Genomic DNA, 63,777 nt, shown 5'->3' with positions numbered 1-63,777 from the left:
TTTAATATGCACATACTTAAAATAATTATCTTTGAGTACAAACGTAAACCTGTATTTCTTAAAGTTACTACATTAACAGCTTAGGTAAATATCTATGTATGCAAAAGAAAGAAATGCACTGCAATGAGGACATTAGAAAGTCTAGTCACTACATAAAGTGAATTAATACAAATTAACATGTACCTTAAAGTTAGGCCTACTACATTAACAGCATAGGTAAAAATATCATGTTCTATGTAATATGCAATATAAATAATTAACTGCAGTCTATGAGGGCATTAAAATGTCTAGTCACTACATAAAGTGATTTTATACAAATTAAAAATACATTGATTTAAATTGATCCCTTATTTTGTTTCCTTCACTAATTCAGACATATCTCGTCCACCCCTGGCATGGAATAATTTAAACATGTGGTCATTAAAGAGTTAAATGTTCTTATAATCTGCCCCTCAAGCCATATTATTTAGCTCCAATCAAATGATTAGAAAATTGACAAAAATTTGATTATAAAGTATTTATATATAAAAAATCTCCAATTTAAATATTGTGTAAATTTACTGTTCCATAAAGTGAATTAATACAAATTAGCAACACATTTATTTCAATTGATCATATTTTTTTCTCCTTCACTAATTCAGACATATCTCGTCCATCACTGGTATGGAATAATTTAAACATTTATAGGTGGCCATTAAAGAGTTAAATGTTCTTATAATCTGCAAATGATTTCAAAATTGCCTAAAAATGTATTATATATAAAGTATTTATATATAAAAAAAACTCTCCAATGAAAAATGAGTGTAAACTTACTGGTCCAACACGAGATCCAGGTTATCGAGCAACTCTTCTTTGGAATCCACGCTGGAAGCGTCACTTTCGTCAGAAGAATCTCCCAACTCAAACGTCTCGTCGTGTTCCCCGTTATTACCGGACGATTCCCCATTTTCAACTGTATCGTCATTTTCCTCCTTGTTACCGTCTACACACTCGACCTTAAGGGTTATGTCCATTCTCATAAGCACTCACCGCAAAACGCAATTCAGCAGCAGAAAAATAAATCTGCAGAAAGACACGGTCGCGCTGAGAGAGTAACCGCGGTCTCATTGGCTACTTTACTTGTCCGTCTTAATATGCTGGGTTATCATTGGTCAAACGCCAGACAGCGGGAATTTAGACGAAAAGTCCCTCCCTTATTCGCTACACCTATGTGAGGGTTAGATTAAACAAAAAAAAACTAGTCAGTTGGTGGTCCTCGCAAGCATAGGCGTCAAGAGATGGTGGCGGCGGGGTGCATCGAAATAACAATAATCTTGTTAAAGATGAATTTAATTTAAAATAAAATGAGCAGCAGGCGCACTACAGAGATAAGCAATAATATGTTTTTTATGTAAAGGAAAAAAAAAAAAGCTACCACAACTAAAAAAAGACTCAACATGCCTTTAACCCACTGTGGTACAGTATTTCCTCCAGGCAACATAGTTTATTTTTAGTTTATTCTTAATAAAATGAGACACCAAAACTTTGGTCTAACCTCAGGGGAGAAGAACTCAAATACTAATCAATGAAAGTCCAAAAACAGTGGTATCGTGACTTACAGGGGTCCATTTTGTGGCTGTTTGTTTCAGCATATGGCTCCATATTTTCTCAGATGAAAAGTGCATTTTTCTCTAATTTGCATCCAGTTAATCACCCACATAAAAATTTGAGTCACCTTCACTACTAAGAAGTATTTTCAAGAACTTTACATTATATATATCATAAAATGTTTGAGAGGGCATAAAAAAATAAATAAACTGTGTTGCCTCAAGGCAACATTCTGCAATATTAAGGGTATTCCAGGCATACTAGGTTGGATTACAAATGTATACTTGTGCAAGGAAAAGCTGAGCAAATATGGGCAGAACTCTTTACTGCCCTAGTACTTCATAAAGCCTTTTAAAGGTATACATGTGAATTAAACGTGGCACAATGGCCTTCATCAACCCAGCATGCTAATGCCGATCTAGTGCAGGGATTTCATCAATATGCTGATTGAGGACTGTTGGGACTGGCGGCTGGTGAAAAATATCTTAGGTGGGGCTGTGTCTTATTCAGTCGGTTTCAATAGTCTGGTAACCATGGGAGTCTTTTAGCGTAGTAGTGGCTCCGAGGTTGTGGAATGCTCTTCCTCAAGACATCCGTCAAACATCCACCCTTCTCTCCTTCAAAAACACATTTTTTATCTGAATAATACTCTTCAGCTCACAGTCTGTAAATTCTACATTGTTATTGATATGCTATTTGTTTGAATCTCTCTTTGTTTGTGTCTGTATAGTAGGCCTACTTTCTGCCCTTGGTATGTGTATTGTGCTTTGATGTTGATGTTTATTTTGTTCTATTCCTTAACCCAGTCCCAGTGGTTCTCAAACTTTTTAGAGTTGTACCCCAAGAGGCTTTAATATCCTTCTGCGTACCCCCACTCTTCAGTCACACCTTTTTAAGTAAGGGACAATATTTGCCCCCTTAAATCGATTTTTCCAGTGCATTTTTACCTTTACAAATACCTTTATAAAATAAATAATGCTTTAAATAATACATGTTCATAATGTTAAATAGAGAAATATGCAATGATGGTAAAAACAAAGTGATGCTTTTGAATATTAAATTAAAACCGCCAGTAGGTGGAGTCATCGAGTCATTCATTCAGAAATGAAGCAAGTGGCTGTATTTATGAATTAATCATTGAATCATTGACTCATGATTCGTTCAAAACCGCAGATTCGTTCACAAACTCTTTTGTTCCGATTATTGGTTCAAAATAGCACCGTAAGCTTCCAGCCTTACAAGAGTTAGAATTATCTAAATATATTTGTATTTTTGCATGATTTTGTAATGCACTTATAAGAATAGTAATTCACATATTATATTTGCACATATTATGATTGGCACATTTTCTTAAAAGGTAAAAAAGGTATAAAACACAACTGCCAGTTGATGAGGGTGAGAGTGAAGATGAAGATAAGATTATGGACAACAAAGCAGATAAAATGTCTTTCCAGTAGGTGGAGTGCTCAACCTATCTTAGTTTATCTAGACGACTGCTGGAGGGAAGGATAGCATGGTTTTGCTCGCATAGAAATACGCTTTTGCTATTTAAAAAGCACCAACAAGCTTGATTTTAGCTTTATATTAACATATTTTGTTTAAGCAAATCATAAAATCATGCTGTATTCTTAATAGTTGTCATCTTTCTGAAACTTATGCACACAAGTTCAAGATTTCTGGTTAATGTGGCCCTAAAATATAAAACAGTTTTAATAAAATGCATACACGAAATATATGATATTATGACTGCTTTTTTAAAAAAATGCGTTTATTGGGGCATGCAGTTAGTTTGGGAATGTTGTTGACATGGGCCACATTAAACATTTAGATGCTATATGAGAACAGTGAAACAGTAAGAAAGAGAAACTGAGAGAGTGTGTGTTCACTGCCGATCCGGGAACTCAGATAAAGCCGACAGTGTGTCCAATCTGAAACAGGTTTTCCCACAATAGGAACTCTCCACCCCATCCTGGTTGGAGTTTAAAAGCCCAGCCTCTCCACACAGAGAGAGACACCCGTCGTGCTCAGGTCTGCCCACCTGTTCTCATCTGAAACATCAGTTCAGTTTCTCTCGCCACTACCCAACGATGAGTCTGAGAAACAAACGCATCAGCTCCAGCAGCTCCGTGAGGATGGGAGGTTTCGGCTACAGCAGTTTAAGTGGGATCTCATTGGGAGCATCCGCTCCAAATTTCAGCACCAGCTCGGCATACTTGGGGCCTCCAATGGCCAGTGTCTCCGTCAACAAGAGCCTGTTGGCACCTCTCAACCTGGAGATCGACCCCAACATCCAGATGGTGCGCACTAAAGAGAAGGACCAGATCAAGTCCCTGAACAACCGCTTCGCCACCTTCATTGATAAGGTACAGTTGGGTTTCTTGTTCCCTGAGATTGGTATAGTTTCAGTTAAAAAGTAGGGGTTAAAATGAGTGTTGATGATATAGTTTTTATATGATCAACATCTCTTGCAGCAGAAACCTCCATATGAAAGGTGATTTGGTACGATAAATGATAGCTTATACCGTGACCCATTTCTCTGAAGCCTGAAACCTGATTAAACCTGATAAAAAGCAGGTCATATTTGACCAAGCCACTGAAGACAGCACTATCCCAGTGAGTATGAAGGAAGCTTTTGTGTGCCGGAGGACAATGCAACCGAATCCCAGGAGCCTGCCGGACTGAAATCGACACTTCAATCGCACTGAAGTACAACCAAGTCACTGTTGTGGGTCGGGGCAGGGCTGGGTCTTCCAACACGGGTCTCAGGTCGGCTTTTAAAGTGCTTGAATTTAAGGATTTACGCAGAAACCCATCTAGGTCAGCCACTACTCTCCGGAGTGTTACAGTTCGGCTAATGTGGAGTCATGTTACTCTGTTAATGAGTCCATCCTGGCAAGGTGGGCATCTATTAAAGCGGACAAGCTTTCAGGATGTGCAGTGAAGTGAAGAACTTTCAAGGAAGAACTCTTAAAATCAAGGTCAATGTACTGTTTATTGTCTCCCGTAGGAGGAATTTGTCTTGGATGAGAGAACTGCTGCAACATCAACCCACCCAAATACATCCATCATTCAACATTAATATCCATTCCACATAAAACACTCTTCCCTAAAAAATGGGGAAAAAAACCCCAAAATACTTAAATAAAAAAGAAAAACTATTTTACTTCACAAATTACCTAAAAAGTATGCAACTCCTATTTTTATATTATACCTCTAATCTGCCAACAATATGTGCAGTTGTATCACGACCTTACTGGAGTTGCTCATTAATCATTAAAATTAATCAACCAAATTAATGTTTGTAGCGATTATGCTTGCATACCAGTATGAAAAACACCTTGGAAAATTACTTTGGTAAAATACTGGAATTCCACAGAACACTGCAAAAAATGCTTCTCTTACTTTTGTCTCGTTTCCAGTCCAAATATCTAAAAAAAATTAAATCAAGATGCATTTACTAAAGAAGTAAAATGCCATAAAATATCATGTCTTGTTTTCTGGGGAGGGTAAATTGATTAAGTGAGTTTTTGCTTATAAAAAGTCAAATTATCTGCCAAAGGGGTAAGAAAAATAATCTTGTTTCTGTATGAATTAAGATTATTTTTCATACCCCATTGGCAGATAATTTATCTTTTTTTTTTTTAAGCAACAACTTGCTTTATTTTTATTTATTAACCCAGAAAACAAGACATAATATCTTATGCAATTTTACTCGTCTAGTAAATGCATTTTGATTTAAGAATTTTTAGATTTTTGGACTGGAAATAAGACAAAAATACCAAGAAAAGGGTTTTTTTTGCAGTGAAGTGGACTTTTTCCTTTCTGTTCTTGCAGAAGCATGACGGGAAAACTTGTAGAGAAGGACTTTAGTAACAGAGCTTCACTTTATTTGACCTACCTCATCATGTTCCTCAAGGAAGATTTACATTTAGAGTGAACAATGTCTACAAAGATCACATTTACTTTGATCACAGTGATATTATAAGTCCCGGTTTCTGCTGCATAAAATTCCATAAGGTTTCTTCTAACATTGAATACTGAGATTCAGCATCCATACTGGAGCCATTAATTCAATATTAAATGCAAATAAAAAAAATATTTTTTTGTTGTACCTCTACAGGTGCGCTTCCTGGAGCAGCAGAATAAGATGCTGGAGACCAAGTGGGAGCTGCTGCACAACCAGAGCCCGGGTCGGTCCAACGTCGAGCCCATGTTTGAGGCGTACATGGCCAACCTGCGCAGACAGATGGACGTGGTCAACAACGACAGAACCAAGCTGGACGGAGAGCTGAGGAACATGCAGGGTCTGGTGGAGGACTTCAAACACAAGTAAAGTCTTTAGATCTACGCTAGCGCCAATGTTAGCTGACCTCTGACGAGAGCCTCTCTTGTATTTCTTTTGAGAAACCGAATATGCAGCTTAACCTGATTCAACACAGCTCATTATTTATCATCAAAAACAACATATCACTATATTTACAATTAATCTTTCCAAAATCTCTTCAACACTTTTCTAAACTTGTCTTCTTTCTCAGATATCAGAAACTTTCACTTCCACTTTGTATTTTTTTCAGATATGAAGATGAGATCAACAAGAGGAACAACCTGGAGAACGACTTTGTGATTCTGAAAAAGGTTGGTTACCCATAGGGATGCACCGATATGAAAATCCGATAACCGATAATTCTTTATATTTGAAAGCCGATAACCGATATATTGGCCGATAAATCTAAATCCAAATTTTTAGATAATTTTTCAGGACATGATTACAAAAACAAAAATCTCACCATTAAAAGCCATGTCCCAAGCACACAATTATAACGTTCTCATTATAATTTGATGTAGCCTATATGACAGATTTGTGTCGCACACTGAACTTTATTTTCCTTTTTTGAAGTGATTTCAATCACATTTCAAGCAATTCAAAACCATCATGGTAAACAGTGTGCATCTGAAGTGTCTCAGATGAAGGAAACAATCCACTATTTATCAGCTTTAATATATCGCCCAACGTTTTTTCATAAAATTTTCATATATCGGCCGATATATCGTGCATCCCTAGTTAGCCATATGACTTTTGAGGTCAGAAGTCCAAAAAAGTCTCTTTATTTTACTTTATGAAACACAATACAAGAAAGAAGTATGACCTCATTTTGATGCGGGGTTAGGGCAGGTTACCAGGTAAAAAAGCTGAACTTTTAGGACCAGGGAAAGTTAAACTTTCACAACACGTTCAATAAAAGCAGCCCAGGCGAGGGAACAATGAGATGTCTGGGAGGGGTAAAGAGCTAAAGTTAAGACTGGAGGGATCAAATCACCACCGACAAAAGCCTGGGTGGGGATGTGGCATTATTTATACACTAGAGGATATCTGTTTTCAATGGCCTACAGAGAGTAGCAAGAAGTCAAAGTTGCATACTAAATATCTACAAGATGTAGCTCTATTGAATATCGATATGCCTAATTCAATGCCCAAGGAAGACATACAAGTTATTCAAGGTTGCAATTGAGAAGAGGAAAAACTGTACTGTGTCCCTCAGGATGTAGACTCTGCGTATCTGGTGAAAGCTGATTTGGAGGATAAAGTTGGTGCCCTGACTGATGAGATCAACTTCCTGAGGACCCTCTACGATGAGGTGATTCACTCACACACACACACACACACACTCACACACACACACACACACACACACACACACACACACACACACACACACACACACACACACACACACACACACACTTCTTGCACCTGACTCCAAGTTGCAACAGGTCAAAATTGCTTTGAGAGAAAAAAAAAACCATACAAATCTCATCAGTATATTAGTCACACTTTATTATTGCATGTAAAATACCAGTAAATAAAACAAAATGTTTTCAAAGATAACAAGCACAAATGAAGTATAAAACAGAAAAAATAATTAATAGTGGCATTCATTATAAACAACATTTATTATAAAAGCCAAGCCTGAATAAATTTGTAAAACCAGTGTTGGAAATGCATTATACAAATAAACTCGAGCTCACAAACCTTTCATCCAGCACTGATCCAAAAGTGTGCATGTTTGCAATGCTAGAGGTAAATAAGTCGCTTTAGAATATAAGTTGCAGCATGTTTCAGATTATAAAAAAACAGTATGCAAAAGAACATTATTTTAATGTTTTGTCTTTAAATCTTGAACTACACATAAGGATAACCAAATACCAAGACCAATTTGTCTATACAGTGCTTAAATACACTAGCCTGGGAAAACCAGACAACTTCCGGCAAATTTAGATTTCGCTCTGCAAGTAGTCTGGCAAAGAGCTCATTCAAGCCCATTTCTAATCCGTCGTTGGGGCGGGCTTTACACGATGATGATTGCTCTGATTGGTTTTAGGTCTATCCAATTGCTCCCAGAGGCATTTGAGCGACGTCCGTTGGTGAAGCGCAACTTTTAAATGCATTATTATATTCAAACTGCAAACACATGAGGACAGTCTCCATGAAAGACCCACTGGCAGATGAACGTGCTACTACATTTCTCTCCGATTAAATTAGATTTAATAGAGGATTTTAACTGTGACAAGATGATTGACAGGGCAGTTTACGTGACAGGATGCACGCAACAGATCCGTCCGATAAAGATGACGAAGTAGTATGTCCCAAAGCTTGCCTAATTTTTTGCTACACATTCAAAAGTAAATACCTTTTCTTCACAAAAAGAGTACATACTTTTATGGCATAGTGTAACTTAGGTGAATTGGGACGCAGCATATGGCTTTACACGAAGACGATCGCTCTGATTGGTTTTAGGTCTATCCAATTGCGCCCAGAGGCATTTGAGCGACGTCCGTTGGTGACGCCCCTTTGGAAATGAGTTATTAATGAAGCTTTGCCAGACCATAACTCAATTACTACTGAGAATGGTCTGGTTTTAACCAGGCTATAAATACACATCTAACAATGTAGTTTCCACAGAGCTAAAGCTCCCTCAAACACACATAAAATTGCCTTGTCTCTCCGGACCAGGAATTGCGTGAGCTGCAGGCCAGCATTAAAGACACATCCGTCGTCGTGCAGATGGACAACTCGCGAAACCTCAACATGGATCATATCGTGGCCGAAGTCAAGGCTCAATACGAGGATATCGCAGCCAGGAGCCGCGAAGAGGCCGAATCCTGGTACAAGTCCAAGGTAGACACAAAATACAAACTTCTTCCGAGAGATTTGTCTCTTAACATCTTGAAACTTGAACTAGAAAAAGCAAACTCATTGTCCTAAAATTGATTTTATACATTTGGGAATTGATTGGCTAGGGAAAGTCATTTTAGAGGCAATTCAATACATTTTGATGAGCGATTTTCCACTGGAATGAGTAATCCTTCACAATGTGACCAGGAAGATGGATAAAGAAAGTAAACTTTACATGTTGACCCTAGGTGTTTTTCTCCATAGAGCTCCATAAACGCCTAGTAGGAATGAAATTAGTCTAGTTAAAACACCTTTCATTACAGTAATGTGTGTACTGATCAGTTTTTCCATCTCGCTCTGGTCAGTTTGATCAGATGTCCTCTCAGGCCAGTCAGTACAACGACGAACTGCGAAACACTAAAGGAGAGATCGCAGATATCAACCGCATGATCAGCCGTCTGCAGAGCGAGATCGAGGTTATTAAATCACAGGTGAGGATATATACCTTGTGAACTGAATTTTTCTGGGACTATTACGGTGATTTATTGTGTAACAGGTGGTTACTTTTCCTTGCCATCCTGGGTTAATTTACATTTTGACAGGTTTAATCCTGTCTGGCGCCCGAAGATTTCCTTAAAATAATGTATTTATGTTAGGTCCACCACCGTTACGTTCAAATATTTAAAAAAATAATGATATTCGAACGAATATTAGGCAGCCTTTTATATTCGAACCTGTTATGGGCATTATTTTTTGTAAATGTGTTTGCTTGTAAACGTTGTTTTCAATTCAGTTTCCGAGGCTTTTTCACGCCTGGTGAAGTTGTGAATCGTGAGCTCATTAGCAAGGCTATTATTGGTCATCTGGGCTCCTGTAGGTGACGTTAGCGTCCTGGTTAGCACTTATTTTGTATACCAAAACAATGGCCGCGCCAACGCCTACAACAACCACGCCTGACGAGGAGCTCGAAATCTACACTCCTGACAATTTGAAAAAAAAAAAGTGTGGCGCTACTTGGGTTCCCAAAGAAACAGGGAAAAATCACGTGTAAGGACAAAGTGATGTGTAAAATATGTAGGACCAAACTCCCCACCTGTCAACACTACATCCCGGCATCCCGAAAATTTCAGAATGAGAATTTCAGACTCAGTGTGCAAGGACCTTTACTCACGAGGCCACTATCATTTTAGCGTGCAAACCTGGAGAACCAGATAGCGGAGGCCGAGGATCGTGGCGAGATGAGTGTGAAGGAGGCCAAAGGTCGTCTCAAGGATTTGGAGGAGGCGCTACAGAGAGCCAAGCAGGACATGGCCCGCCAGCTCCGCGAGTACCAGGAGCTCATGAATGTCAAGTTGGCGCTGGACATCGAGATCGCCACCTATAGGAAGCTTCTGGAAGGAGAGGAGGACAGGTAACATGTCAAGTCCTATTTTAGTGCATCGTTCTCTACCTAAGAGAAGTGGAACTGGAGTGTTTGCATTAATAAATATTGACCGTCTCATTGTTTTGACCATTCACAGAATTGGGCAGCAGTCCATTGTGAACATCCAGGCTGTTCCCAACTACAGTAAGTCTGAGTGGACAAGTGTGACATTACTCATTACAACAATGACGACAGTACACACATAAAACATTTGACTTCTACAAAAGGCTCCTCAATAGTGTTTGCCGACACATTACTGTATGAAACACCCACTTTACACTATATGATCAATTGTCCAGGAAGAAAATCAAGCCTGTCTAAGATTTTTAGAGAGGATATTCAACACCGTATTACAGTAAAATATTCAAATGAAAGAAATATGGGTCGCGACTCGCGAATGCCATTTCATGTCGACTTTAACTTGTTCTTTACCAGCACTTTAAACCTTCATACTTCATATACACAATCTGGAAGCTGAATATTATTATTATTATTTTTGATTCACAGGTTCCAAAGGGGCGAATGGTTTTCAGCAGAACAGCTCTCCATCACCTAAAATCCTGATCAAGACTACTGAAACCAGAAACAGCACCAGATTCAGCACTCACTGAAGTGTTCACCATGATCAAATACGCTATACTATACCGAAGACAGTTAACCTTATATATAGAAGTAGTTTTCTTTCATCTTTATGTGAATCAATGAGAGCAATCTGCAATGAATTTTTCTGAAATAACAAAGACCTTGTGTGTGATTCAAATATATTATAAACATATATATTCAATATACAAAAAAATATTAAATGACTATATAATGTGAAATTGTGGAATGATTTATTCTATAGAATTAAATGCTTGTATTATTCAATGAGATGAAGCCTGTAAATGTGGTCAATTTCTCTTGCAATACAATCTGATAAACTTTAAGGCTTAAACAATAGAAGTTATATTGTATTGTAATTTTATTGGTTAAACAGTAAAAAACAGAAATCTGATTTAAAAAAAAAATCTGTTTGAACTGTTAGATCTTATTGTTTACTTCTTTTTTTTTTGTATGCAAAATCAGTATTTCATGTAGATATACCTGCATAGTGATTTCAACAAATGGTGAAATCAGAGCAGACAGTCCTAAAAAATGTTATATAAAAAACAGTGTGTGCAGTGTGAACAAAGCCTAAAAGACCTAAAATAAAAATCAATCAACAAATCATACAGAAAAAAAAAGTCCTGATCAGGAAAGAAACAAGACGGTCTGAAAATAAACACCAAATATTCTCCACAGAGCAATTTTAGTAATTTCTTCCTGTAAAACCTGCTCAAATGTAACACATATAGCCTAATTTGCTTCATTTGGCTACAGGCAATGTGCACTCTGTGACAGTAAAACATGATATGATTTGCCTTTCATGTTCCCTAAATCCCAATGACTCGAGGCTTCAGATACTGACATGATAGGCCTATAGTATACACTAATAACAGCTGTGGGAATAAATTGTGTTGGAGCAATATAGCAGAACCCCCCCGGGAGGAGATGAGCTGTCTTCAGCACATTATGGTCAATGAGGGTTTAACATAATTTCTGATCAGACAAAATCCAAATTTCCTCAAAATTACATCCTGTTGATGAAAAGCATCAAAGAGGAATGTCACTGTGTGAAGGCCACGATACACCTGCTGTTCTTCCCTAAATTGCTCCACATAGTTGACATTTAAACATTAGATTACCACCACAGCTCTTAGTAGCTGGCCTCATTACACTATAGGCATAGTTCGAATTACGGGGGTCCGACCCCCTAGATGAGACTTGGACTCTCCCAAAAGGGATGAAAATAATAGTTTGGGGGGTATTGAAAGAAAATGTAATAAAATATAATGTTAGCCTATCCTAAATTGTATGTATTTAAATGCAGTATTACCATCACATTCCTACGGAAGCCCTAAGAGGCCATGGATTATATTTTTTTTCTCTGTTGTTTTCTCGTGATAATTATTTAATTTTCTCGTGATCTCGAGATAACAAAAGTTGTTTTCTCGTGATCACGACTTAATTTTCTCGTTATCTCGAGATAACAAAAGTTGTTTTCTCGTGATCACGACTTGGTTTTTTTTCTGCGTAGTCGGCACGTATAAGCACCAAAAGCAGAATAAAGCAGCATCATGGATGATCGCATTCGCTTTTACTTTGATAACGGGCTCACTCAAAATGAAATATATGTCTGTCAGTGATTGACGACTTCCACATTAGTGTCCGACACTTAGAAGGAGGCTGTCAAGTCTGCAACTTTATCGTATAAGACAATAGCTACCCTGAACGTGTAGTCAGTTTCATTGCCAGCCAACTTCAGGGACCTGGACGTCTGCATGTCTACCAGATTTATGTTTGAAAGATTTAGATTAATGTTTTTTTGCGGCTGACCCGACAAATGGTCAGAGAGGTTCAGTTAAGTCTGGCCAGGTTCTCCTCTGGGACACCTCTCTCTCAAAGCAGTTATAAAATCCATCTCTTCTGCGGGCTTTTTATGAAGTAGATTTCAAAATCAAAGAAGCCAGCTCGCACGTAGGCTACATCATGATATACACAACATTCAGAAGGAGCGAGATTTTCTCGCGAATCGCGATACACATGACGGCGTGAGAAAACGGTTTTATGTCGAGATCATATATTAGAAATTAAGTCGTGATCACGAGAAAACAACTTTTGTTATCTCGAGATAACGAGAAAATTAAGTCGTGATCACGAGAAAACAACTTTTGTTATCTCGAGATCATGAGAAAATTAAGTCGTGATCACGAGAAAACAAGATAGAAAAAAATAACAATCCATGGCCTCTTAGGGCTTCCGTACATTCCAGCAATTCAGGAAATAATCTAATGAAATACGATTTTCAAACCCTCACTTCCCATTGGGCTGTACCATTTCTCTGGTACGTTCAGACTGTGTTCTTTGCTATGGTTCTTTGATATCACTTCACTAGCTCTGTCAAAACAGTGTACCGGGTACGGGCGCAGGCGTTTGTCAGCGAAAAAGTAAGAGTAAGTGGCTGAGCGGTGGCCATACGTCTAATATTTCACTGCCTTTGTAACATAGTATTGTATGTTAATCTAATATTCTAATATTCATCTAATATTGTTTAACCGGAGGTCTCCCTTCCACTCAACGGCCACGACCATCGCTGCTTAATTTAAAAACATTAGGCCTACAATCACACGCCGTGGCAGGAGTTTCATACTGACACGGGGAGAGGATTAATGAGGCGATATCATTTTGTTCATTCTTAACAAGAGAGAATCTGCACTAATTTTCAGGGAATTTCGCATATAGATTAGTGGTTTTCATGTGTAATGTGTATGTAAGCCTATATTAAATGGAGAATGACGTCACCAGTCGGCTGTACCCACCCCACCACACACACACACCACACTGACTATAGAGGCCTACTTCACTAAATTAAATCAGCTGTATAATTTCTTACCGCGAAGATTCACAATTTTACAGAGGTAATCTCCTCTCCGTTAGTCGTCCAGAACTTCTCAGTTTCACGTACTTCTGTTGCTTTCACTTGGTTTGTTAAAATGTAAGTGTCCCGATTAATAAAGCAATATATTATAACATAATTACATAAGAATAATACGAACAGCCACCAGACCGTTTCGTCTGTTTTTGAATTCTGAGAGCGCGGGAGTCGGGACGATTTCTGTGACTTGGGAGGCGGGAAGCGCGCGCCGATTTCTTAATTATTGGATTAATATGATCATTGGATTAATTGTAAGAAAGTATAATGCGTTTTAGGGTTATACTTATAGCTCACGTCATTTGGCGACTTAATGTGATGCTTTTCTACACAATATTTTAACTGCTCATTTTACAGGATAAAGTTAAAGTGCTTAGACCACTTTAACTTTATCCTGTAAAATGAAATATTGTGTAGAAAAGCTGAAATACAATTTATGCAGAGAAAACCGTATACACTAGACAAAAGAATTGTGTAGTATAGCGTTTATTAAAATTATTTTTTTATGCTAAAATAACTATTTTTAAGCTAACTTATAATAATAATACCTGATAAAAAAATAAATAATAATAATAAAGTTGTCAAAAATAATCATTTATATATGCAATGATTTACAATTACAAAGACATTACTGGGGACAAACATCCATATCCATTATAATAATAATATAAAAAAGTCTTAATTGCAAGTGTACATCAGATATACAAAAAATACAGATGTAAAATCCTCAAACTCATGGCAAAAGCAAACACCTCTAGCGCCCCCTAGTGTTTGGTAACTAGAATTACAAAGAATTGTAGTGGCTCCGAGTACCAGAGTAGGGTTAACTGAGTCAGTCCATAGTCAGCATACACACAGACATCTATCTGAATGTGTTTCTCATAATTCTCGTCTTCTGAAGAGCAGAAGACTTCTGTCCCAGGTTGTATTACCGAAACTCTGCACCAGCTCCATGCCGCACTGCTTTTCCAAGTGCTCTTTCGCATGCGCAGCCATGTCCCCTCGAATCTCAAGGGCCTTGAAGTGTTCGAAGTCACTGCGGCCCAGTTTGCGTAAGCGTCGTGCAGCAGAGCGGTAACACTTCCACGGCTGAGCCTCCAGCAGCAGAAACTCACTGAGAGACGCCAGTCTGGAGAGGAGAGACAGAAACGCAGCGTCTCCGTGATTCAGGTGCACCCACATAGTCACCGCGAAACACGTGCACAGGTGGAAGCGGGGGCAGACAAACCTGCCCAAATACGCCTCTAGCGCTGCCCGGCTCTCTTGAGCATCCGTGATATCCAGGGGGATGAACTGGATATTCTGGGGGAAAGGGTTGGAGTTTTGTGCCCGAAGGATTAGATCTCGGTCCAGGTCGAATCCAAGCAGATGCAGTTCTCTTTTAGGAGAGGCGTCCTCGTGCAGTAAATGCTTGTACAGAGCAACGGACAAGTCCTGACAGAGGGAATCATATAAAACACATACTGGTGATTATGACAGATTGTCCTATACCAAAACCAATCCGGTGATAATGTACTGTGACACTAATATCTATGACAAAATTATAATTTAAGTCTCATAAAGAGCAATTTAACAACTTCTAGACAATAAAACAATTCACTGCAGAGCATAACTAAAAAAACAAAACAAAACTAGATTAACCATTTTATAGATTTTAATTTCCATGACTTTTCCATGCCTGAAAAAATCTGATACTGCTTGATTTATGACCTAATTTCCTTAGTATTTATAGTGGTTTTACACTTAAGACTCATTTCATACTTACAGATACATACATACAGAGGGTTAGGATTCAATGATATCTGTCTAATAAGTTATTAGTAACAGATCTTTAAAATATGAAGGGTAAATATACTTAAAGGGTTAGTTCACCCAAAAAAATTGATTCATTAATTACTCTCCCTCATGTCGTTCCAAACCCGTAAGACATTCGTTAATCTTCAGAACACAAATGAATTTATTTCTGATGAAATCTGAGAGCTTTCTGTCCCCTCCATTGACAGTCTACGCAACTACCACTTTCAAGCCCCAGAAAGGTAGTAAATACTTTTTTTTTTTCTTTTTGCAAGCAAAGCACTTGCGTTGCTTCATAAAAATTAGGTTAAACCACTTAAGTCACATAGATACTTTAAATGATGTATTTACTATCTTTGGGGCTTGGAAGTGGTAATTGTGTAGCTGTCAATGGAGGGACAAAAATCTCTCAGATTTCATTAAAAATATCTTAAGATGAAGATGAATCAAAGTCTTACAGGTTTGTAATGACATGAGGATTAGTATTTAAATGACACAATTTTCATTTTTGGGTATTTATCTTTTGTATTATTATTATTTTACAGATTCAAGATTATTAAAATAAGATACAAGGTTATTAAAATGAATGAATTTAACAAGTTTTACATAATTCAACAAATTCCTAATTTGTTAAAAATGTATTCAACAAGTTTAACATCTAATAATATCGAGCATAATATGATTTAAACACTATATAAATGCTTCGTACCCCTGAGTTACATCCCACATCCAGCATTAAAACACGTTCACTTCTGTCAGAACCGAACCCGATGTTTTCAAGCAGCGCTTCTGGTATCAAACCCAGCCGATTCTCTGGTGGGTTGAAGGAGTAATAGTTGATGAAGTTTCCATAAGGAGCGGCTCCTGGATCTTCATTTTCCTCTGAACTCACATGGGGAACGTGAGTCTCCATCGCTGTCCAACAACAAAACAATTCCTGACGGCTCGCGCTGCCGTAGAAGCTAGTTCCTCATATTGAATCGAATTAATACGGTGTACACATTTATTATGTTAGAAAAAAGAATGCAGCAATGAGATACATATATTTTGTTCTGTGTTGTAAAATATTAAAATATATCGTTTATAAACCCAGACGAAAACTACAAACTACCGCATTTACTAGATTTGACCCTTCTGCTTTGCCATAGAGTTACGAAATGAAACTGCGCATGCGCATTAACATTTGCCTCTGACATTGAGAACGAGCTGCATTTCCTCTTACTTTGAATTGGTTATTAAACAGGTAAGACTCTACATTTGGGTATTTTATGTAACTGCAGTAACTTTAAAGTAGGACCGACGTTAAACAAAGTGAAAATCTAGTTGTAGATTAGATGTCTAAGATGCTAACTCGCACTGGTGTGTTTTAAAACTAAAGAGAAATAAAATTCGTATTCACTAACATGAGGTTTAGTATTACCATCGGTATTAAACATTGTACATTGTATTGCCATGTTTTTGGCTATGTATGTAACATGGTAATATCTTTGACATATCTCAGAGGATCATGTGAAAATATTAATCATTTATCATAATACTTGCATGGTAAATGTAACTGTGTAGTATGTCACATGTAAACAACGGTGAAACTATGAATTACTCCTCTTTATTATATTTAGATGAATGTAACTCAGTGTAACGGATAAGTTAAAAAACTAAAATGATTTAGACCCTATTAAGCCTATTTTGAATCTACTGCCACAAATCTACACAATACCGGCTACTACAACTGGTGTATTTTAAAGGGATAGTTCACCAAAAAGTGAAAGTTCTGTCAACATTTTCTCAACCTCAAGTTGTTCCAAACTTGTTTATTTGTTTTGTTGAACACAAATAAAATTATATTTTGAAGAATGTTGATAATTAGTTCTGGTCCCCATTGAATTCGATAATATTACTTTATTTTTTCATACTTAAGTCAATGGGGGCCAGCAACTGTTTGGCTACCCACATTCTTTAAAATATCCTCATTTCTGATCAACAGAATAAAGAAACTCATACAAGTTTAGAACAACTTGAGGGTGAGTAAATAATGACAGTATTTTCATTTTTTTTAAGGCCTGATATTATTCACGTTGATCATCTTTGACATTGAATATCCCAGCTAATGATTTTTGGTTTCCAAAACATGCATTTTAAGGTTTGTTTTTGGGTTAACCAGTAAAGTTTCTTTACAGACACAGACCATTCTCCTAACGTTCTTAATTGGTTCTCCAAATAACCATATGGGAACGTTCTGTGTTTGCTGTAATGCTGCTAGTTCACCTCACCTGAGTTCATGTCATGTTCCCCCAGATCCGTCATGTTCGGTGGGAAGCGCATCGCAGACGCAGGCTATAAGCTGTTCTCGGGCTCCATGATGCTGTTGACGGTGTACGGTGGATACCTGTGTGTCGTGCGGGCTCAACGCTACATGCAGAAACAGAAGCAGCTCGAGCTGACGGCACAGAGCGAGAGCACGGATACAGGGAGCATTAAAGACTGAACACAATCCCTGAGCCGGACACTGATCATGTCACACGGGTGGGACGTTACGGGACTCAGCAGTGTGTGGAAGTGTGTTAACAGACACACACCTGCGTTCATGAGCCTCAAAGGGTTCGTTTGTCAAGTTCAGTGGCTCTGAATGAGGTCTCTACTATGGAAACAGTGATTTATGATGTAATATATTAAATGTTCCTTGTAAAATCTACTATCCTGAGTTTTGTCCTATCAATTTGCATGATTCCCACACCTGTTGACAAATTATTTTACCATGTTTTTTCTTTTTTTTTTCTGGACTGGTAAAAATGATTTTTAAGCACATGACATTGTCGAACTGAACCTAAATTGAAATGATGATATTTCAGCATTGTTTTGTTAACCAAGGGGATGTTTGCTAGCCTGACTACGTCAGACTTCGTACTTCCGCTTAATTTCATTTCGCTTCTGTACTCAGTCTGAGACAGCCAATCAACGAACAGAGGGCGGGCTGAGAGCCGTGACGACATAAACACTGATTGTACCGTGGATGCGTAGATTTACTTCACATAATCTGCAAAAGTCGTTCACAGCCATGTTTACTCCGGTATTTCGCTCGATGGTTTTGTTTTTGCATCATACATGTGTTTACAGTGGAAGTTAGATGCGGCTGAGCATGCGCATAACACACGCCATAACCAAATGTCATGTGATTGGCTTACGGGTAACCAATGATTTTAAACTTCAGATAAGCGCCCCCCGCGAGAAAGAAAACACTTTTCTATTATGCCCTTCCAGACTCTGTCTACGAAGCAAAGCGAAGTAGCAGAGTTTGGTATTACCAGGCTAGATGTTTGCACTAAACCATTTTCAACTAAAAACATAGAACTTTTTCTGCGTTTTGGCTTTTAATTTACACAATGGCATTTTGGGGGCCTGAAAACAAACTTTTGAAAATGTGTTTGAAATTGCATGTAAACTACAAAAACATGAATTTATGAAAATGATGACGTCATGCGCATGTGTATTACATGTTCAGTCTCTAGTTTCTTTACAAAGTGACGTCGCCATCTACTGGCCTGGCATGAATAATACAGTGTTTTTAGTCGTTTTGCGGGTCCGTGTGAACAGGGATATGTTTGACAACGTTGTCGTAAAACTTTTCTGTTTTTAGTACATCGTTGTCGTGTAAACATACCCTAAAACTATTAAAAAGTAGTTAACATTAATTGAAATAAAATATTAGATTTTAAATTATATTAGAAATTTTGATGTGCAAGTAACTTGAGTTAAAGTATTTAAGTACTAAAATGAAAGCTGAAATTAATAAAATAAGAACTTTTTTAAATATGATACAAGTACACAACAAATTACTAAAAGTTGAAGCTAAAATGGAAATAAATATAAATTAAAGCAAAATAGAAACATAAAAAACGAATAAAATGGTAAACGTACACAAATCGCAAAACCTAAAATGGAAATAAATATAAATTAATGCAAAATATAAATATAAAAAACTAATAAAAATTATTAAAGCACACAACAAAATTACTAAAATTAAAATGACAACTGGAAATATAGAAATACAAACAGTTATATTCACCATAACAGTCGTTCTCAACTGGTTCAGAACATGGATATTATTTCAGACAACCTACATATTTGAACAATTTAATTATTAATTTTAATTTGTATTCAGCGTTGTTGTTGTTTTCCATGCTGTTTGTGATCAAGACCTGTTTTTCCCCAGTTGAGAACTAGAAATGTACTTTCTAAAAATTAAATTCAAGCCTTAAATCACCCTTTCAATATAACATTTCTAGTTTGACTGATCATTTTATAAATTATATTTATTTGCAGATTTATTTCATTCAATCTACCCTGTTCATAAAACGGAAGGTGAACACTCACCTATTAATCAAGAAGCATCTGATTACAGGACCCATCTTTCATTTTAATAACCTTATTTGGTTTCCAAAAATAAAAAAGCCAAATGAAAAACAGCACAGGAAACAAATTACAAACACATCAGTAACCAAAACAAACAACGAAAAAAAAGAAAAGAAAAAAACAACAACTGTATATGGAAACTCAAGTACATCTGACCATTAAAATCTGAAGACAACGTTCTTCCCTGACTTCAGTAAAACGCGAAGCGCGGAGAAGAAACGTCTTCCCAGCTCCCGAAACATGGAAACGAAGGAATGCAGATATGACTAATTTAATCATTTTCTCTTTCACAAGCTTCTTATAGTGGCCATATTGTCATTAGTGTCCCCTCATCACTGGAATAGCGTCCCAAACTCCGTCATCGAGTCTCAAAAAGTCCCACAGCAGGATGTTTAGTTGGTGTTTGGTGTTGGAGTGAGGTACAGGGATGAGAAACAGTCCCGTTGGGATATTTCCGGGACACGAGTTCTGTGTGTGCAAAGGCCACATGGAGGGAGCGTCACCAGTCGCTGTGGTTCTGGCTCCAGGACTTGGGGCCGAAATGGCCGTTGGTGCCGTTCTCTCCTCTCGGCGAATGACTGCGAGCGCCCGTTTTGAGTCGCTCTTTGGAGGTTGTGTCAGTTTCTTCGTCCGAACTGGTCTCGATGTCGCTGCGCTCGTCTTTGGACACCTGGAACCACATTTGGGTTATTAGCTGTGGCTCTTTTAAGGGTTTAGATGTAGTGTGCATGTATAAACATTGTTTAATCATCTCATACACTTGTATAGACCAATCAAATGGTCGGTTTTCAGTTCCATGGGTTCAATACACTGTTGGCGGCCTTCCTCAAGAGGGCGCTTGGGTGCTTTAAAAGCCTTAAAAGTCCTCAAATCTGAATTTTTTTGATAAGTCCAAAACAATCCTTAAACCATTTGGTATTCTTCAGATTTAATAAAAGACTAATACATTTTGATTGGTTACTTGAGTAAAATTGCTGTGAATTTCATATTTTCCATTCGTTTCCTATGGCGATATTAAGTGTGGCCATTTTGTTCAAGACCATTTAGCCTTTTCTAAAGATGTCCATGATTTATTAAGCGTGTCATATAGTAAGTGCCATAAAAGGCACCAAGTTTCATATCATTAGGGTGAAGCCAAAATGTCTAAAATGCACTCAAAAAATATTTAGGCAGGCATACATTTTATTTATGTAATTGCATATAAAATTTACACCCATTTGGATTACACGGTTTTAACACTGACCAAACTGATAGACTTAATGTGACGCATATTTGCCAGTCATGCGTAAATGAACCAGGTAAGATTGCTGTGCTAGAAATTAAAATTATGGCATAGTTTACTTAAATAATCATATATTCAAAATTCTTAGAATCAGCGTAAATTCTTGCAAAAACAATTAAAGTTAATATACGGCTAGCTTTAAAAAAAATGATTGATTTTCATAATAATAAATGTACAAACCTGGTTATTGTGCATTCAAAACTCATTCAGTTTATTAGTAGCTCTATTATCTGCTTCCTTTATGTACCGTATAACTGGCAAATATTCACATTATGCTAAAACTGCACAATAATTTTATATGCGATTCAAATGCATAAATCTTAAATATTTGCTGAGTGTGACCAAAGGGCTAAACACACATTCTGGGACAACTACCGAAAACAAGTAAAGAAGCAAAACTTACAGCCGGAGAAGATACAGAGAGCGAAAGACTCTAAAGCGAGTGAGTTTAGCAGAAAGAACGAAAGATTTCTATCGGGACAGAAGCAGAAAGACAGGAACAGCCTTCCAGCCAGTGAGAGAAGGAAAAGACAAACCAGTTCTGCAGGAGAGAGAGATAAGAGGAGGAAACGCGTGTAACTACACAGAATCATGTCCTGAAAGAGTGTCTCAGAACGAGGTGATTTCTGCGCACCTTTCCTCTCATGATGGCTTTGAAGGCGATGCGTGCGATGAGGTATGACCAGATGATGTGCAGAACCTGCAGGACCAGCAGCAAGGAGTTGAAGAGCCACCAGGACGGGTACGGCCCGATGATGTCCCAGCTCTCGAACAGCGTCGTGTTCAGGATCCTGCAACAGCCACAGAGACACCACAAGAATGGCATGAGAGCAGCTCTAGCTCAATCAAAAATGAGATTCAACTCTCCACGGTAATCATTTTAACCATTCAACAAAATATCCATAATAAACTCTTACTATTTTGTAGAGCTGCACGATTCTGGATAAATTGAGAATCACATTTTTTTGTGTGTGTTTCAAATAGAATCACGACTCTCCCATGAACATCTAAACAAAATAACATGCAATTTACTACAACTTATGATAAAATGTTAATTGCTGCAGTCTTTTTAAAATGTTTAATTGATTTGAATGAATTATAAAAAAAAATAAAAAAATAAAAATCGGGTCGAGTGAATTATTCAATGACACTCAAATACTTCACTTTGTTTCATTACTGGATGAATCAGTGTTTTTGAAAGAATCATTTGAATGAATGATTCAGTGACTCACTCAAATACTTCACTTTGTTTCATTACTGGATGAATCAGCGTTTTTGAACGAATCACTTGAATGAATGATTCAATGATTCACTTAAATCATTACTTGATGAATCAGCATTTTTGCACAAATCACTTGAATGGATGATTCAATGACTCATTTAAATCATTACAGGATGAATCAGCATTTTTGAACGAATCACTTGAATGAATGATTCAATGACTCACTCAAATACTTCACTTGTTTCATTACTGGATGAATCAGCATTTTTGAAAGAATCACTTGAATGAATGACTCAATGACTCGCTCAAATACTTCACTTGTTTCAATACTGGATGAATCAGCATTTTTGAACAAATCACTTGAATGAATGATTCAATGATTCACTTAAATCATTACTTGATGAATCAGCATTTTTAAACAAATCACTTGAATGGATGATTCAACGACTCACTTAAATCATTACAGGATGAATCAGCATTTTTGAACGAATCACTTGAATGAATGATTCAATGAGCCACTCAAATACTTCACTTGTTTCATTACTGGATGAATCAGCGTTTTTGAACGAATCACTTGAATGAATGATTCAGTGACTCACTCAAATACTTCACTTGTTTCATTACTGGATGAATCAGCATTTTTGAAAGAATCACTCGAATGAATGATTCAGTGACTCACTCAAATACTTCACTTGTTTCAATACTGGATGAATCAGCATTTTTTAACAAATCACTTGAATGATTCAATGATTCACTTAAATCATTACTTGATGAATCAGCATTTTTGCACAAATCACTTGAATGGATGATTCAATGACTCACTTAAATCATTACAGGATGAATCAGCATTTTTGAACGAATCACTTGAATGAATGATTCAATGACTCACTCAAATACTTCACTTGTTTCATTACTGGATGAATCAGCGTTTTTGAACAAATCACTTGAATGAATGATTCAATGACTCACTCAAATCATTACTTGATGAATCACTTGAATGGATGATTCAATGACTCACTCAAATCATTACTGGATGAATCAGCGTTTTTTAACGAATCACTTGAATGAATGATTCAATGACACATTTAAAGTCATTTGTCGCCAACTTGTCGGTGTAACGATGTAATTAATACAATCGTTATTTGAAGCGCCAAGTTACTTTCAAAAGGATTTGCTCTATTTTGAGCGCAACCGTAGACAATCAGTGTTTATATACAAACTTTTATCCCAGTACTTTCTCTGGGTCAGCAGCAGCGCGAACACAGATCTGAATATTGTGCTGTGATTTTGTCAGATTTAATAGACAGCTGAATCATTTAGGAATGAGATGACGTCCCACACAGGAACATAGTGTCGGCCCAGATCCGGTACACGTGGAATCCACACGGCCCAGATGTGGGCCGGATCTGGGCCGACACTATGTTGCTGTCTGGGGTGGGTGCTTGAATTGAGATTGCCATCTTTCAACGATTAATCGTGCAGCTCCACTATTTTGTATACTAATAATATTTATACTAAATCATATCCATATGTTCGAGAGAACAAAATCATTCATCACTTCTTGGATAATTGGACCAAAGTATCAGTAATGAAAACGGAAGTTGATTCTTGTTTTTTCCCCTAATAGATGACGTGTGTTTACTATTAAGATTAATAATGAAGTATTAATATGCAAGTAGTATTATATAAAGTAATTTGTTTTAGAGATTATTAGTATGCAAGTAGGATTATATAAAGTAATTTACAACACTATGAAGAGTTATATTTAAGACAACAATAGCATATAACAGTAATTTCTGGATGTTTTCTCAGACGGCAGGATGCTATGTCCTGATTGAGTGTCATGTCTGCAGTGGAGGTCACATGATCTGGATGTGGAACACAGTGTCGGTTCAGTCATCGTGACATCAGAACCCAGACACTGAATCCAGCCGCTCGGGTTTCAACTCTCAGCAGGAGGCCGTCAGCGCAGCTCAAACACAGCTCATTGGCTTATTAAATGAGCGCGCACACACACACACACACACACACACACACACACACACACACACACACACACACACACACACACACACACACACACACACACTCTTGAATATGTGGTTTACTGGGACTATCCATAGGCGTAATGGTTTTTATACTGTACAAACTGTATTTTCTATCACCCAACACATCGCAGCATTTTTCATAAAAATAAAAATAAAAAAAAATAAAAAAAGTAAGTGTGCAAGACTTATGTCTAAAAAAATCCCATGTCTAAAATGTAAAAAAAAAACGTCTAAAAAAAATCCCAATTCCCATGTCTAAAAAAATGCACTAAACTGTATCTTGAATATCTTGAATACTGATTTAGAGTGGTATTCAAGGCTAAGCGTATCATATCATGCATTAGGTTCGGGAACTCGCAAAATATTGAGTTAAATTAATTAGATATTACATATAATTTGGCAGTAAAACAAAGTTTTGCACATTTTATTGTAGCAAAGATGTATGTGTATTTTGTAAAACATTTGCAAATGCTTTTTATCACTTCATTAAAAGTGCCACAATTTTAAAACTGTGTCTTCTGTTAGTTACATAGCGACTACTGAACAAGTTTACTTTAACATGCAAAGTATTCATAACAAAAAAAAAAAGCTCTTTAAACACTTGTATTTTTCACAAGACTATAAGTGTTATCAAAAGTTCTACACACACACACACACACACACACACACAGATGATGTGATACTGACCAGAAGGGGAAAATAATCAATCTTGTCCCAAAGAAGATTATCCCAAACACCACAAACAAGAAGTCACATAAACGCTGGTATTTGGCGTAGTTTGCCAACTTTGCAGCCTACAAGGGAAAAAACAACACACACAATTATTCATTAAAAGGAAAAAAACAACAACATTGAGATTACACATCAATTTTCATTCAAATATAATTTTATGCGGAACTAAATAAAACAATAAAATACTGGTAATTTTTTTTTTTTTTTCATCCAGATCATCAACTAAACATTGTTAGCAGAAACTAAACAAATATTTAAAATCTAGAAATTAAATAAACATGAACTGAAATAAAATGAAACATGAACAACTTATTTAATTTCAGTTTGTTGCGAAGGCAATATTTCTAATTTTCATTTATTTTAAGTTGAGGTACTAAAATTACTAAAACTAAAATAAAAATTTATGAAAATGAAAATGACAAAAACATACAACAAAATGACTAAAAAAAATAACAAATAAAAATGGAACACTAAAATAAAAACTTTCAATATATTAATAAATACTACATTGGTCATCAGCTTAAATTCTAATGCAAAAATAATAATATAATGCATTATCCCGTCGAATATATACATATATAATCATACATTTAAATAAAGCTACTCACACAGCAGCACTGAATAAAACTACTAGTCATTTTAGGTGCAATTTTACATTAAAATGTAGTTAAAAGTTAATTATTTATGTAGCACTAAAAAAAAAAAAAAAAAAAAAGGTGTTGCAGGTCATTTTGCCTGAAGTCCCTCAGTTAAATGCTGGTTTATGAATATAATAAAGAATATTTGTGGCATGTACTCTGGTGAAGCAGAACTGCAGGTGCTCTTACCTCCAACAGGAAGTCCGAGGTGTCGTGAACACACATGACCAGACTTCCCACACGCAACATGTTATTTACATACGAGAAGCTGATCAGGCTTATGGTGGCCAGATGATGAATGAACATAATGAGGAAATCCTGCAAGTACACAAGACATATGTTAAACGCGGCCACTGCCGGCACAATACGAAAATATTATGCAAAATAAATACAAAAAGTGAAACTTCTTTCAGCTTGACAGGTTCCCTGTGTAAACACAAACAGGACCTGAGTTATCCAGATTGGTTAAATAAAGAGGAACACTATATCTGTGTTATGATTGCTCTCTGTATCTCGCTACACAAATCTCTCGCCACAGAATGGTATTGCTGCGGGCTTTATCTTATACAAATAGACGAGCCACACCCTGAAGACGGTCACCCGAGTGAAACAGAAGGATTGTTTGTCTTTACGAGTGGCGAATGGTGAGACTGACAGATCAACCACAGACAAACAAAAGCCATGTGCGTCCGACAGCTGTCGAGTTTCCTCTCCAATACACAGTTCAAATCTAGATCACATGACCGAACTGCTGACGCCAGATTGTTGCGTTACGCGTGTATGCTGACCTTATCAAGCAACATCATATTTCAGATGTTGCAGGAAGTTGGAGGGAGAGAAGTAAATGAAATAATAGGATTAAAACACAATAGTTTGCTTTTTAAACGGCAAACACTGACCTTTCTTTTGATGTCTGTGAACTGGGAGAACATGAGCGACCAGTAGAAGGACAGTTCTGTTACATAATAATGATACAGGCCTGTGGTCAGCACCTATAGACACACACACACACACACACACACACATATTATAGAGCAGAAACTTCATCCGAAGACACTGTTTATATGTCAGATTTTTTTCTTTTTTCAATATAAAACTTCTTATCATGAATACAAAGTACATTTATTCCACAAATCCTCATTAAAACAAAACAAAATAAAATAAAGGCCATTTTAGGATCTTTTTTTTATTTTGCAGTGAAATTTCTTTCAAGACTCGCAAGATCATTTACTCCCTAAATCCTCATTATAAAATAAACTAACAAAAAAAATAAAAATAAAACAAAATAAAATAAGTCATGTTTTTGCCAATGTGAGATTTCTTTCATGACTACCGAGCACATTTACTCCCCAAATCCTCAAAATAAACAAATAAAATGTAAAAATAAAATAAAAAATAAAGGACATTTTAGGATATTAAAGTTTTTTTCTCTTTCATGACAACCAAGCACATTTATTCCCTAAATCCTCAAAATAAACAAATAAAATGTAAAAAAATAAAAATAAATAAAGGTCATTTTAGGATATTAAAGATTTTTTTCTCTTTCATGACAACCGAGCACATTTATTCCCTAAATCCTCAAAAATAATCATTTTTCGGCCATATGAATTTTTTTTCATGACTACCATTTCCTCATCATAACAAATACTTATTTTGCATTCTCCATTGTGATTCTCATTAATATTATGAAGGCATCTATTTAATCATTATTATACAGTAATGCAACCATTTATATTCTTAATTATGATATAATTTTGAGATGACTTCATTTAAATTTTCATGACACCAATACTTTTAAATATATTCATATAATAAACAATTACATTGGGGTAAACTTGTACTTGTCATGAAAATAATGTCACAATGCAAACAATTTAAACAACCCTAAAAGTACACTTTATTTATGTAAAACATAATAAATTTGTTGCGTTTGTTGTTGAACAAATCTTCTTGGGTTTCGTCAGGTTTCTTTTATATGCTCTAATATTGCGTACGGTTCACATGATTTAAACATTTCTGACAAATGATTCACCGTCAAGATTAATTTGAACCCAATCTGGCATCATTTGAAGCATTACCTGATAAGGGTAGTTGTACCAGCATTGTCTCGTATCCCACATCCAGGGAGACTATGAAACACACACACACACACACACAGTTAATAATAATAATAATGATAGAAAAAACATAAGTGAGCTGTACAGCTGAAACTCACCTGCCACAGGAAATGGATCCCGTAAGTAAATATATAAAGATAGAATGTAAACCTCCACCTGTAGAGAAATCACAGCGGCGTCAGATGGAGCGGGTACAGGACACAAATCACAGATGCTCAAATACATCCACACATATAGAAGGAAACAGAGTTTTGCACTCAAAAAGGAAGCATTAAAGGCACAGTTCACCCAAAAATATAATAAAAATTACCCCATGATTTAGAAGTCATCCTAGGTGTATATGACATTCTTCTTTCAGACGAATACAATCAGAGTTATATTAAAAAAATGTCCTGGCTCTTCCAAGCTTTATAATGGCAGTGAATGGGTACCATTTTTTTAAGTCAATAAAAGTGCATCCATCCATCATAAAAGTGCATCTGTCCATCATAAAAGTGCATCTATCTATCATAAAAGTGCATCTGTCCATGATAAAAGTGCATCTGTCCATCATAAAAGAGCATGCACTTAGATGCATGGATGGATAGATAGATGCACTTTTATGATGGACAGATGCACTTTTATCATGGACAGATGCACTTTTATGATAGATAGATGCACTTTTATCATGGATAGATGCACTTTTATGATGGATAGATGCACTTTTATGATGGACAGATGCACTTTTATCATGGACAGATGCACTTTTATGATAGATAGATGCACTTTTATCATGGATAGATGCACTTTTATGATGGATAGATGCACTTTTATGATGGATAGATGCACTTTTATGATGGATAGATGCACATTTATGATGGATAGATGCACTTTTATGATGGATAGATGCACTTTTATGATGGATAGATGCACTTTTATCATGGATAGATGCACTTTTATCATGGATAGATGCACTTTTATGATGGATAGATGCACTTTTATCATGGACAGATGCACTTTTATCATGGATAGATGCACTTTTATGATGGATAGATGCACTTTTATCATGGACAGATGCACTTTTATCATGGATAGATGCACTTTTATCATGGATAGATGCACTTTTATGATGGACAGATGCACTTTTATGATGGATAGATGCACTTTTATCATGGATAGATGCACTTTTATGATGGATAGATGCACTTTTATCATGGACAGATGCACTTTTATCATGGATAGATGCACTTTTATCATGGATAGATGCACTTTTATCATGGACAGATGCACTTGTATGATGGACAGATGCACTTTTATCATGGATAGATGCAGTTTTATGATGGACAGATGCACTTTTATCATGGATAGATGCAGTTTTATGATGGACAGATGCACTTTTATCATGGACAGATGCAGTTTTATGATGGACAGATGCACTTTTATCATGGATAGATGCACTTTTATCATGGATAGATGCACTTTTATCATGGATAGATGCACTTTTATGATGGACAGATGCACTTTTATGGCCCATTCACTGCCATTATAAAGCTTGGAAGAGCCAGGACATTTTTTTATTTAAGACATTTTTTTTTTAAGAAGAATGTCATATACACCAAGGATGGCTTTAGGGTGAGTAAATCATGGGGTAATTTTCATTTTTGGGTGAACTATCCCTTTAAAGGCATTTTTAAAAAATCCAATGAATCTGATGAAGTGTGATGGAGAGACGTGGTGATTTTACTTGTGAATCACAGAGGATGTGGGCGGATATTTGTTTGCCAACAAATGCATTTGATATTGCTAAATAAGAAAATACATCATACAACTCAGTGTACAAAATAAACGTGTGCACAATGGTGTCAAATGTGTAAAAACTTCCCCAAGTGAAGGACAAAAAACTGTCAAACATCAACATAATTCACACATAATTTACGGCCAATCTAGAGCACTTCTGGTGAAACTATGAAGAGACTAGTTCAAGAAGTGTTTTCCATTGAAATGTTAAAACTTTCCTCACTAATTCCTCACAACCAGCTCCAAGATGAATTATTAGCTTGTGTAGGAATCTAGCTTATACTTGAAACATGAAGCATGGTGAAGTGCAAATACTGTTGGTAAATTCCCCATCGCTTTCGGTTCGGAGGTTTTGGATGGCATATTTTCTTTCATTATATTCTATGTGCTTATGAACTAGCATGCATGTGCACTAGCAGAAATTGAAAACCTACATGCTCTCGCAAAACTTGGTTCTTGTGCTGGGTTTGTCCTGGTTCCGCCGCTGCCGAAACCATCGCTGGACCTTCCGCACGTCCCAGTCCAGCTGTTTAGACAGACCTTCTAAATGCCGCGTGTCCGGCGACTAGAAGACACAAAGAAAAAGGGCGTAAATGTCATTTCCATCACTCTGTTGTGGAAGTGATGCTGGCGGTAATGATGTTTTTAAAAAAAAAAATTGGAACAAAATGGCTGCTTTTGAACTGCTAAGTTTAATTTCATTGCTAGAATTGTATTTATTTATCCCAAAATCCACACAATTTAATAATTTTCTTACACTTTTTGCATTAACTGACAAAATTGAAATAAAACTTTTGTTCTCAATAGATCTTTACCTTAATTTTTTTTTTACACATTTCATGCATTATGTCTCAATGCATTATATTATTATATTATAATAACATTATAAGTTCATGCATTATATCTAGTCTTGGTAAACAAGTATACTAACTTTTAATAAAACTTTACGAGGTTAAAAAAAACTTTTTGCTTTTCGTTACAGACGTAATTTGTGTAAATGTTTCTGTAAAAAAAAAAAAAAAAAAAAAAAAACAAGGCTTTGCTTAGTATTTTTGTCTTGTTTCCTGTCCAAATATCTAAAAATTCTTAAATCAACATGCATTAACTAAACTAGTAAAATGACATAAGATATTATGTCTTGTTTTCTGGGTTATTAAATCAAAATTAAGCGAGTTGTTGCTTTAAAGCAAAATTATCTGCCAATGGGGTAGGAAAAATAATCTAGTTTCTGTTTAAAGCAACAACTCGCTTAATTTTATTAACCCAGAAAACAAGACATAATATCTTATGTCATTTTACTCATCTAATAAATGCATCTAAGTAAGAAAAGCTTTTTTTCTTTTCTTTAATTTCTTAGTTTTAAACTGAAATAAACTATATTTATTATGGATTTTTACATTGTACACTTTAAAGTCTGGCACAAAAGTAAATAAATGCATTTTAGTTTTAATTAAAATCAAAACCTGTGACAAATTGAGTTAGTATATACAAATTTCCTAAATCTAAAGACCTACAGAATAGCCAGCAAAACAACTGCAAAATGAGGCCACATACTGACAGCTTTATCTACACTAAAATGATCAGATAAGACGTAAACTCATAACAGAACGCCTCAGCTTCAGTGCTGATAAAGATGATTTACAGCAGTTCGACAGAACGGGTCTTTGAAGTCATTGGTTATTGTAAAGATAAAAGTTACAACTTTACGCCCCAATAGAGTCTCTACTCTATTCATCTGTCAGGTAATGCTAAACCTGTTCGAGTTGTATCTATACATGGTTTCTCGGCTAAAGTTGAAGGCCTGCCTGATGACATTGTTTTGTTGGTCTCATAAAACACAGGCACAGCAGAGGAGCAACGGGTTCATCAAAGAGCGAAACCAGGAATGAGACACTGAATAAATGTTTATGATTAAAAACACATTTTATCATTTGTGAGCCTGGATCACGAGTCCCACGGGTATATTTGTGGCAATAGCCAACAATACATTGTATGGGTCAAAATGATCGATTTTTCTTTTATGCCAAAAATCATTAGGATATTAAAGCCGCGTTTCCACCGCAGGAACTTTCCCCAGGAGCTAGGAACTTTGGGCTGGTACTCGATGTGTTTACACCGCAGGAACCAGGGTCTAAATGAAGTTCCGGGTAAATATTTCCCCCTCCGATAGTCCCTGCTCATGAGGTAGTACTTTTTCAAAGTTCAGGAACTTTCAGGGGTGGGACTTGTGCGCTGCACAAGCTGATGGGTTGTGTTCACGCCTCATTTTGGTTGGATGACTCCACGCAGCATTTTATTTATTTTTAACCTCCCTTTTTAAAAAATCTATTGCGGTTCGTGTCGTGGCTTCATGCAGTAAGAGTTGTCTGTCTGCAAATATGGAATTTAATAAAAAAAACTGGTGGACTGGCGACGAGTTTCAGGCTTTATTAAGGGTATTTGTGGAAGAGGAAACTTTCTGCACATTCGTCCCAGCCATCTCACGGTCAATGTCCGCAATAGCTGATAACATACAAATTTAATATCTAACGTTAGCATTACGAGCTTATGGAACACGCTTTATTAGTGCTCGTCTCTTTTCTGCCACAGCTTTTATTATTAAGTCATTATGTTTACACATCTATTGCAAGGCACTCCAAACCATGTAACAAATTTACTATAACAGGATTGAAATAGTGCTTTGAAGTTAGTAACAAACAACTATTTACAAGACTGTCACTATGATTGATAGACAGGGTTCAGGCTTTTTTTAAGCGTATTTGCGAAAGAGGAAATTTTTGCACTTTCGTCCCGGCATCTCACAATAACTGATAACATACATTGTCTAATTTTATACGCATTCGAGCTTTCTGAATACAACATTTAGTATCAGTGCTTGTCTATTTTGTTTTGTTAATTACCTCGTTAGTAAACCAATACATAACTGCAGCACAGTTTGAATCTCCTCCATACTTATTATAAATGTGGCGCTCAAAACTGATCCGTCACAGATGCGCGCAGTTTACCTTCCCGGTACTTTAGACCGCGGTGTAAACGCAGAAAGCAACCGGTCTGGGGCAAAAAAAAGTTCCTGGGAAAAAAGTTCCTGGGACAAATTGTTCCGGGTAATTTCGGTGGAAACGCGGCTTAAGTAAAGATCATGTTCCATGAAGATATTTTGTAAATTTCATACCGTAAATATATAAAAAATTGTTTTTGTGAGTGAATGCAGCACAATCGCCAACATAAATGAACAACTTTAAAGGCGATTTTCTCAATGTTTCGATTTTTTTGCACCCTCAGATTCTCAAATAGTTGTATCTCAGTCAAATATTGTCCTATTAGAGGTGGGCGATATATCGTTTAGACGATAATATCCAAATTGTTGTCTGGACGATATGCAAAATTGGGATATCGAATATTTCATAATTTGTACAATCCGACCCCCCAAACATGAAAAGAGCTGATAGAAGTTAAAGAGAAAACAAATAACGCACACTATAACCTTCTAAACAATTATATGTAGTGATTTTTAATACTGTAGGGCAGTACTATTCCCGGAAGCAACCTCCAAGTGGCCCAGCCCATGGTCCCGTGTCGTCAAAAACGCACATTCATACGTAAATTCGAAATAGTGCGCGCAGAAGCACATGCGCAAAACCGTTTTGGAAAATTATATATTAATTATTTTTATTTTATCATATGTCATTTTACAAAAGGACATTTTACAAACCTACGTTTTGCGCATGTGCTCCCGCACGCACTTTTTCAGTCACAACACAGCAATCAGAGGAGGACGCGCTGAAAACTGTAATGCTGTTCTCTTCCTTCATAACTCGTATTGAGAAGGTTTGAGTTGCAGAGGAATTTGTGACTGTTTCACCTGTTCAACCACATCAAAGTTTCGTAATTAGTAAGTCCGTGCTTTTTCTCTTTTTGTTCTTATGTGCTGAAGGGCCGCTGTGCCTTGGTGAAACGGTGTTTGTATGTGAAGAGCTCTTTTCCAAAACGCCATAAACCTAAAAAGCTGCCTCAAAGAACCAGCAAAAGTAATGATTATGAATATGTAAAATATTGCAATAAGACATTTTAATTGTTTATAAATTTCTGTGTCGGCTGCAAAGATGAAGTTGACGATCTACAGTGACTCGCGATCTTCGCAGTAGGCTAGTGAACGCACCGGAGAAATGCACATTTATTAGGCTACATAGTTTTATTTTATTTTGTTTTGGATGGTTTTGTTTAGAACCAGCTTTCTGTAAATATATTTCACATTTTTTAGGCCTGTGAGGCGAGTAGGCTACGGTTCGGTTCGGTTCATGATGATATCTCCAGTTCAAGCACCTTATGTTGTGATTGCTAGCCTATATTTACTTTTTATGTATTAAATTGTGTTAAAAAATGTATTAAAATTAAGATACAATTAATACAAAACGAAATTCGTTTTAAAGAAAGGCTTTGTGCTTTCTGTTTTGAGTTCTCTGTGAAAGTTTGAAAGTCTTTTAGTGCCGCTTTCCGAGCGCGCGTCCATAATGGAGAACTGTCACGTGATATTGTTTTTTCCTCATAAATGCAAACACGAAAAATAAAAGACAAAAGACTTTTTTAAAAAGACAAACCATCAATTTTTGAAAGAAAATGGATGGATTTATAGCGTTTTGAGGAAAAAAAGGCGTTTTGGGGAAAAAATGGATGGAATTATAGTGTTCTGAAAATATTATTTTTTTACTTTGAATTATCATCATCAACAATATTGTTTGATTTAATAATCACTGTTGCAAGAGGTGCCTAGTTCCGTTTTTTTTTATTGTTTTATTTTGTAAGTGGAAAAAGTAGGGGCTACCTCAGATTCTGTTTAGTTAGCTCCTTTATTGTTTTTTCTATAGCCTACAATAATAGGTAAAATGCAGCAAGTCAAAAGACCAACTGGACCTTCTTTGCCAGTTTGCATACATTTCTTTGAAGGATGGCAAAAATATCGTCTGAATATCGATATCGAGATATTGGAAAAAAATATCGAGATATTCATTTTTGTCAATATCTCCCACCCCTATGTCCTATCCTAACAAACATCAATGGAAAGCTTATTTATTCAGCTTCCAGATGATGTATAAATCTAAATTTCAAAAAACTGACCCTTGTGACTGGTTTTGTGGTCCAGAGTCACATATTGCTATTGTCTTACTTTAAAAGTTTTAGGAGTTTGCTTCAGTTTGAGCCAAAACACTTTGGTTAATCTCTGTAATGCACCGTCTTCTCAAGGCTTATCGCTTTCTTTCCATGACGCTAAAGCATACCTTTGTGATAGATGTAAACACTTTCTCCAGTACGGCGTTGGGCTGAGCTCTCCGACTCGACTCCGTCTGGATCTGAAGGATGGAGGCACATGGACCTGCGATACACCTGCACAGGGAAACGAGAGGAAAAACAGGGTCTTATACATCAGGACAGAATTCATGCGATTCACATGCTGTTGCTACTTATCTAGATTGAGACTCCACTTGTGTGAAGTGTTTTACATTGATCTACTTTTCTTCTAGTCAAAACCTCATCTAGCTTTAAGCAAATTATAATGATTAAACTACGTTTGATTTGACCATGTAGATTTCAGAAAAAACAGTTCGGTAACACTTTACTTAAAACCTTTATCTGTAATGCATTATAAAGGAATATACATCATAATGCATTCTCTTTTCATAAATAATTGTAACAAGTTAAAAGGCATAATAAATAATATTCACAGATTCCTTGTTACATCTGACAACTTGTTTGTCAAGTTTTACTGCATTTAAGGTGTATTATAATGTATATAACTGTGGTTACGATTATTCATGAGACCATACAATGCATTATAAGATGGATTACAAGGCATAATTAATGCATTCAAATACTTTTATAATGCATTATACATAAAGGCTTTAAGTAAAGTGTAAACAGTTTCAATACAAACTTGTAGAGGTTATATAAATTACAGGTAGGGATGCACCGATTTGAAAAGTTTTTGCAAATACCGATAACTCTTTATATTTGAAAGCCGATAACCGATATATTGGCCAATAAATCTAAATCCAAATTTTGATATAATTTTTCAGGGCATGATTACAAAAACAAAAATCTCACCATTAAAAGCCATGTCCCAAGCACACAATTATAACGTTCTCATTATAATTTGCTGTAGCCTATATGACAGACTTGTGCCGCTTGTTACACTTCACTAGGGCTTGTCGCGATTAATCGTTTGACAGCCCTACACTTCACTGTATTTTCCTTTTTTGAAGTGATTTCAATCATATTTCAAGCAATTCAAAGCCATCATGGTAAACAGTGTGCATCTGAAGTGTCTCAGATGAAGGAAACAATCCATTATTTATCGGCTTTAATATATCAGCCAGATAATGATAACATTATAAATCATCATATATCAGCCGATACTGATACTATTGTCGTTATTATTGCTCAAACTTAGTTTAGTGATTTGATAACCTTCTAACAAGCAGGATTAAGCTTCAGTGCGCAACTCATCTTATTCTGTTTCTGTTACAAACATGAGAGATTTCTCACACTGACGGTCAAGTAGAGGTGCTAATAACTGACTTGCAACTTTTGCTAGCTTGAAAAACGCACAACAAAATCCTCCAAAAACATAGTTAAAAAGGGTCAGGTTCCTCCCTGAATTCTCAGCTGAGATTTGTGATCTAGAACATAAACTTTAGAAATGTGGCTAGTCGGGTCTGAAATACATTGTCTTTATCAGCAGCATTTCTGAAGCCGTAGAACAAGATGTTAATTTGACTCATGCAAAATCCAGCTATGTTGCTAAAACTCCACTGAATGCAAAACAAATCACTTTAACTCACTGATTAATGAACGCCAGAAGCTGCTGAGAAAACTTAAGGACGGGAACATTTATGACTGTGGCTTTTCAGATTCATTTAGATCTATAAACAAGTAAATAAATGAAAACTGTCAGTGGATACTGGAAACAAATTTGCATGGCTTGATCCCGAACATCTTACATTGTCAGGTGAGCTTTATCTCACACTATGAACACATTATTGTCTGTTTAAAGGGGCTTTTTATAAAAACTCAGTAAGAACATGATTTTCTAAGAAACCTGGATAAACAAAAAAGACATTACGTGTCAGTGATGCAACTAATACCATGTGTGTTTTAGCCATTTATAGTTTGATTTCTTAGAAAACTTTTTCAAAACATTGCACTGTTTTAGCATCCCTAACTGCTATATATATATATATATATATATAAAACTGATTCAAACCAATTATGTGAGTTTTAGGCGGGAAGATCTGTTTGTCTGACCAATGGAAGACAGAAGAAGCCTGGAAACCTGTTCGAAACAAACATTTTTGCGATACTTTTCAGCAAAACTAGTGTGACAGACATTACACACTTTAACAGCAAAAATACCAATGGAGTTTCAACAATTCAGTTCTTTAAATCGGTTTTTACATTTACATTTACATTTATTCATTTAGCTGACGCTTTTATCCAAAGCGACTTACAATTGCTATATATGTCAGAGGTCGCACGCCTCTGGAGCAACTAGGGGTTAAGTGTCTTGCTCAGGGACACATTGGTGTCTCACAGTGGATTCGAACCCGGGTCTCTCACACCAAAGGCATGTGTCTTATCCATTGCGCCACACCACCCCGGTTTTAAACATTTAATTATTTAATTGACTGAATTTCTAAACACATAGACAAAAATGTTCACTGAAACGTTAGTAAGTTTTAGTAAAATTGTATGTAGGCACATATCGCCGTTTACTACCATAATTTATTGTAAATTTGGTGAAATTAACAATTAATAATGTGAAATGTTGTAGTATTGTACAATAAAAAATAATGAAATGTAGTTCATTTAATAAAAACAATGTGGAAAAAACATGAATTGATAATTTTTTATTTACATATTTACTGTATTTTACTTTTTACATTGAAAATTGTGAATCTACTTTGCAACAATGGCTATTCAGTCAAAAATATGTTTCCTAAAAATAAAATACTGGCAAATGTATTTATTTACGATTTAACGCCATATTAGCAGCAAGCAATGGCTATATTCATGGCAATCAACAGTATTTCACTTTTAAAACAAATTAGAATTATGATTACAATATCACTTCAATACATTGTTTACAATAATTTAACAAGTTTGTCTTAAAAAAAAAACAATCAATATACAAAAACAGACATATAACAGCAACAGTAATGATAAAACTTATTCTTTCAATTTAATATATGATAGAAATTCTATAATTATCCAGGAGAAACCTTTTTAAAAAGGTCCATTAATAAAATGTTGTCAAATATAATTAAAAAATGGACAGTCTAATAAAATATGACGTACACAAGAAATTCTTACACAAATCAGAAACCGGTTTCTCTTTCCATTTCAATATGAATGAGTGACCAATTCGACTTCTCGTATAAACAACCTGGTCATATCAATTTTCAAATTCATAACAATAATTAACTCCTTGATTTAGTACTCATTCACCTCAGACTTGCTAATATGCATTCGGTCCATTTCAATTGCCATTTATTGTAAACGAAATGTACAGATTCAATACTGGGGGGAAAAAACTTGCTGAAAACAGATCGTCCCTCAAGCATAATATTTAAATAAACCTGTCCATGACAACAAAGTTAATGCGGTCAAAGTCCTTAATATAAAACTTTTAAACTTAATAAAACATCTCTTAAACAATAATATCAGCAGCTTGATAAATACACAAATTTGAGCAGTTTATTAACCCAGAATTGGCAATTGCCAATGAACTGTGTCTCCAGGCATGTTAAACCAGCCCACAAACGACATACTAAACTGTGGAATCTGACACTCAGCACAAAAAGCAAACTTTACCAATATGTTTTAATTAAAACAGGGAGGAAAGACATTTTAAGTGTCTCAGAATTGGCATTTCTGGCTTTCACAAGTCTTAAGACGCAAACCACGTTGCGTAAACAGTGTCATTCCCTGTCTGACACATTCACAATCTTCCCCTTTATGACGACAGGGTCAAAGTGACAGATGGGCCTGAACTAAATATTAGCTTGCTGACTGGAGCTTTGCTTAAATCTCAGCTAGTTCAACAGACAAACACAAAAGATTTAAACAGTACAATCTCAGGTTAATCTCCGACATCGGCGCTGCCAGTCTCAGCAAAAAAAAAAAAATCTCATTCATTAAAGTTAGTAGCCGGACTTGACCTGTCGAGTCACATGTCCGTCTGTGTTTTGTTTCAGGAAAGTGGGTTGCAACTGGTGTGGGACGTCTGAAGACACAAACCATCAGATCCGAGAGAACAGACTCCACGTGGGACGAGGGCTTTTCCTAGTTTGAGACAATAGAAAGCCTTGTCGCCGCACGCACGTGATCTTTTGTTGGGTATATAAAGCCGGATATTTGCACACAACTATCAGTTTAAACTGAAAAAAAAAAAGCTTTTCCTCAGTATTTGTCCTGTTTACCATTACAAATATCAATACAAATTTACTTGAGATGGAAAATGACTAATGATATCAAGTCTGGTTTACTGAGAAATTCATCAAAATCGAGTTTATACTTGAACCAAGAAAAATGGGAATATAATCTTGTTTTCCTTTTGTAGATTTGAATTTTTTCTTGTTTTAAGCAATCTAATTTTCAGAAGTCATTTTTCTCCTCAAGTAAATGCATCTTAACTAAAGTATATTTAGATAACGTCACTTTTTGGAAGTGTATACTTCTTTAAATAGACTATGAAAGGGAAGTAGAGTTTCCATTCTGGTTATGGTTTATTCCTATCAGATTTGGTTTTGAAGACTTTCTGAAACAAATAAAGACCACCCAGTCTGATTTAGATGTAAAACAGGATTAAGTGTGAGATCAGTAACAGCTCAACGCCTGATTCATGCAGATTACATCACTGCCGTCACACACACACATCATTTCTGGCACAGATTTAGCTGATGCTGTCATTGTAGGGTTTCTGAATTGTTCAAGTTTTTGGCTGCTGTGTTTCAGCACCGCATGCAAACTCTCTCTATGCCAGGACAGACGGGCTAACAGCGTTTGGCATTTTCTCACTAACTCGATTTGCGTGTCTGATAAATGAAACATGACCTGATTATGTCCTGAGAGGGCGGAGACTCGGTCTGTGTGCGACATGACACCACAAAAAGAGACTTTTGATAACTCAATGGCCAATGAAACTACTCGACAGCTCAAGGTTAACGTTAATAAAACACGTAACAAAATCCTGATAATCACATCCACAAGTTATATGGCCTGCTTAAGATAAATTAGCTAAAGCTTTGAGTGTAAATGTTCACTCACAACTTTTCAAAATGTGTGAATGCACTGAAATTTGATCACACTGATTTAGTTTAAGTGCAGTTTTTTAATAAATGATGCCATGCATCATGGAATCAGACATTTGATTACGATTCAGTTCAAGAATCGTGAGGTATTTACATGCATCAACTACAGTTCATTCACAATTCATTTTCTAAATAACGTGATGCATCAGTGAATCAGAAATTTGGCCACAACTCTTTTCAAGTGCAATTTACTAAATAGGCCAACTAAGGACTAAAAATTTTGGACCACAAAAAAAGAAAAAAACTTTACTTCAGTGGCTGTAAAAAAACAACAACATCATGCTTTTTCAATAAGGGGAATACCTTGGTTTAGATAGAGATCAACAAAAAAAAAATGCACGTTGACTCAACTCAGTAAAGTGACAGTCAGAATTGAAAACTGTCAAATTTAAAAAAATATAGCAGAAAAATAACTCATATTTCCTATGTAAACATATAATGCAATGAGATATGTTGATTGTTTACTGCATGCAATGACGTAATCAAACAGCTTGACACATATGAAGACATTATTTAACTCCGGAAAAACCCATTGACCCAAAGCACAACAGTTGTCTGAAGGAGAACTACAGCATTAACTATTCAGCGACAGACCGAACTCTAGAGGAAAGGATCCTGGAAACGGGGTGATGACACATTTCCAGAGCCGTAACCTCTTGAGCAACCGTCTCTGAATGCCAAAAGTCACTCCTGAGGAGTCATTATGATCTTATGTTATCGGCACGACAGTTCAACACATTCCTTTGAGAGAATGAGCCCAAACAAGTGCTGTGTGAATAAGACCTTGTGCGAGTGTGTGTGTGTGTGTGTGAGTGTGTGTGAGAGAGAGAGAGAGTGAGTAATTTCTCTGGAGCGAATGAAGGTTGAATGAATGTTCTGAGTCCTCAGGGAATAAAGAAACACAAAAAGCAAGTAAAATCGAGCCAAAAGCACACTTACATTTTTCTGCCTGAAAAAAAAAAATATTTAGATAGAAAAAAATCTTGGGGATTAATTTATAAATGGGGATATTTTTATAAATAACACTAGTAATAAAAGTGTAATAAAAATCAACCACTAGGACATAAATTCTCATCGCTGAAAAAAACAAACTCTAATCATGAAGGTCTTAGGTTTAGATGTTAAACACCCTCTAAGTGTGCTGCACCTCCTCAATGTTAAAGCACATCAACACTATCTGTGAGCGGCAGTCACCGCTGATGAATAAATGAAGAGAGAGAGACTGCTGATGTCATCCTGACCGACTGCATGCAAACGTCCTCCTGAAACCAGACCAACCCCCTCTGGACCAACTATGCTAATTGGCCTCCTCGGGGGCTCGGTCAGGCTCGAGACATGAAGACATCGTGAAACATGACAGGGGTGCGGGCGTGCCTGACAACGCTCAAGTTGGCCTTGCACAACAAAAGAGGTCCAATTCAATGTAGTATGTTCATGCATGACACTGAATGATTGACAATCTGCTTCAGAAACCATCAATTCATCAAATGAATGTTCCTCAAGGGGCGATGCTGAATATTTACAAGCTCTTCTACAAGAATGAGGTCCGTCCGGAGTCTTAAGGCTTGCTAATCCACAAAACTAAGCTTTAGGTCCCCCCTGAAGGTGAATCTAACTACTAAACTACGAAAAGGGACATGGTGGGATGGGAGAAAAAAAACACCACGAGCGAAACTTGTCAAATGTACATTTTTAACCGTTTAAACAGAACCGGTGTGACCAGACTTCACAGCCACGAAAAAAGTTTTTTTGAAAAAGACGTTTTTCAAAGAAGACGTTCTCACTTAAAAGTTTTGCGTTTGCTTGCGAAAGCTTTACGTTTCCATCCGAGAAACTTTCCGTTTGTTCGCAAAACCTTTACACTCCATCCGAGAATCTTTGCATTTGTTCGCAACCCAAGAAACTTTGCGTTCCAACCAAGAATCTTTGCATTTGTTCGCAAAAGCTTTACGTTTCCATCCGAGAAACTTTGCGTTCGCTCGTAAAACCTTTGCGTTCCAACCAAGAAACTTTCCGTTTGTTCGCAAAACCTTTGCACTCCATCCGAGAATGTTTGCATTTGTTCGCAAAAGCTTTACGTTTCCATCCGAGAAACTTTCCGTTTGTTCGCAAAACCTTTACACTCCATCCGAGAATCTTTGCATTTGTTCACAACCCGAGAAACTTTGCGTTCCAACCAAGAATCTTTGCATTTGTTCGCAAAAACTTTACGTTTCCATCCGAGAAACTTTGCGTTCGCTCGTAAAACCTTTGCGTTCCAACCAAGAAACTTTCCGTTTGTTCGCAAAACCTTTGCACTCCATCCGAGAATGTTTGCATTTGTTCGCAAAAGCTTTACGTTTCCATCAGAGAAACTTTCCGTTTGTTTGCAAAACCTTTGCACTCCATCCGAGAATCTTTGCATTTGCTCGCAAATCCTTTACGTCTCCATCCGACTTTGTTTGTTTGCAAAACCTTTACGTCCCCATCCGAGAACTTTGCGTTTGTTCGCAAAAGCTTACGTTTCACCTGAGAAACTTTGTGTTCGCTCGTAAAAACTTTGCATTTCAACCGAGAAACTTTGCGTTCGCTCACAAAACCTTTGCGTTCCCAGAGAAATTTTGCATTAATTCGCAAAACTTTTCTTTGCAAGCGAATGCAAAGTTTGTCAGGGAACGCAAAACATTTGCGAGAGAACACAAAAGCGTTGATATACAATTTTCCCTCCCATTACATATTTTATTCAATCACAACGTCCCTTTAGGGGCTCCGTAGATATCAATCCGAAGAAACCATAATAAAAACTATTTTCTTCATCTAAATGCCAAAGCAACATTTCTCTTTTCATTTAGTTTAACTTGATGTATAAATTAACTAGGCCTAAATTAAAACTAAATTTCATTTATTCAAATAAAATCAATTCAAACTATATTAAAAAATAATAAAAATGACAAACACAATTAAACACTAAAACTTCTAAATGAAAATGAAACCAGAAAATTTAAAAGTAAAAATTAATTTAAAATAGTAATAAAAACAATAAGCATCTTTAAAATCACAATGTGTCTTGCATGGTAAAACCTTACAACCATAAAGGCAAAGATATCCAACCGAGGCAAAACTGAACCCAAAACAAATATCATGGAAAAATTTACTTTATATAGGCTACATCAATCTTATCTTCTGAACTTAAAAAAAAAATAAAAAAAAATAACCTTAAGCACATAGATATTTCAAAGTATCACAGTTATAAGAAGAAACCAACCACACTTGGGCCGATGTCTCGCGTCTGATCTAATTCTGAGGATTAGTTTCGCTTGCTATTTTTAGTGATTCGCCCACAAACCATGAGCGAAACTTGTCAAATGTACAATTTTAACCGTTTAAACAGAACCGGTGTGACCAGACTTCACAGCCACGAAATACTCTCACCTCAACTGGATCGGTAAGAAAGAGATCGTCTAAAGAAGTTTCTCCTAACAGGTTCCTCGAGATCTTCATTCTTATCATACTTCACATCAACGAACCCTAAGCCACACAAACAAATAAGTTGTCTTTGGACATATTACCCTTAAGCACCATTCAAATACCATGAAACATGAATATATATTGAGTAATATGCTAAACAGTTCCATCTAACACCACAGTGCTTCTTTGTAAGCATATCAGACCCATGCACTTTTTCTCATGCAAACTGGGTTTTAGACGTCAAACGAGATCCCACCCATCGAACTCTGGAATGTTTCTGCAGCCTATTCTTAGTTAACCTTTATTTAACCAGGCAAGTCACTTAAGAACAACAGCCTATTCTAGTCCTAAATCCAAAATATTAGTTAAAAACGCTAAATGTGCTTCCAGCAGAAACCCAACAGAAGAAAGAGCGACGGTGGATCTTACATAACAGAATCATATTATGAAGCCTAGGGTTTGGTGCAACTTGCATAGTGACTTTTTTTATGGTAAGTGTGTCTATTAAAGGAGTAGTTCACCCAAAAATTAGGATTTTGTCCTCAATTACTCAAACTCAAGCTGATAAAGTAGTCCGTATGAGTAATGCACTCTTCTATAAGCCATATATGATAGCATAGTTTAACGAGCAAAAATAAATTTACGTCATTATTCGCAAAGCACAGGAGTCACTTTAGTGTTTTGCCTCATTTTCAGAGCTTGGTAGCACCAGTCCCCATTCACTTTCATTGTATGGAAAAGAGCAGCGTGAACATTGCAACAAAGCTCTCCTGTCGTGTTCCACATAAGAATGAGCATCAAAAAGCGTGCAAGAAACATGTGGGTGAGCAAATGATGAGTTCATTTGAGTTCATACGGTTCATTTTTGAGTGCGCTATCCCTTTAAAACCAAGCTTTCCCACAGTGAGACACATGTCATTACCATTCAAGCACGCTTGAATTCAAAGCATACTTAAGACACGAACCTGTACTTATTCATACAGTATGCATACAGCACAGGCTCATCTAAAGGTGTGTTGTTGTTCATTTATCATTCATTTCGGACACTACTGCCTGATAGTATAGTCCCCTAAAAAGCATGAGAGAGAATGAGTTTGAGAAGGTAGTGGTGAAATAAGACATAGAAAAGACGTTAAAGCAATGAACAATAAATGCAATCCTCTTTTCTGAGTCTAGGCCTTAAGCTGGTCAGCTGACAGATGCATCTGGCTGGGAGTTCATGACCAGGGGGCTTGAAATGTCTCTCATGTTCAACCAACCCAAATGGACCTACCAAAACATCTCCATTTAAAAGTTAAGACACGTGCATCCATTACCGTTTACAATAAGACCTGTGGGAAGCACGTGATGCGATTTTAACAGACTGAAATATATGAATCAGTTGAGTTTAGGATATTTTCCTGATGGTCAAATGACTGCCAAACACACTAAATAGCTTGTCATCAAACTAAAACCATACCTCTCAAATATGAGCCGCACTGCGAAGATTCCCAAGGCCAGCGGCAGCGCGGAGAGCAAGTGGCCGGCTTTCGGGTACTCCACCCCGGGCGCGGGGTCGGCCAGATCCGCCCAAGTGACATTATGCGGAAGCCAGAAGCGCTCGTTCCAGAACCAGGCTGAGAGCGCAGCCATGTTAGAGGGAAAACTAGAGATTCGGGAGAGAAGAGGACGTTTAGAAAGAAAGTATGCGGGTGGCAAACGATTCACCCGCCCCTTTCTCCCTCTCTCTCTCTTTCTTTCTTTCTCTCTCTCTCTCTCCCTCTCTCTCTCTTCCTCTACTGTGTGTAGTTGCGTGTTAACGTATTGAAGGTGTTTCCACTCCCGTGATGCGGCTGCACGAGGAAGTGTGCGCGCGGACAGATCTCGCGCACTATACGTAATACGTAACTATTACGAGACTAAATGCCCATTAATAATATATATTACATGTAGTAAATATATTATTTCTCTAGCGTAGAGTTTTTAGGATATCTTTCTTGTGTTTTGGCTGAAACTAGTAAACGGTCCGAAATCCGAATTGATCTTTTGAATTGATTAAATTCATGATTTGGTAAAGTAAAGTTTCACATATCATCAACGCACTATTTTGATCGAAAAACGTAGAGATAAACAGCAGTATTTGACGGAACACTTCACTTAAATAAATCAGTTCTTTTAATCGATTCGTATAGAGAGCCGCGCGAACGAAGCGATTCGCTAAAATGAATCATTCTTGTCAACGCGTCGTCATGACAACAACTTCGCCGCTTGTTATTTGGCACCGCATTTTAGACAAAGTCCCTTTAAAACAAGCAAAAACCCTTTAAGAATTGTAATTATAAAGTATTTGTTGTGGACAAACTACGACCAGTAAAAACATTGCTGACATCAGTATTTAACGAAGTACTTCACTTTAATAAATCAGTTCTTTGAATCGAATCTTATAGAGAGCCGCGCGAACGCAGCGATTCGCTAAAATGAATCATACTTGTCGCCGTCATGACAACTTCACCGCTTGTTATTTGGCGCCCCATTGTGGACAAAGTCCCTTTAAGACAAGCAAAGTCACTTTTTAAAGGAATAGTTCACCCAAAAATGAAAATTCTGTCATCATTTACTCACCCTCAAGTTGTTTCAAACCTGTAAGAATTTCTTTTTTCTGCTGAAAACAAAAGATATTTTGAAAAATGTCTGTAACCAAACAGTTGATGGACCCCATTGACTTCCATAGTATTTTTTTCCCTACTATGGAAGTCAATGGGGTCCATCAACTGTTTGGTTACAGACATTTTTCAAAATATCTTCTTTTGTTTTCAGCAGAAACAAGAAATTCTTACAGGTTTGAAACAACTTGAGGGTGAGTAAATGATGAAAGAATTTTCATTTTTGGGTGAACTATCCCTTTAAGAATTTTGTTAGGGCAAACTTTTTATCCTCTTTTTTATATATAAAGAACTTTTAATTTTTCAAAATTGACTAATTTCTTTTTGAGCAGGTTTTCTGAGATGGAATCACAAATTTTCTTCACTGAATCACAATAATAGCATAATAACATCGTTTTTTATGAATTAGTTGCCAAAGCAACAATTCTTAGTTTAGTTTACATTCAAGTAGCTACTAAAAACAAAAAATAATTGTATGATTCTATAGACATTTAAAAAAACTACAAAAAAACATAATTTTTAAAATTAACATTAAAACAGAAAATAGAATTTTAAAAAACGAAATCAAAATGTTAACAATAACTATAATTTTATATAAATGATACTAAACTAACACTGGCACCAAGCAATATTTTCACTGAAAATATAATAAAGAATTTATAACATTTTAACAGTTTATTCAAAATCAGCACAGACTGTAACATTTATTCACATCCCTTTATCAAAAGTAATTCATGTCAATAAAAATGATAAACTAAATCAAAACAAAATATGTTTCCTGGACAGGGTTTAATTTAAGACAGGAGTAGGCCTTAATCTAAAATAGTTAATCATGTATAAAAAATGGCTTTCTGTAACACAGATTAAGTACAGATTATTACACCTGGAGAATGGAGTCCTGAACTAAAATAAACCAGATTCATTCAAATCCAACTGTGCTAATCTGAATTAGCATGACACAGGTTGCCTATAAATCATGGAATGAACAACACAATGGTAAATAAAATATCACTTTATTTCACCCAATTCGGCCCTGTGCAAAACCTGATGGGAGGTGAAAGTCCCGTATGACTGGGTTACTAGATTGAAACATATTACAAAATGAAAACATCAAGAGAAGTCAAAGAGTGACCATTTTAATTCAGTAACATGGACCAATCACATTTGAACTAGAAACCCGATACAATAGTGTGAAAACAAAATGAAATGTTTATATAAAGTGAACAGCATAAAAAAATAATACCTCCTCCTGTATATATAATATATATAGAGTATATAAATCTGCCTCCTGGTAGGTTTAATTTAATCTTCCTCTAGGAAATATATCTTATTAAAACTCTGGACTAAACTAAATCTAGGACTAAAGCCATGACAGAGGAAGCAGATTTCTGTTAATCTAATTGAAAGGGCCATTTTGGTCTAGGACTATAGGCTTAATCTCAGTCCCAAAACTGACTGAATCTCAGTCAGAAACCGCCTCAAAGAGTGCAAAAGTGGCAGACAATCTTTCAAAAACTTGAACAAAGTGCAGATAATTTAAAACGGAAAATAGTATTAAAACAAACTTTGTGGAGAAAAAAAAGTGAGGAAGAAGGCTGAATGCTACAAGCAGATTATTTGTGACTTAAATATAAAGTAGGAAAAAGATCCAGCAATGAAGTTGAAGATAAGCAGCACCTAGTGGTTCACCCCAGAAACATTCAACCTCCAGAAGATCTGCTGAAATATTAAACAGCTGAAGGCAAACCTCCACCACAAAGCGCTTTGGTCGATCGGATCACAAGTGGACGATGCTAAATACAGGTGTAAACGGGGTCTAAAACGTTTTGAGCTTGTCCACTTTCGACCACTTCCAGAGGTAGACGAAAACACATTCAACGGGATTGCTTTGTGTAGACGAACAGCCACAAAAGACCGTCTACTCCACATCTTCTGACCTAATGCGTAAACATTATGGGAATGGGAAGATGAAAACGTACCAAGCACAATGTTCGCTCACTATTCCTGATTTCTAACACACACTCACAGCGTTCGGCTGGTCTTGCATCTATCAGAGCAGAAACTAAAGTTGATGCTCTCCGTGTGTTTTGTTGTTTTTGATCTCCGGTCACATTCATATGTAAATTGCACGATTTTGTCAATTAGATCAAAAGATCTGGAAAAAAAACCCATACATTTACCCGCCCATAGACCCTCCCCTCTAAGAAAGCAGTCATGAAAATATTTTAAGGCTTATGAAGATTAGGCCTAATGACAAATAAAGGTGACATGAAAACATAAACGACTAGAAAAAAAGACTGCTAGATTATGATGCATCAATGTTATAGAAAAAGAAACATCTAAAAGGAATAGCTGTTGAGATAAAGCTGAATAGTTCATGATCTCAGGTAAACTGAAGCCCGTTCTCTGACATCCTATGAGATTAATAATCAGATATCCTAGGAACATAACATAAACGTAACTCTGGATTCTGCTCTTCCCTTAACAACAACACTGATACACGGGCAACTAAAGCACTCGTGTTCATGTTCTCATTATAATGCTATATACTATATGAAATATTGGCACTGCACATATTTCATGATCAAAGTGATTTTCCCTTTCAAATCCAGTTTCACATTATTTCGCCGGTCTGGAAGGAGTGATGATAACGCTATAACCAGACCTCAGGAACCACCCAAAATGCTGCAATAACCAATCAGATAAAATATTTAAAAAAAGCATTTTTTAAAGTCAGGCGATCGTTTTCATGATAGGTCGTCGCTGTCATGAATGAGTACTCTTGCCCATCCGTAAAATCAATGTGACTGCAAAGGATTTCATGGAGTTGCAGCTCAAAAACACAAGCCTTTAGGGACTTTTAGAGACTTATAAAAGTAGAAATATGTTTTTGCCAATTCACTTATTCATCATCTTCAATCATTACATTATCTTCAGACTGCTCCTGTAGGTCTTGTAATTCCTCCTCCTGTAAGAAATCAACAAATCACAGAAGGTAAAGAATGACAAATGAATAGAGTTATTTACAGCCACAGAAACTAAAAAAAACAGCACATCTGTCGTTTGAAATGTTTATTTCCCATCGCAATGATTTTTTGTTTTCAGTAAAAGTGCAATAAAACAGATCTCAATATTATGTTACGTTAGAGATTTTTACAAAGATACACAACAGTAACTTACGTCTCCATCCTGAACGTTTTGCAGGAATTTCGCCATGTCTACTTTGAAAAATAACACACCCACACACACACACACACACACACACACACACACACACACACATTAATATAAATCTTACAATAAAGATGTTTTCTCTAATTAGAATATCTGTAGGAGATTCTTACCACTTCTAGAGTTCCTGTGGCGATAGTAAATCACACCAGCAACAGCAAAAGCTCCAGACACCAGAACAGCAACACATATTACTGCTATGGCTCCTAGAGACAGACCTGAACCTGGATCAGCTAAAGACAGACAGACATTAGTGTGAGTAAATCTGTCAGACTGACCTATAACAAACACAATGAAATCACATGTGAATCTCATTCAGTTTAAAGCATAAAGAACATTCAGTTTAAAGTAGATCACGGTTTTATACAGTGATGCCAAAAGTACCACTGATTCAGTAAAAAGCCATCAAAATAATAAAATAAAAGATGTAACGATGCCATGCCAACTTTATTTATATTACACTGTAAGAGTGTTTTTCCTTCCAAATGCCTAAATGATACTCACCAGTGACAGTAACACTGAAGCTCGTGTTCCTCCTGATACTGAAGCTGCTGGTGCTGATGTTGATCTGTAGTGTATATTCTCCAGAGTCTGTGTTTCTGGTGTTTGTGATGATCAGAGATCCAAACGGATCCAGCTTCAGTCTGTCTCTGAATCTCTCATTACACTGAACATCTGTACAGATCTGACTGTGATCTCCACTCACGATGAGTGTGTCATTAAAATACCACGTCAATGAATTATTTGTTTTTTTTCCTTCAGGACTCTCTAAAGTAACAGATTCTCCCTCATTCACTGTCTTTCTCTTCACTTCATCTCGTTCAGCAGAAACACCTGAAACACAAACCAACAGTACCAGACAAATATTTTAGGCTTTCTTGACTGTCAAGTGTGTAAAGCAATGTTTATCCTCATTTACAAACACAATTTTTTGTGTTTATTTTACATCTAATTCTGTGCATTTTGTAAACCAGCGTGGATGAATACATTAATGATGTGATTTAAAAACATATAACCTGCTTTTTAAACATTCACTAATGACTCACCACGAACAGCAACAATGAATCTCTTTCCACTGCTGCTGCTACTGAACTTTAGATGATAATCTCCAGCATGTTCAGTTGTGATGTTCATGATGGTCAGAGATCCAGTCTGATGATCCAGCTTCAGTCTGCCTCTGAATCTCTCAGTATCTTCATTACACTGAACATCTGTACAGGTCTCACTGCGATTTCCACTGATTCGAGCGATGAGAATGTCATAATAATACCATCTAATTCTGACTCCTTGGTTTATTATAATATTAGTGTATAGAGTGACTGAATCTCCCTCCATCACTGACACTTCATCTGTGCCATCAGACGCACCTGGAGAAGAAATGAACAGTTAATCAAATCTCTTTTTAGATCGAAAGACAAAAAAAAAAAAAAAAAGGTTCACCATTGCCATGCTCCTATTCTATAAAAACTGTTGTATTCTTTTTGCTGGTGGGATTCTCTCTGAAATTGGTCTGAGATCCTCCGGCCGTGATTAAAGCATATTCGAAGGCATTGTCTGGAGTCTGTCTAGTTAATGTTAGTGGAACACTAGAGACCTTATTCCCAAGTGCTAGTGTTCGTAGGGGTCACGACGTTGACCGACTCAGCCGACATCGATTAGGAGACGAAGCAGGTAAACTTAAGTCAGGTGCGTATTAGTCTCAGCCTCAGACGTCACGCCCACGGAACGTTGGCTAAACGTCTGATGCATATGGTACACTTAACTGGAAACACTTCAGGAATGTCGAAGTCGTCATCTGATTGGTTGAATTTGATCGGATTTCCGGGGGGCGCGAGTGTCGCGTTTATTTTCGGTCCGCCGGGAAACAAAGCACAGACGTGTGATTGCGGAAGAAAAACTGTTGTGTTTACATGAGTGACAATGAGCATTTATCAAGATCAGCTAAACGTAGGATTCTCAAAAGTATGCGAGGTTCACGGCATAGACTCTTTAAGAGATGTCCAGGAGTTTTGTTTGAGGCACTTAGTGGAGACAAAAAGAGATATTTTAGCCTGTTTGCCGACGGGATTTGGGAAGAGTATTATTTTCCAAGCCTGGCCGACCCTTTGTCAGCATTTAGAAGGATTCCCAGGCATCCAGCAGATCCAATTTTACTAGTTGTGTGTCCCCTCCTATCTATTATGGAAGATCAAGTGAAGTACCTAACTGAGAAGGGGATATCAGCCGCGTTTGCGGGCAAACATGAAACAACAGACGCTGACGCTTGTTTTCTTCTCCTTCTTTGATTTTCTATGCTGACTGACTTGTTGCACGCCGGTCTGTTGTTGTGGGGACATTTCCACGCCCCGAAACGTGACGCTGAACGAAACGAACTGTAATTGGTTGTTTGACATGTCGGTCAAACGGCCTTATGGGCGGGCCTTGGCCAAAGAAAGCTGCTATGAATTCCAGACCTTCAGCCGTCAGTCTGAAGGTCCGGCTACGCGAGACTAGGTGCGTATGGGAAAATCTACCACTATATAATGCCTTCAGGTATGAATGCATTTGTAGGACCTGCCAATGTCAGTTGTATATAGGGTGACCATGCGTTCTCTTTCTTCCCGGACATGTTTAAGCTTGTGTTTTCCTGTTGATGGTTTTTCTACAGGCACTCTCTGTGTAGCACCAATAATAACAAGAAGAAGAAAAAGAAGACTCTCTGGTTAATTAGTTTACTTCAGCACATGTGTGCCCTATTGATGAGGCTCCAGTCAAGTAGGCGTGACTGACAGATTACCAGGATATATATTTCCAATATATTATCGATTACACACACACACTATATGAATGAATGAAGCAATGTTTATTTTACTGTGATTTATTTATTTTCTCAAATTTCTCAGTGATTTATTTATCTGCACTCAAAAAGTTTTGTTTTTCTTTTTGCAATGGGATGTTTTCTACAGTATATGTTTAACATCAGTTTAGAAATACATCTCACCTTATAACAAATGTGGAAACAAAAATAGCTATAAATAAAAATGAATGCATACAGTCACATCTTTGTTTATCTTTGTTTAGTTCAATCCTTCTCTTTAATTTATAATTAGCATCAAACAAACAATACAATTCTTGTTCACAGTAATACAAACCAGTGGTGTAACGTGTGAGTAAATGTAATTAGTTACTGTACTAAGGTATATTTTTGACTGATCAGAGATATTAGCAACTTTTACTCTCTACTTTACTACATTTTTGAACGAGTATGTTCTCTTTACTCAGCAATTTCTGTGATGAGTAATGCAGGTACTCTGATTTTCAGTTTACCTTCAGCAAGTATGAAAACACTAGGGAAACTAAGCCAAAACCCGGGGAAAAGAGGACGTTTGTTCACCCTAGTTGACAGTTGTACAGCTATTTTAGAGCTTTTCGAAATTATATTTCAAGTTTCATTCAGCAAAGGCAGGTGAGCCGGTTTACCGGCAGGTAAACGAGTCTAAAACTATTTAACGTTAGTCATTTTTATAAATCGTTGACAGGAATATGAATGAAACAAGTAAGTGTCTTACCGGGAACGAGGAATAAAAACGCAACCAACAAACTAATGATTTTAAGCATGTCTTCTTCTTCTTCTTCTTCTTCTTCTTCTTTCTTTTAATGGCGGTTGGCAAACAACTTTTAAGTGTGCATTACCGCCACCTTCTGATATGGAGTGTGGATCACAATAGCCTTTTCTGTCACTACCCTTTAAATAAATAAATAAATAAATACATACATACATAAATAAACCAATAAATAAATAAATACATACATAAATAAACCAATAAATAACTTCATAAATATCTAATAACATTATTAATATTCATACATTATCATTATTATTAAATATAACTTTCTAAGACAACTAAACTCATATCCTTCTAATAAGCCCTGTTTTATTCAAAAACACAAATATCGCTCTATACCCTACATGCCCTGAATTCATTTGTAATATTTCCTTCATTTCAAATCTATTTTTTTATTTTCTAAACCAGTCTTTCAGCCTCATCCTTTCTTCCTTATACCTATGACAATTAATAATTACATGTTCTACATTTTCGTTAATATTACAGACCTCACACATCCCAGTCTCATGTTTCCCTATTATTTTAAGCGGACTATTTAATCCAGTATGCCCAAATCTCATTCTTGAAATTATGTCCTCTTCCTTTTTATTCCTGTTATTTTCTCTCATACCTCCTACCCTCTTCTGGATACTGTAGTACATTCTCGCTTTTGTTTCTATATTCCACTCCTCTTGCCACTTCTTTCTCATTTCTGCTTTGATTATGCTTTTAACTTCCGCCTTACTATAACTTATTACCATATCTATCTCTGTTTTTTTTTTTGTAGCATTTTTGGCATATTTATCAGCCAATTCATTTCCTTCTACTCCTATATGAGCTGGAATCCAGATGAATTTTACTCCTACTCCTACTCTATTAATTCTATAAACAGCTTGGGCTATTTCCACCAAAATATCCTGTCTTGCTTCTGATTGCATGTTCTTAATACTGGTTTACACACTGCTTGAATCTGACCCTATTAACACTTCCCTTGACCTACTATTTTCAACCCACTCAAGGGCTAAGAGAATGGCCAGCATTTCTCCTGTAAACACTGACAAATTATCATTTACTCTCTTATTAAACATAACATTCATTTCTGGTATAATGAACGCAGCTCCTACTCTATTATCTTCTGTTTTTGATGCTTTTAAGCATGTCTGAAACGGAGCCGACTCATAAGAGAATGTTTGGCCGACTCTGATTTCCGTTGTTGTTACAAATAGGGTCCTCCCTCAAATCTAGGTAGGCTACTCTCATTAGCGCCTGATTACAATTTTACAATTTTACAATTTTATGATAAAACGTGTTTTAACTATGGTATAATGGCCATTCATGTCTGTATTAGTTAGCTTATACTAGCATAGCATGCATATACAGATTAGCCTGTTAGCTTAGTTTATAGGCTACACACAGTTGCACACATGTAGGCCTTTTCACAATTATCTTTAATGTGATTACGAGTTCAATTAAGTGTTAAATGTCAAAATATTTCAGTTATAAAAAGAACAATTAAATGTTCAATTATTCACTTAATAGGTAATTATTATTATTAATTTATTTTACAGTTTAATAAAGTGAAATAAATGGCATACAATTTGTTTTATTATGGACTATATAGTAAGCTATAGCCTAAAATATTTTAAATTATTATCGTTCTTATGTACTTAGTATTATCAATTAACTTTGGAGACCCGATTTCGCTGAAGGATAATTCATCATCATCATCATCATCATCATCATCATCAGCTTCTTCTTTTTCTTTTATTTTAATGGTGGGCTGGTGTCATGCAGCCACTAAGTTTTTAATTTAATTCATCGTATTCTATGCCTTTCTCCTAATCCCTAAAAATAAATAGGCCTAAATAACAAAATTAATTAAAAAACCCTGTGGCACTGCGTGTTCAGCTCCTCCTGCTTCTGCACTGAGTCCCTCTGGATCCAGACTGATGCATTACAACACAAATCTATTTTTTGATAGCCTATATATAGCCTTCTCTCCAATCAAATAACAAACAAAATTTGCATAAATCATTTCTATTGATTCCTATTAAAGCCAACAAAGAGTTCAAGTATGAACAAGCCTTAATCTAGTTATTATAACCTCTTCCTTCCTGTTTCTGCCACATACATTTTTATTGCACATACAAATATATACAGCTATACATACAAATATACAGCTTCATTTCCATGAATCCCTTTATGTGCTGGTACCCAACAGAATCCCACTGTCCCTTTTTTCCTTTGAATACGATACAAGAGCATGAATATTTTTATTAATCAGATCTTCTCTGGTTGATCTTTGAGTAATGATGTTAATACTGACAAAGAATCAGAACATATAGCCTAACTACTCAGGTCTTATTTCCATAGCCATGTTAACCCAATTTTGGTGGCAGTTATCTACAGAATATATAGATATATCAGTTGTTAATCTTTTAGACATTTTTACACGTAATACTGGAATATACACTTCAATTCCTGTGGTTGCATTTCTTCTGCTCCTTCTCATGGGTAGACACACACACACACACACACACACATACCTACTTAACCACAATGTGAGGACGTATGACTGGGAACCCTACCTTTAGGGACACCCCTTTCTGAAGGGTCTAGAGACAAAAGAAAGATATGACTGCACTTCTGGAGAAGCTGTCATCACACTTATCACTTGATTTTATCGATAAAAGCCTTTCTTAAAGACCTGACATTTTGCCTTCACTTTAGGGACAGTATTTTTTATGTCCATTTTGGGGACATTAAACACAAACTCTGATCAAGCCATACTTTGAGGACCATGGTGATACACAGACTCTGGTTAAGGTATACTTTCAGGACATTGTTGTAATGTTATAAATTATTTATCCTAAGAAGACACAGAAGTAGAATATTACAATTCAAAGTTCCAAAACTGGACACTGAAATCAAGCTAGTGCAGAGATACAGGTGTGAGAGAGTAAACTGTTTTTTTTTTTTCAAGATCACTGAAAATGGGTAGCCTACATTTTTGTCTGATTTGTAGCTTGAGATCAAGTGTCTTTGGCTGCTCGTTTGGGGAAGGACTATTAACATTCAGAAATATTATTGATTTGACTGTATTGACTATCAGAAAAAAAAATTAACAGAATTTCAGCTGAATAATGACACTATTGTCTTCAATTTCAACTGTAAAACAGCTCTACAGAAGTCATTTCATGTTGAAATTTGCAAGTTATTTTATGTGTGAAGCTGCTTTGAAACGATCTGTATTGTGTAATGCGTTATAGAAATAAAGCTGATTCACTTCATAGCAGAGAACACTTGACTGACCACGACCTGCATCCCTCTAGTTAATTTACCAACAACTGCAAAATAATCATCATCACAAAAACATCTTGATTTTTCACTCGCCAGAGTCATCTTTGGCTTCTCACTGGGGCTCTAACACATTAGGCATGTTCTTCTGTAAAGTGTAGTAATTGTCCAAAAAAACAAACAATTAAATGACTCTTTGGGGACTCTAGTGACACACACACTCCGATTAAATGACTCTTTGGGGACTCTAGTGACACACACACTCCGATTAAATGACTCTTTGGGGACTCTAGTGACACACACACTCCGATTAAATGACTCTTTGGGGACTCTAGTGACACACACACTCCGATTAAATGACTCTTTGGGGACTCTAGTGACACACACACTCTGATTAAATGACTCTTTGGGGACTCTAGTGACACACACACTCCGATTAAATGACTCTTTGGGGACTTGAGTGACACACACACTCCGATTAAATGACTCTTTGGGGACTCTAGTGACACACACACTCCGATTAAATGACTCTTTGGGGACTTGAGTGACACACACACTCCGATTAAATGACTCTTTGGGGACTCTAGTGACACACACACTCCGATTAAATGACTCTTTGGGGACTCTAGTGACACACACACTCCGATTAAATGACTCTTTGGGGACTCTAGTGACACACACACTCCGATTAAATGACTCTTTGGGGACTCTAGTGACACACACACTCTGATTAAATGACTCTTTGGGGACTCTAGTGACACACACACTCCGATTAAATGACTCTTTGGGGACTTGAGTGACACACACACTCCGATTAAATGACTCTTTGGGGACTCTAGTGACACACACACTCCGATTAAATGACTCTTTGGGGACTTGAGTGACACACACACTCCGATTAAATGACTCTTTAATATTAACACCTTGAACACATTGTGTTGAAATTACACATTGCAGTTAATGACAGAAATTCAAAAAGATTCAAAATAAAAATAAAAGAACAACAAAGAAAAATCAATTAACTTGGAGGTGGGAATGATTCTCAGTGCCCAACTATCCTCAATACTTCATCCATACACCCTTCTTCAAAATCTCTCTACTTCCTCCTTTCCATCTTCTTTACCTTTACTCCTCCCTCTTTTCATCCCCTTTACCTTCACTCCTCCCTCTTTTCATCCTCCCTCTTTACCTTCACTCCTCCCTCTTTTCATCCCCTTTACCTTCACTCCTCCCTCTTTTCATCCTCCCTCTTTACCTTCACTCCTCCCTCTTTTCATCCCCTTTACCTTCACTCCTCCCTCTTTTCATCCTCCCTCTTTACCTTCACTCCTCCCTCTTTTCATCCTCTTTACCTTCACTCCTCCCTCTTTTCATCCCCTTTACCTTCACTCCTCCCTCTTTTCATCCTCCCTCTTTACCTTCACTCCTCCCTCTTTTCATCCTCTTTACCTTCACTCCTCCCTCTTTTCATCCTCCCTCTTTACCTTCACTCCTCCCTCTTTTCATCCTCCCTCTTTACCTTCACTCCTCCCTCTTTTCATCCTCTTTACCTTCACTCCTCCCTCTTTTCATCCTCTTTACCTTCACTCCTCCCTCTTTACCTTCACTCCTCCCTCTTTTCATCCTCTTTACCTTCACTCCTCCCTCTTTACCTTCACTCCTCCCTCTTTTCATCCTCTTTACATTTACTCCCTCTTTTTCACCCTTTACATTAGCTGTGTTGGACATGGGCTGTGGCTGGATGTAACTGATCTGTGAGAGTTGCAGTGTGCAGGCGAAAACAGAGACGCGAGTCGTACACTTTCTGCTGCCCGTAGTGACGCTCACGCTGTGTTTGCATACTTTACCACAGCTGAAGTGAAATAAATGCATTATTTGCCAAATACACAGATATTTCAGAGACATTTTCATGCAATACATGTACTGCTTAATACAGCGTCTGTTTGTACAAGAATAAAGTTCAACAAAAGCCTAAATACCGATGAAGTGGGGACTACATTGTATCTGTTTTATTTGGATAAACATGACAATATAACAGCGTGTCTACATGAAAGGGGATTTCACTGTTATAAAAAACAGATTTGTGATCATTAGTGGATCTAAAGGTGTGAGAATTAACACGTAATCGTTGTGTTGCAGTGGATTCGGCCAATCGTGGATCGGTTGTGTCGTCATCAGAGCTTGTGAGTCGCTCTGGAGAAGCTGCGCTGGCTGAGTCCTCCTGCTCTCCAATCGCTCTCGCCGTACTCACAGTCACGGGGCTTCGCTGTCTGAAGTCGGACACAAGTTCTAACCGGCATGCACTGCTCAAGTCACCCGCTGATTGGTCTGTGCAGCGCTGCATGAAGTCAACAAGCCTAAAGCTCTCCTCCCTCTTTTCATCCCTCTTTACATTCTCTCCTCCCTCTTTTCATCCCTCTTTACATTCTCTCCTCCCTCTTTACATTCCTTTACATTCTCTCCTCCCTTTTCATCCCTTTACATTCTCCTCCCTCTTTACATTCCTTTACATTCTCTCCTCCCTCTTTACATTCCTTTACATTCTCTCCTCCCTCTTTTCATCCCTCTTTACATTCTCTCCTCCCTCTTTTCATCCCTCTTTACATTCTCTCCTCCCTCTTTACATTCCTTTACATTCTCTCCTCCCTTTTCATCCCTTTACATTCTCTCCTCCCACTTTTCATCCCTTTACATTCTCTCCTCCCTCTTTACATCTCTTTACATTCTCTCCTCCCTCTTTAAATTCCTTTACATTCTCTCCTCCCTTTTCATCCCTTTACATTCTCCTCCCTCTTTACATTCCTTTACATTCTCTCCTCCCTCTTTACATTCCTTTACATTCTCTCCTCCCTCTTTTCATCCCCTTTACATTCTCTCCTCCCACTTTTCATCCCTTTACATTCTCTCCTCCCTCTTTTCATCCCCTTTGCATTCTCTCCTCCCACTTTTCATCCCTTTACATTCTCTCCTCCCACTTTTCATCCCTTTACATTCTCTCCTCCCTCTTTTCATCCCCTTTACTTTCTCTCCTCCCACTTTGCATCCCTTTACATTCTCTCCTCCCTCTTTACATTTCTTTACATTCTCTCCTCCCTCTTTACATTCCTTTACATTCTCTCCTCCCACTTTTCATCCCTTTACATTCTCTCCTCCCTCTTTACATTCCTTTACATTCTCTCCTCCCTCTTTTCATCCCTCTTTACATTCTCCTCCCTCTTTACATTCTCTCCTCCCACTTTTCATCCCTTTACATTCTCTCCTCCCTCTTTACATTCTCTCCTCCCACTTTACATTCCTTTACATTCTCTCCTCCCACTTTGCATCCCTTTACATTCTCTCCTCCCTCTTTACATTCCTTTACATTCTCTCCTCCCTCTTTACATTCTCTCCTCCCTCTTTACATCCCTTTACATTCTCTCCTCCCTCTTTACATTCCTTTACATTCTCTCCTCCCTCTTTTCATCCCTTTACATTCTCTCCTCCCTCTTTACATTCCTTTACATTCTCTCCTCCCTCTTTACATTCCTTTACATTCTCTCCTCCCTCTTTACATTCTCTCCTCCCACTTTACATTCCTTTACATTCTCTCCTCCCTCTTTTCATCCCTTTACATTCTCTCCTCCCTCTTTACATTCCTTTACATTCTCTCCTCCCTCTTTTCATCCCTTTACATTCTCTCCTCCCTCTTTTCATCCCTTTACATTCTCTCCTCCCTCTTTACATTCCTTTACATTCTCTCCTCCCTCTTTTCATCCCTTTCCATTCTCTCCTCCCTCTTTACATTCCTTTACATTCTCTCCTCCCTTTTCATCCCCTTTGCATTCTCTCCTCCCACTTTTCATCCCTTTACATTCTCTCCTCCCTCTTTTCATCCCCTTTGCATTCTCTCCTCCCACTTTTCATCCCTTTACATTCTCTCCTCCCACTTTTCATCCCTTTACATTCTCTCCTCCCTCTTTTCATCCCCTTTACATTCTCTCCTCCCACTTTGCATCCCTTTACATTCTCTCCTCCCTCTTTACATTTCTTTACATTCTCTCCTCCCACTTTTCATCCCTTTACATTCTCTCCTCCCTCTTTTCATCCCTTTACATTCTCTCCTCCCACTTTTCATCCCTTTACATTCTCTCCTCCCTCTTTACATTCTCTCCTCCCTCTTTTCATCCCTTTACATTCTCTCCTCCCTCTTTACATTCCTTTACATTCTCTCCTCCCTCTTTTCATCCCCTTTGCATTCTCTCCTCCCACTTTTCATCCCTTTACATTCTCTCCTCCCACTTTTCATCCCTTTACATTCTCTCCTCCCTCTTTTCATCCCCTTTACATTCTCTCCTCCCACTTTGCATCCCTTTACATTCTCTCCTCCCTCTTTACATTTCTTTACATTCTCTCCTCCCTCTTTACATTCCTTTACATTCTCTCCTCCCACTTTTCATCCCTTTACATTCTCTCCTCCCTCTTTACATTCCTTTACATTCTCTCCTCCCTTTTCATCCCCTTTGCAGTCTCTCCTCCCACTTTTCATCCCTTTACATTCTCTCCTCCCTTTTTTCATCCCTTTACATTCTCTCCTCCCACTTTTCATCCCTTTACATTCTCTCCTCCCTCTTTTCATCCCCTTTACATTCTCTTCTCCCACTTTTCATCCCTTTACATTCTCTCCTCCCTCTTTACATTCCTTTACATTCTCTCCTCCCTCTTTTCATCCCTTTACATTCTCTCCTCCCTCTTTACATTCCTTTACATTCTCTCCTCCCTCTTTTCATCCCTTTACATTCTCTCCTCCCTCTTTACATTCCTTTACATTCTCTCCTCCCACTTTTCATCCCTTTACATTCTCTCCTCCCTCTTTACATTCCTTTACATTCTCTCCTCCCTTTTCATCCCCTTTACATTCTCTCCTCCCACTTTTCATCCCTTTACATTCTCTCCTCCCTTTTTTCATCCCTTTACATTCTCTCCTCCCACTTTTCATCCCTTTACATTCTCTCCTCCCTCTTTTCATCCCCTTTACATTCTCTCCTCCCTCTTTACATTTCTTTACATTCTCTCCTCCCTCTTTACATTCCTTTACATTCTCTCCTCCCACTTTTCATCCCTTTACATTCTCTCCTCCCTCTTTACATTCCTTTACATTCTCTCCTCCCTCTTTTCATCCCTTTACATTCTCTCCTCCCTCTTTACATTCCTTTACATTCTCTTCTCCCACTTTTCATCCCTTTACATTCTCTCCTCCCTCTTTACATTCCTTTACATTCTCTCCTCCCTCTTTTCATCCCTTTACATTCTCTCCTCCCTCTTTACATTCCTTTACATTCTCTCCTCCCTCTTTTCATCCCTTTACATTCTCTCCTCCCTCTTTACATTCCTTTACATTCTCTCCTCCCACTTTTCATCCCTTTACATTCTCTCCTCCCTTTTTTCATCCCTTTACATTCTCTCCTCCCTCTTTACATTCTCTCCTCCCTCTTTTCATCCCCTTTACATTCTCTCCTCCCTCTTTTCATCCCTTTACATTCTCTCCTCCCTTTTTTCATCCCTTACATTCTCTCCTCCCACTTTTCATCCCTTTACATTCTCTCCTCCCTCTTTACATTCCTTTACATTCTCTCCTCCCTCTTTTCATCCCTTTACATTCTCTCCTCCCTCTTTACATTCCTTTACATTCTCTCCTCCCACTTTTTATCCCTTTACATTCTCTCCTCCCTTTTTTCATCCCTTTACATTCTCTCCTCCCTCTTTACATTCTCTCCTCCCTCTTTTCATCCCCTTTACATTCTCTCCTCCCTCTTTTCATCCCTTTACATTCTCTCCTCCCTTTTTTCATCCCTTACATTCTCTCCACCCTCTTTACATCCTTTACATTCTCTCCACCCTCTTTACATCCTTTACATTCTTTCCTCCCTCTTTACATTCTCTCCTCCCTCTTTTCATCCCATTTACATTAGGCTTGTTGGACTTCATGCAGCGCTGCACAGACCAATCAGCGGGTCACTTGAGCAGTGCATGCCGGTTAGAACTTGTGTCCGACTTCAGACAGCGAAGCCCCGTGACTGTGAGTACGGCGAGAGCGATTGGAGAGCAGGAGGACTCAGCCAGCGCAGCTTCTCCAGAGCGACTCACAAGCTCTGATGACGACACAACCGATCCACGATTGGCCGAATCCACTGCAACACAACGATTACGTGTTAATTCTCACACCTTTAGATCCACTAATGATCACAAATCTGTTTTTTATAACAGTGAAATCCCCTTTCATGTAGACACGCTGTTATATTGTCATGTTTATCCAAATAAAACAGATACAATGTAGTCCCCACTTCATCGGTATTTAGGCTTTTGTTGAACTTTATTCTTGTACAAACAGACGCTGTATTAAGCAGTACATGTATTGCATGAAAATGTCTCTGAAATATCTGTGTATTTGGCAAATAATGCATTTATTTCACTTCAGCTGTGGTAAAGTATGCAAACACAGCGTGAGCATCTCTCAATTTTAATTTCTATACCTTTATCCTTATTTCTTTTTATTTAGCTCCAAAGTGTTAAAGTGTTTGTGCCTCCCTACAAACCACCCTTTCTTTAAGAGTCGTGATCCTGTTCCGCACATAATTTCTCACACCAGTCCATGTTCGCTGCTTCAAAGCTTCTGGCTCTGCGTCACTACGGGAAGCAGAAAGTGTCCGCCACACGTGGCTGTTTTCAGCTCCTCCCGCCTGCACACTGCAACTCTCACCGATCGGTTACATCCAGCCCATGTTCAACACACCTATTCACTCTTCCCTTTTTATCCTCTTTACATTCTCTCCTCCCTCTATGACAGAAATATCAAAAAGTTTAACATGACATTCCATCCAACTTCATTGCAACTGAACAAAGAAAACTGAATAATGAAAATTGACTATTTTACAATCCTCTACTTCTTCATTAGCCTTCTTATACTCTAACTTTTCACTTTATATTCTGTTTCATTCCATCCTCAAAATATTTCTACACCTTCATCCTCATTTCTTTTAATTTAGATCTATTTCTTACAAAAAGAGCATAATGTGCAAAGTCTTAAAGTGTTTGTGCCTCCCTACAAACCACCCTTTCTTTTAAGAGTTGTGATCCTGTTCCGCACATAATTTTTCACACCAGTCCATGTTCGCAGCTTCAAAGCTTCTGGCTCTGCGTGAATGCATCTTTCACAGTCTTGCTTACCAGGAACTTTGCATGTCTTGATGAACTTCATCATGTGTCTCTCTACTGCTTTTACCTCACTGTCCTCCCATTTCTTTTTTGGAGCGTTTGAAGAACCTATGAAATAGTTAAAAACAAGTAAATACTCATTACACATTCTCATTACAACTAAATTGGTGAGTAAAGACCAAATCAAGACTAATGTGTCCAAATGTGTAGATTTTTTTTTTTAAATTTGGCTGGATATTGCCGCATGGAGCCAATTCATGTTTATTTGATTATTGTTGTTTGTGTAGTTTAGAGATTTTTCTTACCT

At 37.0% G+C, this 63,777-nt stretch overlaps 6 protein-coding genes and 1 long non-coding RNA gene across 13 annotated transcripts in view; 2 read left to right on the top strand and 5 right to left on the bottom strand.

Moving 5' to 3' along the window:
• Positions 1–3,561: 3,561 nt before the first annotated feature.
• On the top strand, positions 3,562–11,182 carry LOC307170240 (keratin, type II cytoskeletal 8). The gene is made up of 9 exons (XM_079891309.1): positions 3,562–3,950; positions 5,708–5,916; positions 6,162–6,222; positions 7,128–7,223; positions 8,600–8,764; positions 9,127–9,252; positions 9,952–10,172; positions 10,282–10,328; positions 10,692–11,182. Exons 1-9 carry the CDS (start codon positions 3,675–3,677, stop codon positions 10,793–10,795), a joined length of 1,305 nt encoding a protein of 434 aa, XP_079747435.1. The 5' UTR covers positions 3,562–3,674; the 3' UTR covers positions 10,796–11,182.
• A 2,009-nt stretch (positions 11,183–13,191) lies between these two features.
• Positions 13,192–18,176, top strand: cox14 (cytochrome c oxidase assembly factor COX14). 3 transcript variants are annotated; one of them, XM_079891313.1, is made up of 2 exons: positions 13,192–13,210; positions 17,785–18,176. In XM_079891313.1, exon 2 carries the CDS (start codon positions 17,792–17,794, stop codon positions 17,972–17,974), a length of 183 nt encoding a protein of 60 aa, XP_079747439.1. In that variant the 5' UTR covers positions 13,192–13,210; positions 17,785–17,791; the 3' UTR covers positions 17,975–18,176. The 3 variants fall into 3 exon arrangements, with proteins under 3 accessions (XP_079747439.1, XP_079747440.1, XP_079747438.1); XM_079891314.1 differs by lacking the exon at positions 13,192–13,210 and adding an exon at positions 16,367–16,390; XM_079891312.1 differs by lacking the exon at positions 13,192–13,210 and adding an exon at positions 16,649–16,732.
• On the bottom strand, positions 14,168–16,633 carry bcdin3d (BCDIN3 domain containing). Of its 2 annotated transcripts, XM_079891311.1 has the most exons (3): positions 16,199–16,410; positions 14,924–15,129; positions 14,270–14,824 (listed from the first exon to the last, which is right to left on the bottom strand). In XM_079891311.1, exons 1-3 carry the CDS (start codon positions 16,400–16,402, stop codon positions 14,575–14,577), a joined length of 660 nt encoding a protein of 219 aa, XP_079747437.1. In that variant the 5' UTR covers positions 16,403–16,410; the 3' UTR covers positions 14,270–14,574. The 2 variants fall into 2 exon arrangements, with proteins under 2 accessions (XP_079747436.1, XP_079747437.1); XM_079891310.1 differs by having other exon boundaries at positions 14,168–15,129; positions 16,199–16,633.
• A 1,706-nt stretch (positions 18,177–19,882) lies between the features above and the next one.
• cers5 (ceramide synthase 5) lies at positions 19,883–45,685 on the bottom strand. Of its 2 annotated transcripts, none has more exons than XR_013823320.1 (10): positions 44,985–45,371; positions 34,991–35,096; positions 30,149–30,279; positions 28,037–28,094; positions 27,900–27,950; positions 26,721–26,813; positions 26,011–26,139; positions 25,139–25,245; positions 21,585–21,972; positions 19,883–20,569 (listed from the first exon to the last, which is right to left on the bottom strand). XR_013823320.1 is itself a non-coding variant. In XM_079891308.1 (10 exons), the coding sequence occupies exons 1-10, from the start codon at positions 45,155–45,157 to the stop codon at positions 20,399–20,401; spliced, it is 1,176 nt and encodes a 391-aa protein (XP_079747434.1). In that variant the 5' UTR covers positions 45,158–45,685; the 3' UTR covers positions 19,883–20,398. The 2 variants fall into 2 exon arrangements, 1 of the variants encoding a protein (XP_079747434.1); XM_079891308.1 differs by having other exon boundaries at positions 21,816–21,972; positions 44,985–45,685.
• A 1,478-nt stretch (positions 45,686–47,163) lies between these two features.
• Positions 47,164–53,050, bottom strand: LOC307169946 (uncharacterized protein). Its single transcript, XM_079890830.1, has 6 exons — positions 52,947–53,050; positions 50,445–50,765; positions 49,903–50,232; positions 49,512–49,631; positions 49,348–49,388; positions 47,164–49,135 (listed from the first exon to the last, which is right to left on the bottom strand). Exons 1-6 carry the CDS (start codon positions 52,993–52,995, stop codon positions 49,070–49,072), a joined length of 927 nt encoding a protein of 308 aa, XP_079746956.1. The 5' UTR covers positions 52,996–53,050; the 3' UTR covers positions 47,164–49,069.
• Positions 53,051–59,488: 6,438 nt separating this feature from the next.
• On the bottom strand, positions 59,489–62,297 carry LOC307169275. 2 transcript variants are annotated; one of them, XR_013823079.1, is made up of 3 exons: positions 62,163–62,289; positions 60,387–60,645; positions 59,489–59,835 (listed from the first exon to the last, which is right to left on the bottom strand). It is a non-coding gene; the product is annotated as an uncharacterized lncRNA (long non-coding RNA). The 2 variants fall into 2 exon arrangements; XR_013823078.1 differs by lacking the exon at positions 59,489–59,835 and having other exon boundaries at positions 60,408–60,645; positions 62,163–62,297.
• A 3-nt stretch (positions 62,298–62,300) lies between these two features.
• Positions 62,301–63,777, bottom strand: part of LOC307169274 (uncharacterized protein) — a 2,185-nt gene continuing 708 nt past the window's right edge. The window contains exons 2-4 of one of the 2 annotated variants that reach the window (XR_013823077.1): positions 63,776–63,777; positions 63,276–63,578; positions 62,301–62,788 (exon numbers count right to left, since the gene is read on the bottom strand). The exon at positions 63,776–63,777 is cut by the window's right edge and continues 130 nt beyond it. Coding sequence is in view for 1 of the 2 variants with exons in the window: in XM_079889812.1 (XP_079745938.1) it covers positions 63,358–63,578; positions 63,776–63,777 (223 nt within the window). In the remaining variant the exon portion in view is untranslated. Of the gene's footprint in view, positions 63,579–63,775 lie in introns of both variants that reach the window. The other variant, XM_079889812.1, reaches the window with a different exon arrangement.

This window comes from Squalius cephalus, assembly GCF_949319135.1.
Source record: "Squalius cephalus genome assembly, chromosome: 13".
Classification (NCBI taxonomy): Eukaryota; Metazoa; Chordata; class Actinopteri; order Cypriniformes; family Leuciscidae; genus Squalius; species Squalius cephalus.
Note: the sequence above shows the minus strand (reverse complement) of the source record. Positions and strands in the feature narration are given on the sequence as shown.

Bases quoted from the DNA above. Each gene is read 5' to 3' on its own strand.
- LOC307169946 (XM_079890830.1), bottom strand. From the start codon at position 52,995: ATGCTTAAAATCATTAGTTTGTTGGTTGCGTTTTTATTCCTCGTTCCC. The intron at 50,766-52,946 runs GTAAGACACTTA...TTTCTTCTCCAG, and splicing joins GTTTTTATTCCTCGTTCCCG to GTGCGTCTGATGGCACAGAT. The intron at 49,389-49,511 runs GTAAGAATCTCC...TATTTTTCAAAG, and splicing joins CCACAGGAACTCTAGAAGTG to TAGACATGGCGAAATTCCTG.
- cox14 (XM_079891313.1), top strand. From the start codon at position 17,792: ATGTTCGGTGGGAAGCGCATCGCAGACGCAGGCTATAAGCTGTTCTCG.
- LOC307170240 (XM_079891309.1), top strand. From the start codon at position 3,675: ATGAGTCTGAGAAACAAACGCATCAGCTCCAGCAGCTCCGTGAGGATG. The intron at 3,951-5,707 runs GTACAGTTGGGT...GTACCTCTACAG, and splicing joins TCGCCACCTTCATTGATAAG to GTGCGCTTCCTGGAGCAGCA. The intron at 7,224-8,599 runs GTGATTCACTCA...TCTCCGGACCAG, and splicing joins TGAGGACCCTCTACGATGAG to GAATTGCGTGAGCTGCAGGC.
- cers5 (XM_079891308.1), bottom strand. From the start codon at position 45,157: ATGGCTGCGCTCTCAGCCTGGTTCTGGAACGAGCGCTTCTGGCTTCCG. The intron at 35,097-44,984 runs GTATGGTTTTAG...TTCCCTGTGCAG, and splicing joins GTGCGGCTCATATTTGAGAG to GTGTATCGCAGGTCCATGTG. The intron at 20,570-21,815 runs GTGCGCAGAAAT...ATGTGGTTCCAG, and splicing joins AAGCCATCATGAGAGGAAAG to GTGTCCAAAGACGAGCGCAG.
- bcdin3d (XM_079891310.1), bottom strand. From the start codon at position 16,402: ATGGAGACTCACGTTCCCCATGTGAGTTCAGAGGAAAATGAAGATCCA. The intron at 15,130-16,198 runs GTACGAAGCATT...TCCCTCTGTCAG, and splicing joins ATGTGGGATGTAACTCAGGG to GACTTGTCCGTTGCTCTGTA.